At 39.3% G+C, this 59928-nt stretch overlaps 2 protein-coding genes across 6 annotated transcripts; both read left to right on the forward strand.

The window, feature by feature from the left end:
- The first annotated feature begins 4692 nt into the window (after positions 1-4692).
- Positions 4693-42274, forward strand: fbxo38 (F-box protein 38). 5 transcript variants are annotated; one of them, XM_058063497.2, is made up of 22 exons: positions 4703-4858; positions 5005-5114; positions 10672-10889; positions 11519-11652; positions 12373-12536; positions 14389-14554; positions 14936-15211; positions 17174-17267; positions 18604-18734; positions 18895-19065; positions 21347-21489; positions 21901-22075; positions 23255-23404; positions 25949-26104; positions 27373-28026; positions 30338-30438; positions 31382-31484; positions 35379-35545; positions 36421-36566; positions 38314-38417; positions 41290-41403; positions 41483-42274. In XM_058063497.2, exons 3-22 carry the CDS (start codon positions 10756-10758, stop codon positions 41659-41661), a joined length of 3462 nt encoding a protein of 1153 aa, XP_057919480.2. In that variant the 5' UTR covers positions 4703-4858; positions 5005-5114; positions 10672-10755; the 3' UTR covers positions 41662-42274. The 5 variants fall into 5 exon arrangements, with proteins under 5 accessions (XP_057919479.2, XP_057919483.2, XP_057919481.2 ...); XM_058063496.2 differs by lacking the exon at positions 5005-5114 and having other exon boundaries at positions 4693-4858; positions 41483-42273; XM_058063500.2 differs by lacking the exon at positions 5005-5114 and having other exon boundaries at positions 4693-4858; positions 15119-15211; positions 41483-42273.
- Positions 42275-45092: 2818 nt separating this feature from the next.
- Positions 45093-58098, forward strand: LOC131110475 (dolichyl-diphosphooligosaccharide--protein glycosyltransferase subunit MAGT1-like). The gene is made up of 10 exons (XM_058063642.2): positions 45093-45242; positions 47154-47323; positions 47585-47702; positions 51134-51274; positions 51700-51840; positions 52621-52710; positions 52774-52837; positions 52944-53018; positions 55306-55396; positions 55476-58098. Exons 1-10 carry the CDS (start codon positions 45162-45164, stop codon positions 55489-55491), a joined length of 987 nt encoding a protein of 328 aa, XP_057919625.1. The 5' UTR covers positions 45093-45161; the 3' UTR covers positions 55492-58098.
- Positions 58099-59928: the final 1830 nt, after the last annotated feature.

Raw genomic sequence — 59928 nt, forward strand, 5'->3', positions numbered from 1 at the left:
TAAAAAAAACACAACGCAGAGCTACGGAGGTGCAGCAGCCACGCCACCGAGCGGAAAGGGTTACACAACTATTTTCTTATTGGAATGATATTTTGATATATCTTGATATTTTGACTTCATTATCATCAGGATTTATAGCTTTTATGACAACCTTTCATTCATTCATTCATTTTCTACTGATTATCCTCACAAGTTTCACAGGCGTGCTGGAATGAGAGAAAGAACATGCTTCACAAAAAAATTACATTGTTTTTCTTCATAGTAAACCATCACAGAAATGACTGTTAAAAATAATATTCAAAATAAACAACTTTCTTATGCATTTTAATTCGTCCATCTATATTCTGCTGCAATACGGCCAACCATATCTATCTTTCCTGATGATATTTTCCAGGTCAAACACCAAAACTTGATTATTACTGGGTAATGCTGTAGTTTACCTCGGCCATTGAGATGTCAAAAAAACATGTAAATGTAAACTTTCCTCCTTTAGTCAAATAGCTAAAGCTGCAGAACCAAGCCTTCTGACGAAGATGGCCAAAAGAATGAAATACGTCTACGGAGTACTGTGCAAAACTATGCAGCAGCAGAAGTTGTATTAATGGCAACAAGTATTTGATTTCTTATTAGACACTGTGCTGCTCATGAAAGTGTGCTGGCCACACCCCATTGGCGTGGGGTAGTGTGCCTGGTCTACCTAATTAGAGCCCATCTAAAACTGTTGGTCTTACATAAAAATGCAAACATTTTATTGCATTCAATGTTTAAAAAAATGTATATGGCTCTCACAGATACACATTTTAAAATATCTGGCCTTCATGGCTCTCTTCGCCAAAAAGGTTCCCGACCCCTGGCCTAGGTGGTATAGTGGTCGTCTCCCAACCTAAAATTTGCGGGTTTGAGCCTCTTCCTTCCTGTGGTCATGTCGAAGTGTCCTTGGCCAAGATTGGCCCAGTTGCTTCTGATATTGTGTCATCAGTCGGTAAATGTGCAAACAGCGTGAAAATAGTGCTTGGAGGTGGAAAAGCGCTATACATGAGAAAGACCATTGACAACATTATTCTTGTAAAATGATGACTTTTTCTCTTAATAATGTAACTTCATTCTTGTAGAATTACTGCAAAAAATCTTGGTAATTTCTTTTAGACTGTGCCTTAGGCCACTAAAAACCTTCTTGGCTTTGTAGTTTTTATCCGTTGTTGTTTTTTACGTGATTATTTTTAGGGCTTTTGCCCTTTCTGTCCTCCTCACCTTTTGTTGTCTTGTTCTAGTTTTGTTTCATGTGCTTGTCAAAATCTGCTGCTGGCTTATATACAAGAGACGAGACAAGTTCTTTGAGAGTAATGAGCAGTCAAAATTCATAACAGTCAGCTGTAAGGAGACACATCAGTACAACCTGAAGAGACGGCTTCTAGAGAAAATGGCAGATTATTCATGTACATGTTCATATAGTTCATATAGGAAACCACATATGCGAGGAGAGGAGACGATGAAGGGCAGACTCACATGCCTTGTCATCCACGGTTATTTGACCCAGGTGATAAGGACATAGAGGACTACTTTTAGAGACAAGAGGCCCCTAGCCTCCAGCAGATAGTCATAGCAAGTGTGACATTAATGGGTATCATATGTTTGTTAGTGTATAATTAACTAATAACTAATGTTAGTCAACTCATCACTGTCATTAAAAAATATTTTTGTTATGAACTGAGGTTGCATCGCTGATAGCTATTTGACTGCATGTATCTGGTTGTTTAGTATCAATTATAGCAGTTCATTATATTTTAATTCTTAGTTATAAGAAGGGTTAATTACATTTGGTTAATTACATACACAAATAAAAAATGACATTTTCCTGACTTAGATTTCAGGTTTTTGGCTGATTTTAGGCACCATGTGTTCAGAGGCCAATGTTAATAGACTATGTCAAAATGAAACACAATTGTACAGTGACACATGAGGCAAATAGAGACAAAGACTTTTTGCTATAGAGGTAAACACGTCCGTAACAAGTACGTAAAAATGCTCCAATGAAGTGTTGATGTATAAAATGTATCAAAGTAGCCATCTTCAGTTTTTCGCTATCCAGCCCTCTGTGGACCCTCTTGTGTTGAGACTGAGAGGACCCAAAGCTTCCTCTTCTGCCTTCTTGGTTTACATCACATCATTTATCAAGAAGCTACATGAATGCTTACACTTCCTGAGGGTGCACATGAGAAAGAACATGCTTCAAAAGCTGCCGATGGCCTTGAGAGTGATGGCCTGCTGAGAGTGTCTGTTGGGACTCCATTTCCCATCATCCTCACCTGCAGTATTTACCTCCAAAGGAAAAGAAGAGATTGAAGAGTTTCCAAGCATGTATAAAATGAGTTTGTCTACTAAGAAGGCCTCTGCAGGTGTCTGACACGTTTCTATTGCAGGAAAATAACAGGTGTTGATATAGTGTGAACAAGTAGTCTGTGACTTGAGGAGGCAGGTTGTTTAGTCAGTGGCACATCACCTGTCAATCATATGCACTCGTGCACCAAGGACCCCTTGTTCGCCAGGAAGTGGACCAGATGCGAGGTGAAGTTGGAGCTGTCAATCCTCAGGAACTCTGTGTTATCCTCCTGTGTGCAGCAAAAGATGATGTATCGCACAGTATTGGGTAATGCTACACATACACACTGATACCACATATTTCACATGGACGTTTTGCAATCATTGCATGGTTTTGCCATTTTTGCATTTCATATGTTGTTTGTGATTCTAATCAGAATAAAAGACAATCACAATAGCCAAACAAAAACATGAATATTCAATACACCAAGATTGAGGGGAACTGTACAAGACAACTTTATATCGAGCTTGGATCATCATATTGCAGAATTGTTACAGACAATGAATGATAAAGATTCTGACTTGCTAGCAGTAATCTACCAGTATACTTTACTGCAACAGATGTACATCAACTTGACTAACAACCCACTACCCTGCTGTAAAAAACAGCATAGAAAACCAACTTGTGTATACTGGTCTTGCCGGTATGCATACCAGCACAAAAACATAACATATGCACAAAACGTATGCTGGTCTATGCTGTTTTTTTCCAGCAGGGTGCTCCCTCTACCTTTTGGTCTCTGCTGGTGTGGTGAAGCAGCCTACCAGCATGGGATGCCTGTAAGCAAGACCAACATACTGTATACCGTTTGTATGCTGGCATGCTGGTGATTGGATGCTGGTGACTAACCTGTGAAACTGCAATAGTTGCCTGATCACCAGGGAGGGATGATGGTCTGATGATAAAAGCACATGAAAATATTCCAATGTTTTCTGTCAGGTCTATGCACCATAACAATGAAACGGAAGAAAGAAGGCAACAGTTATCAATTTTACTCGCAAGGAAAACGGAAGAGATGTACTCGGACTCGCGAGGAGAACGGAAGAGATGTACTCAGCATACAATCCTCAACCGCTCTGAGTACACTCTTCTTTGCCTCCCTTTTTATTTTCTTGGGGTGTTCCCTAAGTTACAAAGTTCATAATGCAGCCCTAAAGGACAGGGAAGTGGCAGTTGCAACGTGATGTGCTTCACAAGCAAAACAGTTGATTGCATTTAGATGTATGATAAGAAAACAATTGGTGGACTTGCCTCTGTGTGCCACTGTGGTCAGATGTTTTCTGTTTCCTCTTCACAATCTTGTGTGTCTTGTTCCATTCACACTCAGCAGAAGGCCAGCAGGATACAGGGCACATACATATGTACAAAGATAATACTAAAATGTGTTTTCATTTTCCTTGTGTCATGATGCCAACTACTAGAATGAAGAAAACAGTGTGAATAACAGTGTGTTAGCCAACATTTAGTAAATACACATAACAAATACATACATTAAGAATGTGATAATTCAACAAAGAGCAACAAGATGCAATTCAAGTAAAATCAATAATTTACTTGCACGACTTTTAAGATGTTTAAGAGAGGTTTATTGATAACATGGGACTTTCTGCTGTTAGCTGCTGGGGGATAACTCGTTGTTACAAGCAGAAGTGATGAAAACATACTTTGCTTGAAAACTTTCTACTATCTTCTCCAGCTTTCTGATGTGGTTCTAGAAGCTTTTTCTGTACTAAATGTAATAACCTCACCAAACATAAACCTCACTGCATGTCACTGTTTCACAGGCATCAATAAACAACATTTTTACATCAGTAGTGATGGGAGCATTTGGGCTGAATATAGCATATAGTCATTAATGTGGAATTAATGTGGAATTAACGCCAGTATTTATTTTCACTTATAACATTGTGGTATCACGTGGTGTGATTTATTTGAAATATAAAAGAATATAAATATAAACAGAGATAAGGGGTTAAAATATTTTAATAAACCTTTTAATAAACCTTCCTCCTGTTTTTTTTTGTCTTTATCACATGGACGTGGTTTGATAGAAATGCAAGAAAAATAGCCTGCATTCCGGCGTCATCTTGCGACTTCTAAGGCAGCCAATAGCTACTTTCCTTACTGAGGCGTTGGAACAGTGACTACATCCCTTTGTCGCTTTAATTATTTATAATATAAAGATTATTTTTCTAAAATTGTCAAAATAATACTAAAAAACATTTGCACGTTGACAGGATAAGCGAAGCAGTACATGTCCTGTAGAATTGACTGATGAGGGGCGGGGCGTGATGGTGCCACGTGACACTCATACAGGAAATGACACCCGCGGTCCGCCCTGTCCGAAGTAGCATTGCAAGTTAAGTTGAGCATGAATTCGCCAGCGGTAACAGTGTATATCATGTGTTAATTGGATTTGATATGCTGACGTGATGTCTGAAGAGCAATACAGCCGCAGGAAGGATCCAAACAAAACAGGTATTGGCATCAAAAAATGTAAACGTGGTACAGGTGAACATTGTTTTGTCTGTGTGCATGTTTAGCTGCGGATATGCTAACTAGTAAGCTAGCTTTGACAAAGACCAAGGCTGATTTTGGATAAATAACAATAATTACATTGACAGTTATTGGGATTCGAGACATCCTCTGTGCAGTTTTATTCCCCACACTGTCTCAGCGGTGACCACGGCGTGTATGTCGTACGAGAAGTTGTGGCTTTGGCTAACGTTGACAGGTAAGATGTTTGATGTTTGGAAGGCACAGCTTTGCTATGCATGAATGTGTGTTAACGTTTGATATCTCATCATTGGCCTTTTCTTCCTCATAGTTAGCTTCTCAACCAAACATTGGTAAAAAGTGACACAAATGGTATTTTGTGAGGACTCCAAACCGCCAAACACATATTGAGTAATCATTACAAATATGAGCAGCTACTATGTAGTCCATGTTGATTTGAGAGAGAACACACCACATTTCGCTGAATGTCACATTGGTGTCTTTTAAGGATGGACCTTGAAATTCCAAATCGGTATTTTTTCTTGAATTAAATCCTAGCCATATCTTTGTGTCAGTTGGTCGAAGCAAATGGCAGCCCAATGCAGAGTTTTCGCACACCGTGGTTTACACTTAACGTTCCAAACCGCTGGGACCAGGCCGGGTACAGGTTTATGGGCGGGGCCGAACCGGCAGTGGAAATGTTAGGCAGCGGTGTTTCCGTTGCGTGTTGGAGTCACACAAGTGATGAGCGTAAAACCTCCAGAAGATATTTATTGTTCATTCCAGACAGACTGTAACTGTGGACATAACGTGGAAGCTCGGCTTCCTAATAACAGCTTTCTGGTGCCACTCCGCCACGTCACTTCCTGGTGCAGCACCTTACAAAATAAGAGTCTATATAAAATAAGTAAAGGCGTTCACTTACAATGTTTAACACCCCCACCGACTTTAACTTGTTGCAGGAAAACACAAACATTGTCCTGTATGCCCTAACAAAATATTTACATTCCCAAATGCCAAACATTCATTCATTCATTCATTCATTCATTGAGCAAACATTCTCAGTTTCATTTGTTGGTGGCCTTGTCAGTACATCAGCAACCATTTGTTCAGTTGGATAATATTCGAGAATCAATTTACCACAGTTCACGACCTCTCTTATGAAGTGGTATTTGATGTTGATGCCTGTTTACAGGATTTTTGGCAAGCGCTATCGTGCCTTGATTGTCTAGCTAGCAGTTGCTAAGGCAATGTATTCAGCTTCACAGGTAGGGAGTGCAACTGTTGGTTGTTTTCTTGTTTTCCATGAAATCAGAGTGCTTCCTTCACTTAGGCTGACACAATAACCTGATGTGCTGTGTCTGTCTGTTTTGTCTGATGCCCAATCCACATCACTGTACACTCTCAATCCCAGTCTACTTTGGTTGTTTCTTTTAAAGTATAAGCCTTGTTCTGTTGTACGTCTTAGATATCTTAACACGTTTTACAGTGTTCCAGTGTTCTTCGGTTGGTTCATCAAAATGTTGAGAAAGTTTACTGATCACGAAACTTAAGTCATGTCTAGTGCATGTGGACAGATATATTCCCACAGGCTCTCTCTACTTTCTTGAGTTTGCCATTTTGTCAGCGTTTTCTGTATATTCCAGTTTTAGTTCACAAGGAGTCTCCATTGGCGTACAACTTTCCATTTCAAATCTTTCAAGTTGACCTTCTGTTTGTTCAAAGTCTATTCCCAGAAAATGTTTGAGTTGTCCCAAATCCTCCATTTTGAACTTTTCAGCTGACATTGCTTTCACATTTGTGAGTACATTGTCACTGTTAGCAGCTATGATCAGATCATCAACCCATATGATAAGGATGACCTTTTCCTCATGTTTCTCTTTTGTGTACACGCAGTGATCAGCAGGGTTCTGTATGTAACCATTTTCTGTCAAATATTCATGTAACAAAGCATTCCAATTTCTACCGGATTGCTTGAGACCATATAGAGATTTGTGCGGCTTGTACACAAGATCTTCACATTTTTCATAACCTTCTGGTTGTGCAACATATGGTTCACAGTCGATCGGAGCATGTAAATATGCCGTTTTTACGTCCATCCGATGTAAGATTAGATTGTCCTGTGCTGCCTTTTGCATCATAATCCTCACGCTGGTCATATCAGCAGTTGGTGAGAATGTCTCTTCATAGTCAGTGGCTTTTGGCTGCATAATGACTGCATCTCCTCATCCACTGCCTGGAGCTGGATGAAGCCATGGCGTCTTTGTAGGTCTGAGTGCCACACAGAGCTCTGTAACAAGAATCTATACATGTGTGAAGTTTGTCCATCTTTTCTTCTGTTTCAAAGTCCTGTAGATAAGTTGGTTTCTTTATAGACCTTTGGATTCCTCCTCATGCTTTCACGGCTGTCTCCTAACTGAGCTGGTTGAGTTTGTTTTGGGGTAATGGCAGGATCCTCACTTTTTTTCTCTTGATCTGATGCTCTTTCTATGTTTCCATCTGCTTTTTCTTTAGTTACTGGCAAGATCTCATAGCCTGAAAACTCAATGTATGGTTCGGATGTTTGAGTCTCTTTTTCATTTAATGTATTGGTTGTGAATTTCACCAACCTGTTCTTTTGGACTCTCTCTTCATCTGGATAATAAACAAGGAAAGCTGGGCTGTTTTTGTCTTAGCCGATGAAAATTCCTTCCTCAAATCTGGCGTCTAACTTCCCTTTTTCATGTTTATAGGCAAAGCACATAGATCTAAATTTCTCAAGCTTGGAAACATCTGGTCTCACACCTGTATCTCATACGGTGTTTTTCTTGTATGTCTACTGTAGCATCTGTTCCTGTCTGTACAGCATAGTTGCACAGCTTAGCTAGAAGTTTACTCTTTAACAGTAAGCGTCTCGCCATATCATGCAGAGTTCGCCAACCTCTCTCTGCTGTGCCGTTTTGGTGAGGTGAATAAGGTGCACACTTTTCACGCCTTATTCTATATTTTGTCAACAATTCTTGAAACTCGCTGTTCGTAAACTCAGTGCCGTTCTCTGAACGGACGCACTTAACTTCTCCATAAGGAGCTTCTCTGTAAGGAACCTTTTTGTGGCATGTACTGTCACTTTTGGATTTAAGGAAGTACACATACATGGTACCCGAGTAGTCATTCGTAAAGGACTGACCATATTTGTGACCTTCTATGCTCTGAGTTTGCATGGGACCCGCTAGATCTGTATGTACTAACTGTAAGGGCTTTGAAGCTTTTCTGTCTGGCTCCCTGTTTCTACTTTGTGTGAACTTTCCTGTGTGCACACGTCACATATCTGATCTGGTCTGACCACACTCCCCTTTATCTTCATACATTTCACAACACCTTGCAATTTCTGTATGTCCTCATAATTGCAATGTCCCATAATTTCATGCCAGGTTTGTATGTCATGGCACGCTTTAACCTTGTCTATATCTTGCTCAACTGTTGTTAAACGTCGTCCGCCGTTGTCCAAGAGATGAATCACTGCTGTTCCTCTGCGTTGAGCTATTCCGCTGCGCTGTGTTCCATCTGCCAACTCCACTGAATGGGTCTCCGGCTGAAACGTGTCATCAAAACTCTTGAACTTGTTGATGTTGCTCCACCATCCACCATGATGCCTTTCATTTTTACATTGTTTTTTGGTCTTTCACTTTTTGTGTGTTTCACTTTGAAGAGATGGTCTTCACTACCTTCTTGCTCTCCTTCAGCAACCTTTCTGACATTGTCTCGTTCCCCCCTTTTCTTGCACAGGGATTCTTTGTGTGTCCGGCTTTGGCAGTAGCTGCACCACGCTTTTCGAGTAAATTGTCTCGCTTTGTGGCCTTTTAGTCCACACTTGAAGCATGTCACGTCGTATTTGGTTTGCGGTGCACATTTGTTTTCATTATGTTGTCTGAAATTTCTGTGCTTTTTATCTGCTCCGATTAGTCTTCTCTCTCAGGAAATGTAACATCGTTCTCATTTTGTGTTACATGGACTGCGAGTGGCTTGAAGGAGTTTGGTAGCCCACCAAGTATCATGGCTATCAGTAGTCTGTCACTCATGGTTTCTCTGGATTTTCCGCTCTTATTATATAGTCTGTGACACTTTCATTGTCCATCTTTATCTTGGTCAATGACGTGTATAGGGTTAATATTCTTGGCTTGCTTCTCCCAGAATAATGTTCTTTCAATATTTTGAGGGCTTTTCTTCAATCATCTGCAGCTTCATGTCGAATCAGTGACAAGCTTTTATCATCAATCAGTCTGATTAGCTTGGCATAGCAGTCAGCATTCTTCCTTCTGTCTTCTGCTAATAGCTCTTCATTAGCTCCACTGGGTGCATGCAAGATAGTTTCCTTCAAATTTAGGATGTGCAAGTGACCAAGCAATTTTGTTTCCCAAAAATCATACTTCTCTTCTTTTTTGTTGAAAATGAGCTGCGGCGCCGGTACTGCCAACGCTCCTCTGGTCTCCATTTTGGACACTTCAAACTTTCATGTAGTCTTTTGTTCAGTTTAATTCTTAGCTCTTTCCTTCGTGTAATACTTCATGATATTCCTCTTGATATTTTCGTCGTTGACTTATCTCTGGGTTGACTGACTTCACGTGTCGAAGCTCCGTGTAATACTTTGCGGTAAAACTTTGGCCGTCGTCACGGCTAACTCCACCCGGGCCCATAACGAGCGGTGTTTCCATTGCGTGTTGGAGTCACACAAGTGATGAGCGTCAAACCTCCAGAAGATATTTATTGTTCATTCCAGACAGACTGTAACTGTGGACATAACGTGGAAGCTCGGCTTCCGAATAAAAGCTTTCTGGTGCCACTCCGCCACTTCACAAAAAACACAGCACATTACAAAATAAGAGTCTATATAAAATAAGTAAAGGCGTCCACTTACAATGTTTAACAGGAAAACGTAAGAAATAAGAAAATAACTACATCAAATTTTATGTAAATGCATATACAGTTTGGAACTAGGGGCTATGACTATTATTTTGCCCATCATTTGTTTTAGGGCAGCTATTGAATAGCTAATAAGTAATCTACTTACATTTTGTTTTTACTTAACTAACAGAACATGAACTGAGAACTTTGCAAAACACTTAAAGTGAAAGTCTAAAATGTCGAGCCTCCTTTTGTCACCCGACCTACCTGACCTACTAATTTGCGCCAAAGTGAAAGTCATGCATGAAATGTATCTTTTCACAAAAAGCCCTTTTTCTTCTTTTTGGTTGAGAACTGAACTATGTTCTACTGTTGATTACGAAATAATGGAAAAAGGTAGCACAACCAAAATAATGTCTATATAGTCCAAGTACACAACATGCTGTGTGTTCTGACGGGCTCAGACATTACAGATTTGGAAGATGTAGCAATGTGTGCTGAGGTTGACATTCCATTACAAAACTTTTCCAGGCTACATCTACTTTTTCAATTACTGCACAAAATTTTCCAATGAGGTGAGGCATAAAAAATGTAAGGAATTTTGAATTTACTAAATGGACATTTAATTCACTATCACATGAAGCACACACACCGCTGGTAAAGTTAGTGTAAAAGGTTCTAATTAATGTCAAATAAAAACTATTTGTCTTTGACTTTCTTGATTCAACTGTGTCAATATTTTGCAATGTTTAAATCCAATAATTGTAATAATGGGTGGCACCTCCAATCCAATGATATGTTTTTAAAACCTTGAATGTGCTGTTGAATGTTGCTTTTTCAAAATGTTATTTCATAGGGTGTTCAGTGTGCTTTACCTTCACTTTTTTACTTTTTGTCCGTGATTTGGATTGTAGAACTTGAAGTCATGCCTGAGAAATGATCACGATGTGGAAGGAATTAAATTAAATGCTTTGAGACTTAAAAGTAAAGTGGAAGAAATGGGCCCGAGGAGGAAGACCTCTAAACTCCAATCTTCAGGGGTTACTGGTAGAGGAGAAGTTGGACAGAGGCCAAATGAGCCAAAAGACTGCATCAACGAACTGTCCCATGAAGTTCTCTGTCATATATTCAGGTAGGAGTCCGATATCAGTTCTATGATTCCATGAATATGATGATTCTATTTGCACTTTTGCTACTAACAGATGCTACTGTTTTTGTCACATCTATTCCTTTCTTCTTGTGAGTGCTCCATTGTATACACTTCACATTTGGAACTGATAGATTGAATGGATTGAAGTCAACATTTGTTAGAAGCAAATCAAGCAATCAAAATACACTTTCATCGAATTTGTTCAAATACACTTTCGTCAACTAGTCAGTGCAGGATGGTAAAAGAAATAAGTGATTCCCTATGTTTATTTCAAGCTTTTATGATGCCTTCACAGCGCTGTAAGAGGTATCACTGCAAGTTATTGCATATTAAATTTAATGAAATCAATGAAAAAAAATGTAAATCTAGTCAAAATAACTAGGGCTGTCAAATTAGTTTTAACACATGCACATCATGTAAAGCCACATCCCTCTGTTAATGACAGAGCCACAATAGCGCCCCCAAAGAGTCACACAGTCTGCCGCTCTTTATTCTTTATTCTGACCTGAACACATCAACCACATTACAATTCCAACATCATCTACAGAGAGCTGCACTCCATGATTGTTTTTGTTCTTCATCCTTGTTTATTGACATGATTTATTTTGTAGGTACCTTCCCATGAAGGACATCATCTGTATGGAGTGTCTCTCTAGGAAGTTGAGGGAAGCTGTAACCCTCTACTTGCGAGTGATCAAAGTGGTGGATCTTTGTGCTGGTCGCTGGTGGGAATATATGCCCTCGGGTAAATGAATAACAATTATCACAATTAGCCTGTAACGATAATGGATATATTGATTTATGGAATGATTTAAAAAAAAAAAAAACAGGTCGGTAATTATGAGCCCTCAATAACTTGACAGAAGTGTATGCGCGTCCGCTCCATCTTTCTGTGGTAAACAGAAAGAGGGTTCACTCTGCATGTGTCTGTGCGCATTGGCTCACACAAAGGAGCCTCTTATTTAGCCTTTGTGGAGTTATCAAGTGCTAGCAGTTGTCAAGCAGACATGAATATGAATGAAGGCACATTAAGCGAATTGATGGCTAATATAGTATGCCTCAAACAGGTATACTACACTTGAGTACCATTAGTAGCTCAAATTTGACATGACACAATGATCTTTGAATGATAACAATACAACACAATTTCTCAGCCAATGTAGGTAGGTCATAGTGGATTATACTGTATATCTCGATTCTGATTCTTTTCACAGGTTAGGTCATAAAAAGGTTGCATGGTTGAAATGAGGTTGCTAACCAAAGTTCTTGGATGAAATATTTATGTTTTTTTTTTGTTATGATAGGACCTTTTTATGAATGACTCATTAATTGCCATGAGTTTCTCACAATAACCAGATGCCCAACCGTAATTGTATACAGTACATACAGTGTATATATAAAAGTCATTAGTAAAACTAATAAAATAATAGCATCATGAGAAAAGACTGACTTTTTTCTGCTTCAGGCTTTACAGATAGCAGCTTTTTGCTGCTTCTGAAAAAGATGCCCGACCTCGAGCAGCTGTATGGCCTCCACCCCCGACACCTTGAAAGGAGACGAATCCGAGGCTATGAGGCTTTCAGTATACCTGGTGTCCTGGAGGCATTGCAAGCCTGTCCTAGTCTTCTGGTGAGTAGCAGTATAACTGATGCCAGTCAAAGCTTGTCTATCTAGTCTTATAGAGAATAACTTAGAGATGATTGAGCCATGTATCAGTTACAACTAGACAGGATTTTAAGCATAGGTCTGTATGAGATTCTGTATCATAACCTTAGTCAAATATTTTATTTCCAAAATCACAAATACTTAAACTTGCTGATTCAAACAGCTAAAAATAATGCACAAGGCTAAAAATAACCAAATACCTAAAAATGTCATCCCATACTTCTCTACAAGAGAGGAGAAATATGTTCTCAGGGAAGACACTTTATATGCTAGGACTATGTTAAAAAGCCATAGCATTTCAGTATGTGGAATCAAACTGAGTAAGAGATTGAGTAAGGAAGTCAAACAATGCACAACGATGAGCCAAGAAACTCTACCTGTATGGTAGAGTGGCCAGACGAAAGCCACTCCTTAGTAAAAGGAACATGGCAGCCCGTCTGGAATTTGCCGAAAAGCACCTGAATGACTCTCAGACCATGAGAAACAAAATTCTCTGGTCTGATGGCTTTCGTCTGGCCACTCTACCATACAGGCCTGATTGGTGGATTGCTGCAGAGATGGTTGTCCTTCTGGAAGGCTCTCCTCTCTCCACAGAGGAACGCTGGAGCTCTGACAGAGTGACCATCGGGGCCTTGGTCACCTCCCTGACTAAGGCCCTTCTTCCCCGATCGCTCAGTTTAGAAGGCCGGCCAGCTCTAGGAAGAGTCCTGGTGGTTCCAAACGTCTTCCATTTACGAATAATGGAGGCCACTGTGCTCATTGGGACCTTCAAAGCAGCAGAAATTTTTCTGTATCCTTCCCCAGATTTGTGCCTCAAGACAATCCTGTCTCGCAGGTCTACAGACAGTTCTTTTGACTTCATGCTTGGTGTTTGTGCTCTGACATGCACAGTCAACTGTGGGACCTTATATAGACAGTTATTATATTTCCAAATCATGTCCAATCAACTGAATTTACTGCAGGTGGACTCCAATTAAGCTGTAGAAAGATCTCAAGGATGATCAGTGGAAAAAAGATGCACCTGAGCTCAATTTTGAGCTTCATGGCAAAGGCTGTGAATACTTATGTAAATGTGATTTCTTAGTTTTCTATTTTTAATAAATTCAAAAAAAGTTAAAAAAAAAACTTTTCCACATTGTCATAATGGAGTATTTTGTGTAGAATTTTGAGGTAAGAGATTAAATTAATACAATTTGGAATGAGGCTGTAACATGACAAAATGTGGAAAAAGTGAAGCGCTGTGAATACTTTCCGGATGCACTGTACATTTACACAACAATTTTTCTATTGACTGTCAGAAAATTGCCACGTGGTGGTCACGCTGCACTTCCCCTTGTGATGTAGCAGAAACAGTATGAGGCAAAATTTTTGTGGTTTTGAAAGTGTGGCATTTTCATGTATAGCATTTCATGCATGTAGGTATATCATGCCTACACAGGATAATACCTGCTTTTTTTAATGAGGGGGCCTATTATGCATTTTCCATTTTTCTGACCTATAAATGTAGTTTAGAATTGTTTATTTTCGTGTTAAACCATGCTAAATTTTCAGATAACAAGGTTTGCACATTTGGAAGTGAGCCCTGAAAGACGGTTGGATGGCTCAAAACGCTCTGTTTCAGATGTTTCACAACTGTTCCTTTGTGACGTCACAGAGTGGGCCTCCTCTTGACCTTAGCATATATCACAATATTTTTCGGCTGTATTACAATATGACAATGGCGCAAGAGAGAGTGAGATTAAAAAAAAAAGGTTTCAACAGCATGAACAAAGCTAAAGTAGTACAATGAAATCATGACAATGAATTTGTCTTTCAGGGTGTTGAGACATCCCACCTGGAGCTGGTGGAAGCAGTTTGGAACTATATGCCCCAGGTTCATATCCTCGGAAAATTCCGCAACCGTAATGGGGCGTTTCCAATTCCTCCTGAGAACAAACTAAGCATTCCCATCACTGCAAAAATCCAGACCCTGCACCTTGTGGGTGAGTCAGCCTTTTTGTACTGTAGCTCAACACAATACAATGCTATAATAGGACAACGGTGTTCTAGATATGTTTTTGTATGTATATATGGCTTCAAAATTTGGCCTATGCAGTCATGTGGAAAAAATGACTTACCAAAAAAATGGGCTTACCACATATACACACTCCTTATGCTCCACCATTGTTGTTTTAATGTTATTTACTGTATACATTACAATGATGGTTTTGACTGATCCATTTTGAGTACAAAAAGTCTCGGTGAGTGCACACATTTGTGAAGAAACCAGCATCATAAGGAATGCCACACTGTTTCACCTGTCATCTGACAAATCTCATAGTTGCATTAGTGTGTTGGTTTCATATTTGCTTTGCCGGTTGCAGGTGTAAATGTCCCAGAGATACCTTGTGTGTCCATGCTGCGCCACCTTTACTTGAAGTGGGTCCGTCTCACCAAACCTCAGCCATTTAAAGATTTCCTCTGTGTGAGCTTGAGATCCTTTGTCATGCGGAACTGTGCAGGTCCAACCAACTCCCTCAAATATGTTCCCTTGGTTACTGGTTTAGCTTCAGCCCGAAATCTCGAGCAGCTTGAGCTGGTGAGAGTTCCCTTCCTTGGAGGTCTCATCCAACATGTGGTGGAGGACAGCTGGAGATCAGGTGAGAGATAGATGTTGGTTGGCCATAATTCAGTCTTTCATTTCAGCTTGTTGAACAACTTTTATTCCCTTCCAGTCAGAAGTTTACACATATTAGGGCAAATAATTATTTTATCTTTTGTAATGTGTTGCCCTTGAATTGTTCCCTCTGCAACCTGTTAAAGGTTCCTACGTTACAATCCTATTGTAACAGACGCTATGTTCATACTTGCTATGAATTATTTCTTTCTACAACAAAATGCTTCTTCCTACTGCCTGAACTGTTCAGACAGCAACACCCTCAACTTGAATAGTTGAGGGGTGAATTACTGTATGTACCAACCTCCTAGGAGTAAGCCGTCTACAATAAAAGATGACAGAAGCAAAACAGTGAGTTTAGTTGAACTTTATTCTACTATTTAACAACAATAACACTCAGACGATACAATTAAAGCACGCACCTGAGCCCAAGCTCCACTTGCACTTGCTTCCTCCATGTTCATGTCAATTTCGCCATCAAACATGCCGGTTCGCTCTCATCCTATGCCACCGACAAAGATCACTATTAAAAACCTCCAACATGATCTTATGGTTTTAGATACATGCTTAAATTATGTAGTAACAGGTACATTCATGATAACATGTAATGCCTACACTATTTTACCATATTTTGGTCAAAACAAAACATATATTTTTAGTAATTACTGCAGATAAAATACTTTCAATTGTCAAATGCACAGTTGAAGTGTTTTCAGCTTTGATTTGAACTACATTTTTTTCCCATTAAGTCATATTGCTGTTGGCTGCGTCTTTTGCCATTTAGATGTCTCAAAAAGGTCTAAAAAGTCTTAAAATGTGTACATACTCTAGATCAGGGGTCAAATGGTGCACCCAATTCATGTTTTTAAAATTGAAGCCAGAATGAAGTCATTGGCCAGAATTATTAAGCATTTCAATCCCATGATGAGTGTATGTACAGTCAACACATTGCACCCCTGGGCATACCTAATGTGTTCTTTTTTTTTTTAACATGATACAATGTGGGCAAACAAAACATGTTTTTGCTTCAACAAGGTTTCAACAAAAGCGTCATATACTGGGTGCTCATTTGTCCTCTGTTTTTGTGTTATTAGTGCTGCAACTAATGATTATTTTAATAATTCATTAATTAGTCAGTTATTTTTTTTTAATCTATGAATAGGAATTTAAAAAAAACACACACTTTTAATTTGATGTCTAGCTCTAGTGGTTTTCAAAGTAAACCAGTTCTAATGTCCATGAGGGCTGGAAAAATCTGAGAAATATGCCATCATTAGATTTTCACAAATAGAATAAAGGTTTCACAAAGCACAGACTGTTCTTATCAACTCCCAAGGTTATTCCAGTCCAGATTTGAGAAGTCCTATCTTAGTTTTCCTAGTGGACCAAGTCAAATATGAAGTGTGTGCTGAAGAAGCATCTAAATATGTGGCTGTATTTCATTTTCACAAATTATATGAAAGTTCCACAAATATAATAGTGAGCGTCAGATAAAGGCTTTTATTTTTTTGCTTGACTGTACCGAATCGAACCATGTTCTTAAAACCGAGGTACAGTACATACAGAATGATCTTGGAATGATGGTGTACTACACCCCACATATTAAATGTTTGCAAAGAACATTGTACGTTTGCCAACTAGGGCTGAGTAAATGTAAGGATTGTCATTATTTTCATACAACAAATAGTAAACTTGGTCAAGATGAATAAATGAATGAGATGCACAAGAAAGACAGTCTTCACAAAAAAACTAGCTGATAAGTCATTGTTCCCCCGCACATCTGTCAAAAAAGCCCTGAATAAGATATCATTGATGTGTTTATTGTTGCTCATGCCGCTGTACAGTATATCATGTACACACTGTGCACTAGAGTGACACCACCAACAGGAAAAGAGCTCTGGGTCTCTTCTGAGATGGATTAAAGCGTATTGCTTTGTCATTGCAGGAGGATTTCGGAACCTCCATACCATTGTGTTTGGAGCCTGTAAAAATGCCTTGGAAGTGGACTTGGGTTACCTTGTCATCACTGCTGCTCGCAGGTGCTTTTCATGCCTTTACAGTCCAGCTAAAAGAGGAGACAGAAATACAGGGAGAGTAAAAAGTATTTGATCCCTAGCTGATTATCCCTAGCTGATTTTGTTTGCCTACTAATAAAGACATGATCATTCTATACTTTTAATGGTAGATGTATTCTAACATGGAGAGACAAAATATACAAAAGAATATCCAGAAATATTTTAATTCATTAGTATTTCATTGAGATTAGTATTTGATCATCCTCAAGTATGCATTATAAATTCTGGCTTTTACAGACCAGGTAGACACTGCCAATCAATTTGTTAACTGAATTGGGAGTGACCAATCAGTCATAACCCTTACGAATCACCAAAAAGTCTTACTAATCATATGTATGAAATACACCTGTTCACAGAATCAGACAGATTCCAAACTCTCCAACATGCGTAAGACCAAAGAGCTCTCTCAGGACCTCAGAGACAGGATTGTTGACCTGCATAAATCTGGAATGGGCTACAAAAACATTAGCAAGATGCTGGGTATTAATGTAACAACCATTGTTGCAATTATGAGAAAACTATGGATAAGCGGAAGTGAATGAATGAATAACATGACCATCAATAGACCTCGGTCTGGTGCTCCACAGAAGATTTCACCTTGTGGGGTGGCAATGAGCATAAGAACTGTGGGAAATAGTCCTGCAACCACTCAGCAGGAATTAGTGAATGGCCTCAAGGCAGCTGGGACCGCAGTCACCAGGAAAACAATTGGCAACACTTGGTGCAATGGAGTAAAATCGCGCAGTCTCTGAAAGGTACCCCCGCTTAACAAGGCACGTGTGGAGCCCCGCCTTAAGTATGCCAATGGTCAACTCAAAGGTGCACAAAGTGATTGGGAGAAGGTGCTGTGGTCAGACGAGACCAAAATTGAACTATTTGGCTTAAACTCAACCCGTCATGTGTGGAGGAAAAAAATGCTGCATATGACCCCAAGAATACTGTGCCCACTGTCAAGCATGGAGGTGGAAACATGTAATTTAGAGAGCATCTGCAAAGAAGAGTGAGCCAAGATTCCCCCTGGTGTGTGAGCTAACCTTGTGGTTAACTACAACAAACGACCGCTGTTCTTGCAAACAAAGGCTATGCCACCAAAGTTGCACCAAGTGCTTTTTGCTAGTGGGTCCCATACTTATTTCCCTCAGTGAAATACAAATAAGTTAAAATATATTCTTTAAACAAAATCAGCAAAGGATCAAATACTTTTTATTCTCACTGTATATTTTAGACACAGTATTAAGTCCCTTAACTGTAAATATGGGTGTAAGGGAATTGTGATGAAATATTGACTGTGTTCCAACAGGCTTCATGAGCTCCGTATCCAGCCATCACTTACTAAAGATGGAGTATTCTCAGCTCTCAAAATGGCTGAACTAGAGTTTCCTCAGTTTGATACACTTCATCTTGGATATGTGGACGAGTTTCTGTTACAATGTGAGTTCACACTCTGGTCCCGTCATATCCATGCAGACATCTTAGATTATTTCTATAAGCTTGACCTGAAATTAAAAACACTTTTTATCATAACAACATGAGAGAAGTCGCATCCAGTGGGTGAACATAGTGTCATGTTTTTGCATCTGTTGGAATGTAGGCAAGATGAGTCATTCGGAGCTGGTGAAGAATGGTCTTGCTGATGTGGTAGAGAACCCAGGAATCATCACAGATATTGGAATCAAAGTGGTGAATGAGGTTTTCTCTAATATAAAATACCTCCTCATCTACAACTGTCCTCACCTTCATAACCCCCACCACTGGATTACAGGTGATCACTGTTACTTTACACACTTCACTTATACACAGTACACTGTGTATGTATGTTATTGTCATATTTGGGGGAGTAACGGTACAGTAACGGTACACCTTGGTATATGGGCTACGGGATTTGCCCAGTTTTCATTAAAAAAAAATAAAGCATGGAGATGTAATTTGTAAAATACTTGCAGGTAATTATCCAATAAACACAATTCTTTAAAAAAAAATAGAAAAAAAATGATATGGCATAGAGAAGAATGGAAGGATGTGGGGGCCACATTTTTGTTTACAGATGCTAAAAGCAATCCAATGTAGGTCAGTATATTGTGCTATAAGGTACATAAGCTTTGTGTTTTATAGGTAACAAACCAATTGAGTAATATTGAATGGCATTTCTTTGGGGTGTAACGATATTTGTATGATCAAACTACATCCATCTGTATTTGCCGTTCCGGACGACTTACACACGTGGACAAAATTGTTGGTACCCCTCAGTTAAAGAAAGAAAATCCCACAGTTCTCACTGAAATCACTTGAAATTTACAAAAGTAACAATAAATAAAAATGTATTGAAAATTAAACAATCAAAATCAGCCATCACTTTTGAATGTTTGATTAACGTAATTATTTATAACATGCCTGGACAAAAATGATGGCACCTCTTCAAAAGATTGAAAACAATTTGAGCAGAGTCACATGATTATCTCTAGTGTGTCCTTTAATTGACATCATAGGTGTCTTCAAACTCATCAGTCAGTCTGCCTATTTAAACTGTGACAAATAGTCACTGTGCTATTTGGTGACAAGGTGTGTTACCACACTGGACATGGACAACAGAAAGCGGAGACAAGAATTGTCCCAAACATCTGAAAGGTAAAGGCTATAAGACCATTTGTAAGCAGCTTGGAAGTTCCTGTGACAAGAATGGGACATATTACTCAGAAGTCTAAGGCCCAGGGGACAGTAGCCAACCTCCCTGGACGTGGACGCAAGAGGAAAATTGATGACAAATTGAAGAGACGGATAGTTGGAATTGTACCCAAAAAGCCCAGAACCTCCAAAGAAATTAAAGAGGAACTCCAAGGCCAAGGTACATCAGTGTCAGATCGCACCATTGGTCGTTGTTTGAGTCAAAGGGAGACTTCATGGGAGACGACTGAGGAGGACACCACTGTTGAAAGCTAGACTGGAATTTGCGAAAATGCATGTTGACAAGCCACAGAGCTTCTGGGAGAATGTTCTATGGACAGATGAGTCAAAATTGGAGCTTTTTTGGTCAGGCACATCAACTGTATCTTCATAGACTGAAAAATCAAGCCTTCTAAGAAAAGAACACTGTCCCTACGGTGAAACATGGAAGCGGCTCAGTTATGTTTTGGGGCTGCTTTGCTGTATCTGGCACAGGGTGTCTTGAAGTTGTGCAAGGTACAATAAAATCTCAAGACTATCAAGGCATTCTGGAGAGAAATGTGCTGCCTAGTGTCAGAAAGCTTGGTCGCAGGCCATGGATCTTTCAACAGCACAACGATCCAAAGCACAGCCAAAAGCACCCAAGAATGGTTAAGAGAAACGCGTTGGGCTATTCTGAAGTGGTCCTCTATGAGCCCAGATCTGAATCCCATTGAACATCTGTGGAAGTAGCTGAAACATGCCATAAGGAGAAGCCTAACCTGAGACAACTGGAGCAGTTTGCTCCCGAGTAGTTGACAGGTGCAGAAGGCTCATTGGCACTTACAGAAATCGTTTAATTGCAAGTGATTTCTCAAAAGGTTGTGCAACAAAATATTAAGTTATGGGTAACATAATTTTTGTCCAGGCCTGTTTCATTAACTTGTTTTTTAAATAATTATGTTAATCAACAATTCAAAAGTGATGGCTGATTTTGATTGTTTAATTCTCAATACATTTTTATTTGTTGTTACTTTTGTAAGTTTCAAGTGATTTCAGTGAGAATTGTGGGATTTTCTTTCTTTAGCCAAGGGTTACCAACAATTTTGTCCACGTGTGTATATCTAATATTGTTTAAAAGGTCATCAATCGATACTAGGAAATAATGCATTCGATTTAGGCACGGCAGGCTTTTTAATGTACTTTTAATGATTAAGACGTTAAACGTTACAGGATTTAGTCTACCTGTCTGTGATGTCATCGCCAGACGCCAGCACGATAAAAGGCACCATAGAATTTCACATGACTTGTCATGTTCAGGGTGGACTGAAGATGTACTTTATCATCGGTAATTCATATCAATTAGTTGGTAAGTCAATTTATGCTGCATTTTGTGTTCTCAGATCAATCCAGATGGAACCGACTGGTTGATCTGACACTGGTTCGCTGTCACGCTATCAAACTGGAGTCCTTCTCCCAGTTCATAGAAGCATTACCCAGTTTAGAGTTTATATGCCTGGACCAGATGTTTCGAGAACCACCCAAGGTAACCAGTTTGCTTCATTGAAATTAGTGTGACTCACAGTGGTTCAACATTAGCTTAGCAATAGTGCATAGTATAGTATGTAGCATAACATACAGCAGAGTATAATTTCTTTGACTTTTTTTACTGTTATTTTTAAAGGAAAAGTTATTGCTCTACATTGGTCAAATGTAGAGCAATTTATCAGATCAGGTATCAGAAACAAGTTTTTGCCAAGTCGAAAATTGTTTGTCAAGCACAAATGAACCAGTTATGTACTGTAGGTAATCTGTCATTCAGAAAACGTGCAGGTAAATACATTTAAGCATTGGCTTTGTTTTAAAATGTCCCTTTATGTTGAATGGAATGAGTAAAGACATTGGAGGAATAACATAATAGGGGTTATAATGTCTTCTTGATTTGTTGTTGTGCCAGGGCTGTGCCAGAGTGGGCCTAAGTGCAGGAACTGGTATTGGTGTCTCTTCTGCACTTGTCAGCAACCAGAACGCCAACAACGACAACAACAACAACAACCACCACCACAATGAAGCGAACCTACCTCCTTCTCCCCCTCCACCTGTTAACAACAACCAAAGGCAGCAGCACAATGGTAGTTTTACATGCTTATTTATTGTACTGTACAGGGGCCCCTTGTTATTTATCATTCAAAATAATTCGGCATAAAAAATACTTTGACTACCATAAAACATCTGGAAACTTATATACAAGTTACATTTCAGTATAGTTGGTTGTCGTATAAGTGCAAAAATTAGTTAAAGTTTGTGTCCGAGGTTCCAATGAAAGTTAGCATTGACAACACAGGGCTTAAAGTATTCCGGCACTGCACTGTGTTTCAATATGACCAACGAAAAAAAAAATAAGAATCTGCTGGACCCAGACAAACACAGACATTGTAGCCATGCGGTAGGGCTCTGAATGCAGCTATTGCTGCCCCCCCAAACCGCTACTGTCCAATCCTCCGATTATGCTGCGTTCAAAACAACTTGGAGAAAGGTGTATGTTTTTGTGTGCTCTGCTCCAAGAAGCTAGTGTATGCTATAAAGGTGGAGCCGAATACAGTATTCGGAATGGCACGAATAATGACTTTAACGAATATTAATTCACACAAATACTTTTAAAACTTTTGTATTCGGGAACAATTCAAACATGTGAGAGGGCTGTGTTTCTTGTGAGACCGCAGTGCATGCCCGGATCAGCCAATAAGTGACTGGTGTTCAGCAGTCGGGGGTGGAGACAGAGCAGTCTGTCTGCCACTCACAAGTCGCTGCGACGGAGGAGGCTGAACTTGGTTGTATCCGTATTTCGCTTTGTAAACGTACTACCTTTCACCTCAACTGGATTTCATATGCTGTTTTCTACTATCAGTAATAGCGGAGTTTGACCGAGAGATTATTCCGTTGGGCTGCATTTAGTTGCTATTTATTCTGCGGTTGGGTGTTCCCCCGTTGCCTCTGTTAGCATTAGCTTGCTAACGTTAAGGCTGTTGACAGTGTAACATTCACATTGGATTTAAACGCTTAAGTAAGTCAGGCTTGGGAACTTGTGTAGACTTGTATGCACTTCTGGGTGGTATTTGGTACATTTAAGTTAGTGGGGGGTTAAGTGTGTGTGTGGGGGGGGGGTCATGTTCACAATGATATTTTAGTTATTATATGTAGTATTTTTATTTATTTATTTACTTTAAAAAAAATTGTGGGGGGGGTGTCAGGCTCAGGATTTTTTTTTACTTTAAGCCCTAAAAACATGATTCAGTGTTTTCTCCTCACAGCACCAGCAGATGTCAATGGTGTAGAGGATGAGGAGGAGAACGTTGGGATGGAAGTGAAAGGAGCAGAACGGGTGGTAGCTGATGATGTCACTGGGCCCAGCCGTCCTAATGCTTCACCACAACCTCCTGAGGATGACGAAGAGCAAGCAGGTATGACATTTTTCCGGCATAAATGGAAATCTGCAGTTTGTATAATATAAAAAGTCAAGTTATATGCATTTTTTTGTATTTAATGTAAGTTACTATGGATTGATGTTTACTTATTGATGTTATTACTTATTTTCTTTGCTATTTAACCAATTGACTGACAGCATTATTCAGAGAAAAGTGCTCCATACTGCCAGAGTTTCTGGGCATTTTTGCCGATCTTTAAAGACCCACAGAATATTGAGTTTTACTACTACATAAACATTGACACTATGTAAAGAAACTTGAGACTCTCCTCTATCACCAGAAAGACTTTGTTTTTAGGCTTTTTGATTTTCGTTTTGGAAAAAAAGTGTCTTGGGCAAGACCGGGATCAACAATAAATGAAAATGAACTTGATCATTTTTATCCTTGTCTCCCACCTCCAAACTAGCAGGAGGTGTGTCTATTCTGTGCTCTGTTTCAGCACCTTCAGCACTATACAGTGCATCCGGAAAGTATTCACAGCGCTTCACTTTTTCTACATTTTGTCATGTTACAGCCTCATTCCAAACTGTATTAAATTAATCTCTTACCTCAAAATTCTACACAAAATTAGTATTCACAGCCTTTGCTTAATACTTTGTTGATCCACCTTTGGCAGCAATTACAGCCTCAAGTCTTTTTGAATATGATCCCACAAGTTTAGCACACCTATCTTTAGGCAGTTTTGCCCATTCTTCTTTGCAATAAGTCTCAAGCTCCATCAGGTTGGATGGGAGACGTCTGTGCACAGCCATTTTCAGATCTCTCCAGAGATGTTCGATCGGATTCAAGTCTGGACTCTGGCTGGGCCACTCCAGGACATTCACGGAGTGGTTCTGAAGCCAATCTTTTGAGATCTTGGCTGTGTGCTTCGGGTCGTTGACCTCAGGCTGGGGCGAAGGTTCATTTTTCAGCAGGACAAGAGCGCTCTGGAGCAGGTTTTCATCCAGGATATCTCTATATATTGCTGCATTCATTTTTCCTTCTATCGTGACTAGTCTGCCAGTTCCTGCTGCTGAAAAACATCCCCACAGCATGATGCTGCCACCACCATGCTTCACTGTAGGGATGGTATTGGCCTGGTGATGAGCAGGGCCTGGTTTCCTCCAAACATGGCGCCTGGCATTCACACCAAAGAGTTCAATCTTTGTCTCATCAGACCAGAGAATTTTGTTTCTCATGGTCTGAGAGTCATTCAGGTGCTTTTTGGCAAATTCCAGACGGGCTGCCATGTTCCTTTTACTAAGGAGTGGCTTTCGTCTGGCCACTCTACCATACAGGCCTGATTGGTGGATTGCTGCAGAGATGGTTGTCCTTCTGGAAGGCTCTCCTCTCTTCACAGAGGAACGCTGGAGCTCTGACAGAGTGACCATCGGGGCCTTGGTCACCTCCCTGACTAAGGCCCTTCTTCCCCGATCGCTCAGTTTAGAAAGCAGCAGAAATTTTTCTGTATCCTTCCCCAGATTTGTGCCTCAAGACAATCCTGTCTCGCAGGTCTACAGACAGTTCTTTTGACTTCATGCTTGGTGTTTGTGCTCTGACATGCACAGTCAACTGTGGGACCTTATATAGACAGTTATTATATTTCCAAATCATGTCCAATCAACTGAATTTACTGCAGGTGGACTCCAATTGAGCTGTAGAAAGATCTCAAGGATGATCAGTGGAAAAAAGATGCACCTGAGCTCAATTTTGAGCTTCATGGCAAAGGCTGTGAATACTTATGTAAATGTGATTTTTTTGTTTTCTATTTTTAATAAATTCAAAACATGTAAAAAAAAAAAACTTTCACATTGTCATAATGGAGTATTTTGTGTAGAATTTTGAGGTAAAAGATTAAATTAATACAATTTGGAATGAGGCTGTAACATGACAAAATGTGGAAAAAGTGAAGCGCTGTGAATACTTTCCGGATGCACTGTATATACAATATATACAATTTCACTGCACGCAAAACAAATAGTTATTGAGGCAGTCTAACCAGTGTGAATTAAGCAGACAAACAAAGATTACATTTAAATGGTATATTATGAATGTTTTGGAAAAGCGGTATGGAACAAAATAGAATAGAACAATTAAACAGCAAGTCAAAAAGCAATGAATTAATAAACCTAAACCACAGCTTTTACTTAAGTTGCAAAACCACGCTGTGCAAAAAACCCCAAAAGAAAACATGCATCAATATTTAAGTTAAAAGGTTTACAGGGTGCACAAGTTTTGACTAATTCACACTTGTGAATTAGTCAAACAGAAACGCAATATAATAACGATCATTATACGATTCATTCATATTTCTGTTCATAGATTCAATAGCATTTCAACTAGATTACGTAGAATCCATTATACACAGTGCATGTTCTACTACTAGTTAGCATTGAGTTTAACAACCATCAAAGATATAATAAAGAGACATTAAAAAAAACAGCTGAAATCGAGGTAACACAATAAAAACCTAAGCCAATGACATCACTAGTCATTTGGTCATGCAATAATAAATAAACAAGTCATTGTGTATTTCCCCAGGGCCCAGTGGCTTGGTCCAGCAGTGTAGACCACCTGGTGTTGCCATTCCAAAGCCCCCACTGGTCCCCTCTGATTCGGACAGTGAGGAGGAGGAAGGCCTTACTGCAAGATTAACTCCAGCTTCCTGTTCACAGCAAGCTATTTCTTCTACAGAAGGTGTGTATATGACTTCAGGTAATTTGTTGTTGTAACGGATTTCTGGGAAACAAAATATTCTAACAATATATTATTTAGAATGCACCCTTCCTTGTCCGTATGCTCTCCATGTGTTCTCTTACTAAAAACAGAAACTGCATGTTAGTCTAATACATTTAGGCCTGTCACAATATCACAAAATTTTGCTGGTCATTCATTCATTTTCTACCTGAGGGTCACGGGGGGTGCTGGAGCCTATCTCAGCTGTCTTTGGGCGAGAGGCGGGGTACACTCTGGACTGGTCTCCAGCCAATCACAGGGCACATATAGACAAACAACCATTCACACTCACATTCATACCTATGGACAACTTGGAGACGCCAATTAACCTAGCATGTTTTTGGAATGTTGGAGGAAGCCGGAGTCCCCGGAGAAAAGTGGAGCGGGCGTTTGGAAGAAAGGGTAGTAGAATAAATACACAATAGTAGAAAAAAAATACACTGAATGTAACAAAAGCCACCACGAAAGGGATGCCTGTATTGTCATTTGTGTGCTGGCATAAATAACCCAAAGAATCCATGGTTATAATAAGTACTACTGAATGACTCACACAAAGCTTGGGAGATTGTGATGAGTTCGGATGACACCAAAATTGAGCTCTTTAAATGTATCAAGTAGACTCGGCAAGGAAATGGTTGAACACCAATCCAAGAAAATCATCTCTACTGTCAAACATACGGTGGAAACATTCTGCTTTCAGGATGTTTCTCTGAGGTCTGCGATGTTGTGCAACCTTGGTCAGCATGTGTCACCCACATGGTAAACGTCATTTTGTCGATGTCATATGACATCAGTCAGTTGACATGAATCTCCCCTCTTAATTTTCTGTTACACCTCTGTGGCAAAGAAAACATATATCTCCAGCGACACATGGTTATTTTTCTGATTATGTATACACTAACTCAGCGATAAAATGGACTACAATGCCAATAGTAATTACGTGCCATGGCAGGGTTTTGTATCATGTCACCCGTGTGAACCAATAAACATGGTAATGATGTACCATACAGCCGTTTAGAGAGAGGGGAACTCACACACAGTAAATAGGATAACAGCACCCTGTTTAAATAAACCATACCATAATACCATCAAATTCTGGATTCTTCTTTTGTTTTGTAAGGGAGTAAAGGCGATGTAATGTAATTATTTCCTGTGTGTATGTGACATTATTTGTGTATGTTAATGCTGTATATTGTAGAAAATCATGTATGACTTGAATACATCTGTAGATGTGTTTCTAGGTAAAGGGAAGACTCCTCTGCGGAGGAGCGCCAACGTGCCTGCAACACAGACAGTGAATGGTGATGGGAAGCCTTCCGCGTCACAGGGCAGCTGTGAAAAGAGCTGTCAGGTGACCAGTGAACAGATCAAAGCGGACATGAAGGCGGCTTCTGATAACAGCTGTAAAACTAGCAGCAAAGGAGTCAACACTGAAGGAGGGGAGAGCTCTGCAAGAGCAGACACTGGCACACTGAGGGGTCCTGGTGTCTGTGGGGCGGCAGAGACACCGGCGACTGAATGTGTGGGCGGGGTTGGACCCAGACATGAGGGGGTGGGTAGTAGGACTACGCACAGAGAAACCACATCCGTGGATACAGCTGGGCAAAGTTGTAGAACTACTGAGAGTTGCAACGGTGGCATAAGGGAAGCTGGATTAAGGCACACCTCTGGTACTGCTAATGCAGAACATCTGGAACCCGTTTGTTCTTCTTCAAATCAGACTTCACGGCAACTGGTGTGTCGGGGGAACAGACGACCACTCCCTGTTGCTCATCGGTCAAGTTCTAAGCGAGGTCTGGACAGAAATGAGGACGCCATACCCAGACGACCTTTGACCCGGTCTTGCACTCGCACATCTGCTGTCTGTCTGGTACCTGAGACAGGTAATGTTCATTGATATGAATGATAGTGAAAAAGCATCTATTCTAGAAACAGAAGTCTTAACAACTGCTCAAACTCTTCATGTAGTATTACTCACTGCAATCACAAGGTGGCAGTAAACGTCCACCACATAATTATCTTGCTGGATGCTCGGGGTGCAACGGTACAGGTAGCCCATAGTATGGTCCTTAGCTCTGTATTTGGGCTACGGTTTGGCCTCTGTGTCTGTATATTTTTGGTGCATAAAGAGAACAACTTTTTTCTCCCACAATTTTTATTATTTAATATTACAATATGATTTTAAAAAAATGAAATTGCAATCTACTGGCAAATAATTACAGAAAATTTTAAGAATGGGGTTGCTCCTTTGACGTGTACATGCTAAAAGCAATCCACTGTAGTTCAGTATATTGTATAAGCTATGTATTATAGGTGACAAAGCAAGTTAAGATAAATATCTAGTAATATATTTCATTAGAAAGAACCCAGGACAAGCTGCGGGCCAAAAATTGCCCTTGGGCTGCAGTTTTGACACCTGGTTTATCGTGTTTCTTTTTATGTGGGTGATGGAAGGTAATGATTATTTTTGATTATTATTATTTTTGTTTTGAGTACAAATAGCTGCAGCATGCAAAACCATTCTCATCTCATTTTAGGCACACTGTCCCTAACTTGAAATATGTACAGTATGAGAAATGGGATACAGACCTAATCGAAATCTTAAGACCAGTTGAAAAATAGCTAGAATTTAGCTTTTGCACATTTTGAATCAACAGTCTGGATTCTTCTACTTTCTCTTTCAGCTTTTTCCTTCAGGGGTCGCCACAGCAAACCAACCGCCTCCATCCAACCCTGTATTCCACATCTGTCTGTCACACCAACTACTGTCATGTCCTCCTTCACTACATCCGTAAACCTCCTCTTTGGTCTTCCTCTACTCCTCCTACCTGGCAGCATCCTTCTACCAATATATTCACTATTTCTCCTCTGGACATGTCCAAACCATCTCAGTCTGGTCTCTCTCTCTTTATCTCCAAGGCCTCTAACATGTAATGTCCCTCTAATAGATTCGTTCCTGATCTTGTCTTTTCTTCAGTGGCACTGTCTCTCGACCAAACATGGCTGGTCTCAGCGCTGTTTTGTATACCTTTCCTTTCATTTTAGCTGAAACTCTTCTATCACACATCACGCCTGACACTTTTCTCCACCCGTTCCATCCTGCCTGCCTACGTCATACATAATATTATTATATATATGTTATTATTATAGTCTAATTGAAATTATTAGACTATGAAACCATACTGCTGCTCACAAATGCTGACATCTGCCCTTAGTTTAGCTTAACTACTTTTTCCCATAACTTAATTGTATGGCTCATTAGCTTTATACCTCTGTAGTTGCCACAGCTCTGCACATCACCCTTGTTCTTAAAAATGGGCACCAACACATTCTCCATTCCTGAGGCATCTTCTCACCACCTAATATCCTATTGAACAACCCAGCAGATTACTGCTACCTCTCCCAGACACTTCCATACCTCCACAGGTATACCATCAGGACCAAGTGCCTTGCCCACTCTTCATTCTTTTCAATGCTCTTCTCACTTCCCCCTTACCAATCTTTGCTACTTCCTTGTCCACAGCAGACACCTCTGCTACGTTTCCTTCTCTCTTGTTTTCCTCATTCATCAACTCTTCAAAATGCTCTTTCCATCTTCCCATCACACGACTGGCATCTGTCAGTACACTTCCATTCCTACCTTTGACCACCCTAACCTGCTGCACGTTATTCCTGTCTCTGTCTCTCTGTCTTGCCAACCTGTAAAGATCCATCTTTCCCTCCTTACTGTTCAACTTAGAGTACAAGTCATCATAGACCTCTTGTTTGGCCTTTACCACATCTACTTTCACCTAACGATTCATCTCTCTGTATTCCTGTCTACTGTCTTCAGTCCTCTCCTCACCACTTCTTCTGAGCTAGCCTTTTTCGCTGTATACACTCCTGCACCTGCACAAGAGGCCTTGTTTATGCAGCTTGACAATCCAACCATGTTCAAGAAGAGAAAGCTTCTTAGCGTGAGCCATCAGGAGGGCAGGACCATGTGAATCCCTGACAGAAAATTTGAATTTTGAAAGTTGGTGTCCTTTCTTGTCGACATTCTAGTACATCATCATTACTGGACAAATGAAGATAGAAATGTGCTTTTGTGCAGGTGTTTTCAAGAACGCAATGAAGGAAATGATTTCCATGAATAAAAACCACAAAAAGATGTTTCTTGCAATGAATTTTAACACACAGTATCTCTATGGCTAGATCTTTCAAGAGCCAGGCCTCGTGTAACGTCAAGGAGGAAAAGAATGGCTGACAAATCAACCAGTACTTCAGACCCGGTTACAGAAGATGACCATGAACAGGTACCATCCAACACTTTGACACGTTCTTTTGGTCATAATTTGATCAATGTAGTTATTTAAGCCTAGGTCACAACTGGATGAACGATTTTTTAGCATTCCCCAAATTGATGCATTTTTTTGTTTGTGGATAACATTGCTGTGGTGACCACGAAGGAGTAAGATTTGATGGAGGATGGATGAAATGTATGAACGTGCGGTGGCCGTACTGATCACATACTGTATGTGGGGTGCAGATGTGGTGCACAACACACATACAAGTCTGCAAGGTATGAAGAAATGTACATTTTATAAGAGAGACACATGTTGGTCATAGGACGACACGCGATGATGTACAGTACAAAGTTTGTCTTGAAACCTGAAAAAAAAACACAAGCACCCGTAGAGTTTGACATGACAAAGAACCTCTGCAGGCGGTCTGTGGCTCGAAAACATGTCACACATGCGCCCTCTATGGGCCTCTTGCCTTTTAGCACGTAGACTGCCCGAAGGAGCTAGTATGATCGTTTTTGACGTCAGATTGATTCAACAGTTGCATTGCAAATTACGGTAAATACAGAGGCTAGGATTAAATAAGCTTTGCCTCTTCATACACCTTTTGGACATGTGGAAGTGTGATTTAAATTATATGATGTATTACATTGAGTATAAATAAAATCAAACAATTACCAAACCATTGTCATTAAAAATATAGCTATATCGCCCACCAATAGAGACACTTGTGGCTGTGGCCCCACCCTTCTCTTCATCTTCCACCAATGTGGTGACTGACATATCAGGTCTTGTGTGACAGAGTGTATACAAGCATATTAAATGATTTGACATAATAGATTTTATTGCTTCTGCGAGAGGACAGTAAGAATCACAAGTATAAGAACATCCAACATACATAATGTAACCAAACATCTTCCTCGTTATTACACATACCATTCCACACCTTTTTCAGGTTTTGTCCCTGAAGAGCAAGAACTTGGTGGGAATCACTCTGACCAATTGTGGAATCACCGACCTGATCCTTAAAGACTGCCCGAAGATGATGTTCATTCATGGTAATGTACTGACCTTTAATTTTGTGCTTTTGCAAAACTTTGATTCAATCTGAAACTCGAGGCACTCACCTTTGCAAACGTCCTTGCTTGAGCGACAGATTCAATTAGCTTGCACCTGTTTGATATTTAAAAAAAAAAACAATTGTGTGGGGAGGTGTTGTGGTGTGAACTGCACTGACTACATGCTGTTTCTACTAGGGATTCGCCAATCTGTATTCAGAATTCTGAATACCATTTAAAAATTAAAATTAATACATAAATAAGTACTAATGATCGCGCCCACTTCTTATTAACTCATTCAATCCCAGCCATTTTCCAAAAGACATCCGCTCCAGTGCTGGAAAACGTAGATAAGAAGTTTGAGCAAAATACCGTCTTGCACCAAAAAGGTAGAAAGCCATACACATTTAGCCAAAATATCTACACTATGCCACAGCATGAACACAAAAAGGGTTTTACATGAAAATAATTTATTTACAAATTTAACACTACGAGCTATTTACAATTTTCATATATGGAAATGAACTGGGTGTGCACGCATGTGCATGCATGTGTATGCATTAAAATGTCCCCTCAATGAATAACCACCTGCACACTACACTCCCCCATGCTTTTCCACTTGCTTGCTGTGGCTAGTGTTACATTGTAATGGTGCATGCTGAGCCTTATAAAATGCACTTCTGCCACCTTGTGGCTGTTTTCGCTGCTTAAAGCTGCACTAAACATGATCTCTTTTATTGTGCACTTGTGTCATCACCCCTTTTTGCCTTTCGTACAAAATAACATAAAATTACATCTTTGGGATCGGGTGTTCATGTTGACAAAATTTGTATCAAATGAGTTAATGACAAATTTTATTATTAACTAGAAAATTCCTTCATTGTAATCGCACATTATTGCACACAGTCGTTTTAAAAGGTAGGGGCTGTGAGGAGGAGGAGGAGAAAAAGTGTACACCATTCTACTGCAGCAGCTGGCAGCCATATTGACAATGAATGAGCACAAATCACTGAAAAGCCTGAATCCCTCATGTCGAACAGAGGCTTCTTACAGACAAAGGATTTGAGATATTGACACCACAAGACAATCGTGAGTGGCCCAAGAGTTGGGACTTCGCAAAGATCTGCTCGTTTTGCAAATTGGTAGAGAAGTGACTGCAAGAGAGTGAGGCGAAAACAGACAATTGAAGAGCTGAGGGGAAAAGGACAGTGTCTTTAATATGGCAGTCAATGGGAGAATTTTTAGGTCTTTGTTGCTTCTTGGGGCCACAGAAAGCAATTCGTACATCTCTCAGACATAAGAGTGACATTTTTGGAAAGGGGGCGAAGATTCCTACATTTTCACCAAAATAAATCAAGATATGAAGCTTTCAAAACCAATATTGTCTCTGTGATTTGTCTGCTCATTTATGTTGGTGGGAGGCCCGGCACTGTATTCGGCTCACCAGTGTGTAGTTTGACACGGCAACTCTGAGTGAGTCTTGCAAATGTACATCAGTCAGGCATGTTCTGTGTTTGTTCTTGATAAAGTTCATGTTGGAAAAGGCAGATTTACGTAGATAGGTTGAACCAAAAAAACAGGCAATTTTCATAGCTGCTGTGCACACACAACTGTACTTTTCTTTGTCCACAAGGCACCAAAAGTTTGGTGCAGACTGATACCTGTCTCTACCTGTCCAACGTCAAAGTTGAACAAAGCACCTAGCTGCTCAGCAGTGGATGTCATGTCCACTTGCATGAAGGGATTTCTAATGAATGACACACATGGTTCATCAAAGTCACAAAACCTGTCTTCAAACTCAAACTTCAAAGGCACATTTTTCTCCACGAAAAAGCTTTTCACCTCGTTGTAGATGTCAATCCCCCTTGTTGTTGTCTTGAGTGGCAGAAGTGTCAGGAGTTCTTCTTTTGTAGAATAATCATCAAACACCATTCGGATAAATATAATTAGCTGAGCTGTGCTGGCGCTGTCCACCGACTCGTCAAACTGAATGCTAAACCACCTGCATGTAGCGATATCCTGATCCAGTTGTTCCGTCAAGTTCTCCGATAGAGATGACATTCGTCTCGCCGTCGTACTTGCTCCAAGTTGGACATCTGTGAGGGCAGAGATGACATCGGGACCAAACTTCTCATCTTTGAACATTGTGTTAGCAACAATCCTCATCGCGTTCTTGAAAACGTCCCCATCCAAAAGTTCTTGTTTTTTAATGCATAAGTTTAGACACATGTAATCCAGAAAATAAGTAAAAGTCACAAAAAAGTGGGCTAATAAATTGACACACAAAGACTGCGGATTTCAGAAAATAACAGATGAAATGATACAGCACTCTACAAGAAGCAATGAAGTCTGGAAAATTAAATAATTAAAAAATAAAAAATGAAAAAATCACAATTTTTAACTATAATGATGAAAATGGTAATATTAATGATGATTATAATGATGGTAATAATGATAAAGATTATAACAATAATGATAATGATAATAATAATAATATTACAATGATAATAATAACAGGGGAAACAAGACTGTGGCATGAACATGATTATATATGAACATTTTTATATTTTAAAAGGGGTAGGCATTTATAAGCTTTTGCTTCAGCCTACTCCTTTCGGGCTTGGAATCAGATAGTTGAATACAAATGTAAATAATGGAAAGTTATATTTTGATTGATGTAAGAAATGCACCGTAATGATTCATATATTTGCCCAAATAAAGGGGGAAAAAAAATGCGCTGCCAGGTGGGTAGCTGGCATGAAGCTTTCGTGACAAGTGTCTCTCCACCTTCTGCCGCTTTGGTTTTGCAACAGTTGTCCCGCAAATAAGGCACATATATTTTTCTTTAAAAGACATAAAGAAAAACTCTTCCTCCCAATCACTGTGAAAAATGTTAGTCTTTTTTCACTTTTCTGCCATGTTTTTGGGGGCTAAACTGCACGAGTAAGCTAACTCCTCATCACCGCTGCACTATATCAGAAAAGCGGTGAGCGGATGCGTGCGCACACATGAACTTTGACTTCTAGAAATTGAGCAATTAATCACGTTTCTACGTGACCGTATGGCTGAGTTACAAGGCTGTGAAAAGTCTGTACATTCTTGTTTTTCTCTTGCATGTGGTGTCAAACGTGGCTTTGTGCAACACTTGAGTCTTCATTATATTGCACTTTGTTTTTACTTTGTGTCAGCGACAATTTGCACTGTTTCAATAAATGTAGCGAATCATCTCATCAGATCTTTGCTCCATTTTGACCCACATCACGCTGTTGACTCCCTGGCCAGTCAGAGCCATATATTGTATAACTAATGCTTTCACTTTTTAATTAATTTCATTTAATCCAAATCAATGGAAGATGCGACCCAAATCGTATTGTATTGAATCTTTTCTTTGGCCAAATATTGCCATACATATAATTATGTGTATTCACTGTGTATCGCATTGCATTGTGAGATTAGTGTATCGCTACAGCTTTAAGGTTTAAGAACAAACAGTTCGGAACAGTTCTTCTTTGTCATAAAGTTCTTATTTTATTTGCATTGATTGTATTTGTCAAATTGAATAGATTGTTGCATTGTAAAATACCATTTTCATTTGGTAAACACAAAACAGTGTATGTAAGGACTCAAAAATGTCAAGCCTATGACCTGAGACTTGTCTTGAGTTTAAAGACTTCAGACTTACTTGAGACTTGCAAAACAGTGACTCACACCTCTGTGTACACTGAAATCATACACAAACGAAGCCCACTCACCATTTATTGCTGTCATTTGTGTAAGATGAACAATGTTCTTATTGGGAATGTCTGTAATTTCACGAGCCTGATTCATCATTTGATCATTTTGTTCATGTTTAATCCCAAATTGAGTGAATGTACTTTCCCTCCCAACCTTAAGCTACGAGATGCCGGGTGTTGAAGCAACTGCGAGTGGAAAGTGCACCAATTGTGAACAGATTCGACTATGCACAATGTAAGAAGCTGAACATGGAACAGGTCCTGGATCAGATACTGAGAATCCCTCCAGAGCGCAACCGCATCATCTACATGCGTCCTATGCACCAGGTTGGTACTGTGTCTCTGTAGATATCTAAAGCTCTTCGCCCTGATGTGACCATTACTATGAGCTGCTGTACACAGTAAAAAAAAAAAATCAGGTGTTCCACAGGAACAGGATTATCCTGTTTGCACTTGTTGTGCAACTGTTGTGCTCAAAAGTTTACATACATTTGTAAAATAACATAATGTCATGGCTCTCTTGAGTTTCCAGTTATTTCTACAACTCTCATTTTTCTCTGATAGTGATTGGAACGGATACTTGTTTGTCACAAAAAAAAATTGGTTCTTTTATGACTTTATTATATATAGATTAACAGAAAAAGTGACCAAATCTGCTGGGTCAAAAATATACATATGACAATGCTAATATTACTAATATATTAACATTGGTTACATGTCCCCTGGCCATATTTCACTTCAATTAGGTGCTTTTGGTAGCCTTCCACAAGCTTCTGGTTGAATAAATATATCAAAATAAAGTACATCAATCAGTAATAAATAAATAAAATAACAATAAAACACCAAATAAGAAAAACCACATATAGTTGGTGGGTAGAGAATTTTTTTTCTCAGATTCGTATTAACAGTTATTTAACCTTTAATGTGAACATTAATTAAACGTAACCATTTTAGCTAATTAGCAAGTTAGCATCGTTACATCTGGGAGCAGCGTCGTAACTTGCAAAATCGCGTCAATTGTGTCCGGTGTGCACACAGCTTTAAGCTGTCATTTCTGGGTACAAGATACAGCATCCATATCAAACTGAACATATGAAACATTAAACTTTCATATCAAGGTGGGGGCCTCAAGCCCGCAATGTCTGTATTATTCAATTTTTTTATATTGCTAATGTTATTCAACCTTTACTCTTGGCTGTTAGATCGACTCTGTAGCATTGGAACGTCAGCTCTTCCAGGGTCCCTATCCTTACCACATCGCTATTGTGCACGAATTCAGCAACCCTCCCAATGTACGCAACAAGGTGCGCATTCGCAGCTGGATGGACACCATTGCCAACATCAGCCAGTGAGTATTGTGTGCGATACTGTTTCAGCATGACCATGATTTCATCTTTCATCTTTGTCTGTGTTTCCTGGGGCCGCTTTTGCAATTTGGTACCTACCTCAAGGTGCCTCGACATTAATCCACAAGCAGAGTAGCATCATGCATATGCAGATTGAAGAGGCTACAAAAAGCAGGCAACAAAAGAAAAGGAAAACCAAATGTCAGGTTCAAACTCCTGTGACACTTGTAAAAACACTTAATTACAGAAGAGACAGACAACAAAATTCTAAATTTTTCGCAGTGAGGAGAATGAAACCACATACCCAGTGACATGCCACTCCACTCTTTATTTTCTTTAGGAGGTCCTCATACATTGTTGTGCAAGGGGAGGGGGGAGCAAGCAGTCGCACAAGCTGTACTTGTTGTGTGTGTGTGTGTGTGTGTGTGTGTGTGTGTGTGGATGTGAGAGTAATTGCTTTTTCTGCATGTGTTCTTATCGTGGCACATTTTTGCATGTTGAACAAGAACATCTTCAAGGTGGCGCTCCCAGGCACCTCCAAGACTTGTGGCGCTGGGAGTAGCTGGTCAGGGTCACAGAATGTTCCTGCTTCAAAACACTCAAAACTCTCTCTATTGTCTGAGCAATCGGATATAAGGGTGATAACTAACACTATAATAATTGTATTTACATTTTATTCTACCACCAAATTAAAAAAAACGGACAGAAAAAAAGGCTAAGCAGCTAGTCGAACATTGTGGCATGTGCAGCAGTTTTGCCGCACTCAGCAACTTAAGTAAAAGCTGTGATTCTCTGATTATTAAATTGTTTTTGGCTGTTGTTATATTTTGTTCTACTTCTTTTCCAAAACATTCATAATATACCATTTTATTTCAACTTAATCTTTGTTTGCCTGCTTCATTCACACCAGTTGGACTCAAGAACTCTTTCTTCTGCGTGCAGTCAAAATGCATATATTGTATACATAGCCCGAAAAATATTATGCCACGTCAATTTAAGAAATGAAATATCTAAATAATTAAACCAATTGGTTTTTCATTATTTTGTCATATGTTGTATTTTTTTGTGAATTTATTAGTGCTCTGCTAGGACCTGCTCAAATCAGTGCGATGTATTTAAATGTATTTGATAGGTATATGTAGTTAAATATATTTAAGTCAGCTTTGTGTTATGATGTATGAGATTCTGATGGTATGATAACCTTAGAATATCATGGTTTTACGTTATACCTCTAAAATTTGTTAATTTGAAATATCTTTGTTAAAAAGAAGAGGACAAAGAACTATACTATATAATAAATATAGTATTTAAAGTGAATTAATTGTTTATTGGTACATCAATAATAAAATGGTGTTTTCTTAAGTGAGTCTAGTGTGGCTAATTCTGCAACTAAAGTCACACCACCATAAATACTGTATCTTAATTAGTAAAAAAATAATAGTTTATAGCACTTATCATCCACTCCTGTCTCGTTCTGAAATCACAGCTTCACATTTGGTGACCCTCCTCATCCAGTAGTATATGTTGACCAAGACTTGGACACACCCGCTGTACCGTAAATGTGACATACAAGCTCTGACCACATTTGTTCAATAATGAATATGTTGATGGCACAGGAGCTGAGAACTGTGAAGGAAATGTTTGTGTCATGTGTTGTAACCTTCACTCTGGTTAGAATTAAGTATAGAGTTACAACATCATCCAGTTTGAAGTATGCATTATTCCAGTGTTTGTGCGTCTGTCTTGCAGGGAATTGATCAAGTATGAGTTCTTCCCAGAGTCCAGCAGGACTGAAGAAGATGTGAAGATGTATCCTAAATACCCCTGGGGCCGAGACATTTACACGCTAGAAGGTAAAACACACTCAAACTTCTTCCATGTTGTCATTTTATATTTTATAAAACTAGTGGAATGTATACACACAAGAATCCTTCTTTATAAATTGTATACAACCTTCTACTGTATGCACGCTTCAACAGCATAGAGCCCTCTAGACATGAAATAGCACCTTTATTCATGTTTATTTTAGGCCCAAAACACAGTCTGTTTGCCTTAAATGCATCAACTGCATCAACACTCGGTCATTGAAGGTATTTTCTTTGTTAGCCATTGCTCCACTACAGCAGCAACTCTTAACATCTTTGATGGTTTGTGCTCTCTGTTTTGTTACTTTTGCAACATTAATGTAGCAGAATCAAAGCTTCTCAATGTTGAAAGGAACAGATGTCCTTTCTGAAAGGAAATGTTCACCCTGTTTATTGAAAGCCACTGTAACACACAATGGGGTAAAAAGGATTTAGTCTGCCACCTATTGTGCACGTTCTCCCACTTAAAAGGTGAGAGGTCTCCCATTTTTATCGTAGGTACACCTCAACTACGAGACAAAATGAGAAAAAAACAAATCCAGAAAGTTACCGTCAGATTTTATTTGCATATTATGGTGGTTTTGGGTAAGTCTTCACAAGGTTTTCACACACTTTTTGTACACATATTTTGGCCCATTCCTCCATGCAGACCTCCTTGAGACACGTGATATTTTGGGGCTGTCACTAGGCAACATAGGCTTTCAACTCCCGCCAATGATTTTCAATGGGATTGGGATCTGGAGACTGTCTAGGCCACTCTAGGATATTGAAATTCTTCTTAAGAAGCCACAAATGTTGATTACTGTAAGTGACCGTATCCTTCATTCTGCCTTTTCAAATTGAAAGTGTGTTTTATCTTTTTAATGGATTTCCATAGCACGCACAATTGCAATTTTTACACAGCCCCTAAAAATTACCTCCAAGCATAGACCACCTCTTATGTCAATGATTAACATAAGCCCACCTTCATTCACAACTTGCATGCAGTGGCCCTGTGTGAAAAAGTGATTGGCCCTTAAAGCAAATAACTGGTTGGGCCACCCATTGCAGCAACAACTGTAATGAACTGAACTTGCAATTAGTTTCTTACAGCGCTTTAGAGGGATTTTTGGCCCACTCATCTTTGCAGAATCGTTGTCATTCAGCCCTCATTGGAGGCTTTTCCAGCATGAACCACCTTTTTAAGGTCATGCCACAGCATCTCAATAGGATTCAGGTCAGGACTTTGACTTGGCCACTCCAAAGTCTTCATTTTTTTCCCAACTTTTCAAAGTTCAATGTTTGTTTTGTCAGACCACAGAGTATTTTCCTAAAGGTCTTTGGGAGAAGATGTTTTTTTTCTGGCAAAATTGAGAAAAGCCTTCATTTTTTTCAGCAGGGGTTTTTGCCTTGGAACTCTCCCGTGCAGACCATTTTTGCCTAATGTCTTTTTTATGGTGAGGTCATGAATACTGGCCTTAACTGAGGCAGGCGCCTGCAGTTCTTTGATGTTGTGTTGGGGTCTTTTGTGACCTCTTGAATGAGTCGTTGCTGCACTCTTGGGGTAGTTTTGGTTGGTCAGCCACTCCTGGGAAAGTTCACCACTGTTCCATAATCCATACTGTATCCACTATTCCTATATTTGTGGGTAATGGTTTGCTGGAGGAGATGGGGGGAAATCACTTTTTCCCACACAGGGCAAACATTTTCCACACCACTGTATTTTTGTCCTTTGGATACTGCTTTATCATATTTGTTAAACTGTTCCTTTTTCAATTTGTTATCAAATATATATGCAGACTTAAAATTAGAGCGTTTGCAAGTGGACAAAAGTGACGCTCAAGTTCAACTCATACTCATATTCATACAACTCATAAAAGATATTGTCAGGTTCAAACTCCAGTGGCACTTGTAAAAACACTTAAATACAGAAGGGACAGACAACAACACTCAAAGTTACTCGCAGAGAGGAGAGTGAAACCACATACCCAGTGACATGCCGCTCCACTCTGAGTATGCAGTTCACACTCCTCTCTTTTTATTCTCTTTCGGGGGTCCCTACTACATGGTCGTGCAACTCTAAGTGGGGGGGGGCCGTTGCACGGGCTGTATTTGTTTCTCTATGTGTGTGTGTGTGTGTGTGTGTGTGTGTATGTGAGAGCAATTACTTTTTATTGTTTTATGAGTTCTTATCTTGACACATTCTTGCAGGATTGACATGAGCATCTGCAGGGTCGCTGTTGGTGCATCCAGGCACCTCCAGGACCTGGGGGTCGCTGGGGGTCTCTGATCAGGGTCACGGGAACATTCCTTCTTCAGCACATTCAAACACTTTCTATTGTCTAAGCAAATGGATATAAGGGTGATAACTAACAAAATAATAATTGTATTTACATTTTATTCTAACAGATATGTAGCACGAACACTTACTATTTATCAGGGCTCATGTTAAACTTCAGAATCAGAATTTTACCTTGCAAAATACAAATGTTTGGACCAGAAATACTTACTCACTATAAAACTAATTAAGCAATTAATCTTGTTCAATATTTCTAGTTAATGCAGATTTTAAATGGTTTAGTTTTTAAGTGTGCGGGTGGAGGGGGGTACATGGCTTCAATTCAAATGCCTGAAGGGGTACGCCACTGTAAAATTTGGTAACTACTGTATGTAAAAACGGCATACTGGACGTACTATGTAAAAGTGACACTATGCATTATGTAAAGTGCATACTAGAGAGTAAATTGTGTACTAGAGGGATGAATGCACTATGCAAACTATATACTATGTATATACTATGTGTGTATATGTGTGTGTACTTAGATCATGAGGCAGGGCCCATTTTTTTAATGTTGGACTTCTGATATGTGGCCATTCTCAGGATTGTTGGATGGCGCCCCCTACAGCATGATAACTGACTTCCCCTGGCTCAGGACCTTGAGAGCAGCTAACCCCAACAGCTACGCCCGCTATGACTTTGAGGACGACGAGAGCAGTGAGTGTCATGTTGTACATTTGGTTGACTGACCAGGATTTGCTCATCGCAGTGCTTGTTTCCTGCTCACTCTCGCTAGCCACCATTTATGCCCCACGGCGGAAAGGACAGCTGTCAGCCGACATCTGCATGGAGACCATCGGGGAGGAGATTTCCGAGCGGCGACAGAGCAAAAGAGGGGTGTTTCAGAGAGTTGTGGTCCTATTCCTCCATCACTGTGACACACCAGGCGAACCTGTTGACGATGACTACATTTAAAATCTTCCGTAAGAGTCTCTTCCGTGTAAAATCTTACTTGGTCGGATTTAATTAGAGCTGCAGGGTACAGTGGGGCAGAAGAAAAGACTAAAGTTGACCCTCCAAAATCCTGTTTTCTTTTATCTTATTACCTTCCCTTTGAAAAGAAAGAACAGTTTTTCACATCTTGAGAATTTTTTTTGAAGATTCATTAGGGGTTCGGTCTTATGCAATACTTCCAATGAATATAGAAATACATGGAGGTATTATAATGCTAGCCTCCGTGTGTTTTGAGTATAGAAGATGTATTTTATATTTTGAATTTAGGCATTAAACAGACTGCAAATATAAACACATAACAATACAAGCAACTGTAGTCCCATCATGGTCCATAGTGCCTGCAAGACTTCGCCTGTGCAAGATGTTTTTGTGCAGGGAGGAACATGAACAACTGAAATGTTTGAAAGTATTTCTCTTTGTTGATTGTACAAATGTTGTGGATAGTCACGTGCTTCCATGTTGTTTATATGTTTATAAGAAGACTATTTGACATGATGAAAAATAAAACTCAGCAGGAAATTAGCTGTCACATGACTTCATTGTGATCCCCACTGATAGGTCATTCATGCACTTTGATGGGTCATTCATGAACGTTAGTGTTTTGTTGGCATCGTATATTAATATTTAACTTAAATATAGCATATATTTATTTCAGCCATGCTTAAGGAAGTTCAAGCACCCCTAAAGTTTTTAAGTCCACATTAATAATTAGGTGTTTTTTTTTCCAAAATATATGCTGGGTACCGATGGAAGTATGGTGTTAATATATTTCCAGGTCTGGAAAATGATGGAAAACAGAATAGTGGTAACAGTCTTAGAAACAAGAATATTTTCCATACTTGAGTTTCTATTTGTTGTTTTCAAAAAGATGGTTCTAAATAACTTTTAAAAGTTCTAAATAACTTTCTAAGGCACTTGTTAGGGCAGCTAAAATGTTTGTGTGAACGCACCCAAACATTTTTGGAAGATTGACAGGTTGAATGGCCAGCCATTCATCTTGTGCCGTTTATCCGAGGTTTGGTCATGGGGGCAGCAGTCTAAGTAGGGAAGCCCAGACTTCCCTCTCCGCGACCACTTCATCCAGTTCGTCCTGGCGGATCCAGAGGCATTCCGAGGTCAGTTGTGAGACAAGCTCTTCATGAGTCCTGGGTCTTCCCCGAGGCGTCCTACTGGTCAGATGTGTCCTGAACACCTCCCCAGCGAGGCATCCTGACCAGAGGCCCAAGCCACCTTATCTGGTTCTTCTCAATGTGGAGGAGCAGCGGTTTCTCCCGGATGACAGTGCTTCTCATTTTCCCACTAAAGTAAAGAGCACAAATAAAGACCCGAATGCTTTGCTTGCGAGTGGCAGCTCCATAATAAAGAAGTTGACAAACACAATTTAGTTGGATGCCACCAGCATGTACAGGACCTCTGCATCAACAGTACGTTCCATCTATTCATCATTTCGTATTTTACATTTGTTTTCTGTATGCAAAACTATATTTTCGATAAAATGCATTTTATGTTTGTACTTCATGGTGTCTGGAACGTCTGACCTTTTAAAGCTACAAATAATATTTACATCTGTATATGTACATTGTGTGTTTATAAATTGTGTGTATGTATCAGCATGTGTATATACAGCATGTGTATATACATGTGTGTATTATGTTTGTACTGTATGTCTTTTATTTCACTGTTTATGTGTCATAGGGTTCTGATGGGGCTTGGGACCCTACCTTGATGTTTGGGGGTAATGCTAATTGTCATAGCATCTTTGTACTGTACAACTACTGTAATGTCCAACTATGATAGCAACTACTAATTACGGATATTTCAACACTCAGTAATTCATGTGACTACATGAACCACGTCATGTCGAAATGTAACTTGTTAAACTAAACTAATAAACTATACTATACCATACCAAGCAGGGATCGCCAACCAGGGGCTTTGGAACAAACAGTAGCGGCTGATGTAGAGAAGCTCAATCTTCTTTCTCTTTCGGCTTTTCCCTTATGGAGGACCAAAACTGCCAAAATAATAAATAAATAAATAAAAGTGGAAATAAAAACAAAAATGAAAAAAAAATTAAATACAAAAAAATTAATATAAATGGAAATAAAAACAAAAATAAAAAAATATATACATAAATAAAAGCAAAAATAAAAAACAAGATTCAAAAATTAAACATAAATACAAAAATAAATGTAGAAATAAATACAAAAATAAATATATAAATAGAATTACATATCAATAAATAAATAAAAGCACTCTGCTCTCATATGTATTTATTTCATGCAGCAGACAATGCTTGAAATGCAGAAGGAAAAACTATTCAAATGAGGGGGCGGTCCCAAGTGTGTCTTGGGTTGAACTGTTCACCTATTGGTTACAAGTAAGTCTCCACGGCTTGCATGGACAGCTCCAGCGATGGACGACCAACTTGTCCACTGTCACCAGAACTTGCGATTTGAATGTTTAGGTACTCCACAACTTCACACAAGGTCCTGTAAACTACAGGGTCGACCTCTGAGTCTGTTGTTTCATTTGTGTGAATTAACTGCTCCAATAAGGCTTCCACCCGGAAAAGCAGGTTATCCGGGGAAGCATTATCCGAAATATCTGCTAGCAAACGGAGATCCCTGGAGATTGCAGCCATATTTACCGCCATTGAGAGTGGTGTGGTGACTTCCTCTTGCTGTGGCTGTTTGCAGGCATACCTAGTCGATTTTCGCACTCACATGTCGATCAACCAATAGGCGAACAGTTCAACCCAAGACACACTTAGGACCGCCCCCTCATTTGAATAGTTTTTCCTTCTGCATTTCAAGCTGACATTGTCTGCAGCATGAAATAAATACATATGAGAGCAGAGTGCTTTTATTTATCTATTGATATGTAATTCTATTTATACATTTATTTTTGTATTTATTTTTAATTTTTGAATCTTGTTTTTTATTTTTGTATTTATTTTTGCTTTTATTTATTTATGTAAATATTTTTTATTTTTGTTTTTATTTCCATTTATATTTATTTTTTGTATTTAATTTTTTGATTTTTTTTCATTTTTGTTTTTATTTTCACTTTTATTTATTTATTTATTTATTATTTTGGCAGTTTTGGTCCTCCATATTCCCTTCAGGGGTCGCCACACCAAATAAATCGCTTAGTGTAGCTAAGCATGCTGAAATAATAATACAATATATAGAATAACTAAATTGTTTTGTCAATGTTTTCATGCAAAACGTTGTAAACTGTGGGTGTCCACACTTTGGTAATGTTCTTGCAAAACAAGTTTATTTAGTTAGCATGGTTCCCTTCACAACAAATACAAAATAAATGTCATTCTAACTCCATCCAAAAGGTGGCGGTAATGTGCCCAACAACAAACATTAAGTTTGTGTTTTTTGGTTGGACGAGTGAGAGAGTACACCAATAGGAAATTGACAAGAGGCTCCCCACCGAAGTGTTGCAGAATGTTTGGAAAACTTTTATTGCCGTTCATTCTCCTCTTTATATTTCAGCAGGACCCTGTTGACGCACAAAAGAAAAAAGAGGTATTTTTATTTTGTAGACAGCTGACTGGGACTGTTATGTTTTAATATCTATTACAATTTCTTGTCGTTTTAAACTTTTCTGGTGGGCTTCCTGTATTCAGCAGCTAAGCTAACTAGATCAGAGCCGACTTGTGGACTATTCTGAAAGGCGATGATTGTTTCTCACAGTACGTTAGTTTTGTTATGGTGACAGAAGCCAGCTTGTGTTGTCAGTTTTCAATTAGGAGTCATTTACCGTCCCTTGACAGCAAAAGGTGCATATTGAAACACACTTCCGGTTAGATATTTACTTGCACTTGAATGGCGTATTCTTTTCTTTTTTTTTTACCTGTCTTTTAGCCAACGGTAATACAGCGTTCATAGTCAGGTATTTTAAAAACAAGAGCCGACTGCACAATTAATAAAATAGATTTAGCATTTTCTCTCATTTACAAAGCGTATTAAAATACAGGTTGAAATATGTACATTGTTTTAAGAAGTGATTCCGAACGTTGCAGAATGTCTTTAACAAACAAGTTGACTTTTGATAGACATGTATTTGTTCAACAACCATTGGTAACATGCTAGCCTCTTATATTTTTTGGTTGAAAAAAATTTAGTTTGGGGATGAAGAGGAACAGAATTTATGTAATAAACATATAGCTCAGCTTTTGGTTATGTTTACAATATTGAAGAATGGTAATGGTTTCATTTTTATTTTTTTTTAACATGCATCAGGTTACAATAGAATACATTGGACAGTTCCACATCTCCAAACTTATTAGGAAAAAAAAAGCTTTATCAAATAATTTAAACAATATTTTCAATAGAAAATATATTATTCTAAAAGTGGGAATATTTACAAAAGTCAGTATCATGGTTGCAATCACAAAAGCATGTTATCACAAAATGATAATTAGTGTCTCATTTAGCCAGTGCCCCAATTAGTTGATAGGTGGCGGTGATAAGAGGACAGTGACTTCTGTCTGATGTAACCTAACGTATACAACATGATGAATGCAGAAATTGAATGGGAATTGAACCAGATACCTTTGGGTGGGTTGGGAAAAAATACTTTATCAACCAAGTCATGCCATCACTATCGAATCCACAAAGTGATTCACTAATGGAAAATGTTAAGTGACTATTCACCAACAGAGGTCGCAATTTGAATTCATTCATTCATTTTCTACTGCTTATCTTCACTGCTTATATTCACACACACATTCATACCTATGGACAATTTGGAGTCGCCAATGAACCTAACATGTTTTTGGAATGAGGGAGGAAGCTGGAGTACCAGGAGAAAACCCACGCATGCACGGGGAGAACATGCATACTCCACACAGAGATGGCCGAGGGTGGAATCGAACTCAGGTCTCTTAGCTGTGTGGTCTGCATGCATAACCGCTCACACGCCGTGCAGCCTGCAAGTTAAATTGCCCTTTCATTTTCAATTGCCCCATCATTTTCACAAAAAATATGAAATTGCACTAAATGTGGTCTGAATAGGTAGCAAACGTGTCCTAAGAGAGCTGAACATTTTGATGTTGGATTTGTTTGAATTGGTTAAGAAATGGATGAGTACTTAGCGGAATAAGAAGGAGTAGAAAGAAGAAGAAGAGGAGCAATAAATAGATGAAAATGGCCAACAAGCAGTGAACATTTACACAGGACCTGCTGTATTCAACCACGAAACAGCTATCATTTACGGAAAACTGTAATAACACTGAGCCTGTGAACCGCGAGGAATGACTAAAACAAGACTCGAAATCCAGTTCACCATGGTAACCTCTATGTCTCAAATGGAAAACCCAGGGTTTACATACTCAAGAGTTTTCCCTCTAACCGGCTTTCTGGAATACCCCACCGGAGATGGTTCCCAGTCATTGCGTTGAATTTCTACTCCTGTCTGTCTTTGGTCCTGTGTAGACTCTCCTGTCAGAGAAGGTAACCCAGATGATGGAGTGGACCGCCAAGCGTTCTGTCATTAGAATGAATGGGGATAAATTCCGCCGCTTTGTGAAGGCTCCCCCCAGAAATTACTCGGTGATCATCATGTTTACAGCGCTTCAGCCTCAGAGGCAGTGTGGGATCTGCAGGTGAGAATTAGATGATTTAACATCTTTGTGTACACATTATTCTTGTTTCAAAGTTCTGTATATGTCCACGTGAAGCTATGACTTGCTCCAAAAAAAGCACGTGTATTACTCAGGTTAAAGGAGCTCAAAGTAAATCCATGATGATGTTAGCATAGTCCATGAAGCCATGACATGCAACATTTCGCTTAAGAATCGCAAACCACACAATAAAATGGGTGTTAAATTCTTATCTTTGTATTCACATGCATGTTTTCCTTTCAGACAAGCCGATGAAGAGTTCCAGGTGCTGGCGAACTCCTGGCGTTATTCCTCTGCTTTTACAAACAAGGTCTTCTTTGCGTCTGTGGATTTTGATGAGGGATCGGATGTCTTTCAGATGGTGAGTGGTGCTGGGTTAAACAATTATTTTTGTAATCGATTAATCTAAAAAATAGTTTTTCGATGCATAGATTCATCTAACAATTCATTTTTAAATTCGGTTTGATTTGATTTGATTTTGATTTGATTTTGATCTCCCCATAATTTGACCTACAGTGAAGAAAATAAGTATTTGAACACCCTGCTATTTTGCTATTTCTCCCACTTAGAAATCATGGAGGGGTCTGAAATTTTCATCGTAGGTGCATGTCCACTGTGAGAGAGATAAACTAAAAAGAAAAATCCAGAAATCACAATGCATGATTTTTTAACAATTTATTTGTGTGATACAGCTGCAAATAAGTATTTGAACACCTGAGAAAATGAATGTTAATATTTGGTACAGTAGCCTATGTTTGCTATTACAGAGGTCAAACGTTTCCTGTAGTTTTTCACCAGGTTTGCACACACTGCAGGAGGGATCTTGGCCCACTCCTCCACACAGATCTTCTCTAGATCAGTCAGGTTTCTGGGCTGTCGCTGAGAAACACGGAGTTTGAGCTCCCTCCAAAGATTTTCGATTGGGTTCAGGTCTGGAGACTGGCTGGGCCATGCTAGAACCTTGATATGCTTCTTACGGAGCCACTCCTTGGTTTTCCTGGCTGTGTGCTTCGGGTCGTTGTCGTGTTGGAAGACCCAGCCACGACCCATCTTCAATGCTCTGACAGAGGGAAGGAGGTTGTTCCCCAAAATCTCACAATACACGGCCCCAGTCATCCTCTCTTTAATGCAGTGCACTCGTCCTGTCCCATGTGCAGAAAAACACCCCCAAAGCATGATGCTACCACCCCCATGCTTCACAGTAGGGATGGTGTTCTTCGGATTGTACTCTTCATTCTTCTTCCTCCAAACACGCTTATTGGAATTATGACCAAAAAGTTCTATTTTGGTCTCATCTGACCATAAAACTTTCTCCCATGACTCCTCTGTATCATCCAAATGGTCATATGCAAACTTAAGACGGGCCTTGACATGTGCTGGTTTAAGCAGGGGAACCTTTCGTGCCATGCATGATTTCACATCATGACGTCTTAGTGTATTACCTACAGTAACCTTGGAAACGGTGGTCCCAGCTCTTTTCAGGTCATTGACCAAGTCCTGTCGTGTAGTTCTGGGCTGATTCCTCACCTTTCTTAGAATCATTGAGACCCCACGAGGTGATATCTTGCATGGGGCTCCACTCCGATTGAGATTGACCGTCATGTTTAGCTTCTTCCATTTTCTAATGATAGCTCCAACAGTGGACCTTTTTTCACCAAGCTGCTTGGTAATTGCTCCGTAGCCCTTTCCAGCCTTGTGGAGGTGTACAATTTTGTCTCTGGTGTCTTTGGACAGCTCTTTGGTCTTCGCCATGTTACAAGTTAAAGTCTTACTGATTGTATGGGGTGGACAGGTGTCTTTATGCAGCTAACGACCTCAAACAGGTGCATCTGATTCAGGATGATACATGGAGTGCAGGTGGACTTCTAATGGGCAGACTAACAGGTCTTTCAGGGTCAGAATTCTAGATGATACACAGGTGTTCAAATACTTATTTGCAGCTGTATCACACAAATAAATTGTTAAAAAATCATGCATTGTGATTTCTGGATTTTTCTTTTTAGTTTATCTCTCTCACAGTGGACATGCACCTACGATGAAAATTTCAGACCCCTCCATGATTTCTAAGTGGGAGAAATAGCAAAATAGCAGGGTGTTCAAATACTTATTTTCTTCACTGTATATAGCAATTAATGCTAATTTGTCACCATGAATAAAAGCACAAATTTCTTCTTTCCAAAATGTTTTATTAAGTTATATGGGAATGGTAATGGTAATGATGAGCTCCTTCCTTCAAATTGAAGGTGGAGTTGATCATTAAAGTCACCTGCAATGGTGACCAGCTAGACAGAAAACCTGCAGTGTCTCGGCCCTCCATGGCATGAGTTTGACACTCCTGTCTAGAGCATTCATTGTCAAGTAGGGTCTCGGGTGTGAGTGATTCAGAAGACTCTTATGAAGAAAGACAAGTGGCAATATTTTACCAGAAGCAAATTTACGAAGATTATTAAGAACAAAGTTGAAATATGATCAAATAAAATAAAAACGGGAAAAGTGGTTTTAAAAAATGGTGTGAAATTTACAAGTTCATTCTGCAGCTCCTCCACCTTGAAATGTCCTTCAGATAATGTAGCAATGACCAAGGGTCGATTGGAGGTGCGACAGGCAGAAATGCCAAGCAGCCAGAACCACCACCTGTGCATGTACCGAACATGTTCTGGTATAAGCCGCTTTTTTTTCTGAAAGGGATAGTTGGGATTTTTGACAAGTTGTGTGACCTCCCCATCAGTGGTGTAGTACATCAACAGGACTGACCCCACAGTTGGTCCTGTGAACCTCGGTCTGGTCAGATTTCCGTGATGAGAAACGTAGCCTTGGTTAATTATTGGGGTTACATAAATAAAATGTTGGCTTCGCAAAACAATATGCATTCTTAAGCATAATACATTTGCATGTACTGCAAAATGCCTCCATAAAAAATCTGACCTCACAAATTGCTTTGCTTAACTCTCTCTGACGTCTTATTAATGCGTACTATCGCATGTGCAAAGATGGCTGCAACCCCTGCATCTTCATCCGCTGTGGAACACGTATAAACGATAGATGCGGCGCTCACGGCGGGTGCATCTTCATCACATACACAACAATGCCTGTATGTACACCCACTTGTCTTAAATTGCAAAGCACATTTATTTATTGGTAACAAGTTGATGTGGTTGGTAATTCCAGTTATGTTTGGTTATGGTTAGCTGGCTAGTTAAAGCTTGCGCCAACCAACAATTCAAGACATGGCAAATATATACACTTAAATATTAATTCATATTCCTTGAATTGCTGATGTTTTTGCTAATTATTAGAATGTGTTGCGGTTTTCATTTCATATTTGTGAATTTACGGCTTATCATATTTATATTATTGAGGTGTTTAAATGACTCTTCTGTTTAAGTTGCATGTCACAAAATGCTGTAAACATAGGGTACTGTTTTTGGTATACCTCTATGATAATATGTAACCCAAGCCTAGCTTACTACAATATACAGTTGAAGTTCAATTTTTACATTAAAAATGAGTGAGGGTGCAAATCTCCAGTTGGTATGTGATGGATAAAAGGAAGATTGCAAGCACCTTATTGCAAATACCCTCATGTTTTGGGGTGTTGTTTTCAGCTTATATGCATAGAAACACTTTGCGTATGGATCCTACACCCACCTACTATGAATTGTTGAATGAGATGACAATAAAAAGGTACGTTGGGTACTTTTCATTTAACTTTGAGATTTTCAAAGATTTTTGGTTCGCTTAGCAGGATATGGCAATAGGTGTTAAAGCTGTATTTGTTTGTTTTTTTTGCAGCTCAGTATGAACTCTGCTCCGACATTCCTCCACTTCCCTGCCAAAGGAAAACCTCGCAAGTCCGATACCCATGAGCTCCAGCTCAAAGGCTTTGCAGCTGAGCAGCTGGCAAGATGGGTAGCAGACAGGACTGGTGTGCAGGTAGCTGTTGTACCTGAAATCATCCTCAAAGCCTGTATTTGGTTGCCTAAAATACACTTGACATTCCCGTACAAGTACAAATGGAAAACAATACAAAAGAGGTCATTTCTCACAGAGGGATGTGTACTATTTGGTGCCTTGCTCAAGTGCACCTGGACAGACTTGCATGTTACCAATTACTAGTTTAGTTTTTTCTTTTGCCTGCAGTGGACGCCAACCAGTTCAAAATAGCTGTTTAATTGTAGTTGATTGCGTCTACTAGCTTGCAGGCAGGGAATGTAGGTACTGTGAATTCACTACTTTGACTTCACAACTGTGATAGAAACCAAATTGTGATTTCTGGTGTTAATCATTCACTATGACCACATTGGTCTGCTTATTTTATTTGTGTTTTTATCTCAATGTTGACACTTGTGTTTTCACAGATACGAGTTATTCGTCCTCCCAACTATGCTGGGCCGCTCCTCCTTGGCTTCCTCCTGGCTGTTATTGGAGGGCTGGCATATCTACGGAGGAACAATTTGGAGTTTCTCTTTAACAGCAACGTCTGGGCCTTCGCTGCATTGGTAGCTACAAAACAACTTGTAAAATAAGACCTTTTCGGGACATTGTAGTTGGCAAAATGCTATTAACACACACATTCTTCTCAGAAAGTAGAGAAAAGAAGATAATTTCCATTTTAACTGTGTATTCCCAAGCTGCATAAAATATATAGTTCTACACTTGCAAGGTCTGTCATACACATTCTTTATATTACGTTTTAACACAATTCTTTGATCTATTGTGCAGTCCTACTGCATTCTTCTATAATTTAGCTGCATAACTCAACAACTACAATAAAGACTCTGTTATCATCGTGGCAGAAACACAATCGCATATTTATCTTTTACAACCATCTAAAAGACAACACAACTTGAAAGCATTCCCACCACCATACCTCCACCAGGACTATAGTTGCACTGATACAAAGTGCTGTATGTACATATGAGTACTTAGAATGCAAAACATCCCCTGCAGTTTATTGTCATTGAAAACAATCCTTTAGGAAGCATTATTTAGCATGTAATGTTCAAATGAAAAAACAAATCAATATGTTTGGATCTGTATAGATGCACCCAAAAATCAAAGTCTTCAAATGAAATATAAAGACGATTGCCCATCTTTACACTAAACACATCTAGTGCCACCTGAGGAAAAAAGAAAAAATGAATGACAAATCGAATCAGTAGTAAAACTGCAAGTATTAGGAATAATGACCAGATAATGTCAGCTTTGTTGAAATACACAATTGTTCCACCTCACACTGCATCACTTAGCTTGAGCAGTTTTTCCCCACTTTATTTCAGTGCTTTGTCCTGTTCATGACCTCTGGCCAGATGTGGAACCACATCAGAGGACCACCGTATGCTCACAAGAACCCTAATACTGGCCAAATTGTAAGACACGTCATTTAAAACATGATCAATTGTGCATCAAATAATTGAATTTTGTTATTTCAGAGTTATGTCCACGGCAGCAGTCAGGCCCAGTTTGTGGCGGAGACCCATATCATCTTACTTTTCAGTATCCTTTGCGTATAGTCGTTTGGGATGTTTGCTGTTTGATACAGTTATCTCGTAAAACCATAAGAGGATGGAGATGACTGATGAAACCTTGACTGCCTGATAAGATGCTGGTGTTACCATGGGAATGGTGCTGCTGTGTGAGGCCGCTGGCTCTGACATGGACATTGGAAAAAGAAAGCGTATGTACACACTCTTGTCTGTTAGCCTCAGCTTTTGTCTATTTAATACATCACCATCATGGTGATTGGGTGGGCCACGCTGGCACTATTCTAGCACAATATTTGACCTGGAATCGTTGACCTGCCAAGGCTTTGCAGGAGGTTTTCACCAAACACACAAATCAATATCCATAAGAGCATGCTTGGATGAGTTTGGTGTGGAAGATGGTAGGTGCCGCAGGTCCCAGATCAGCAGCTTCTGACCTCCCAAATGTTCTATAGGATTTAATGAAGAGTCCCCGCAGACACTCTCCAACACCTCATAGACGTGTGAAGCAGTTGTGGCTGCAAAGAGAAGCAAGCAGAACAATTAATGCTAGAAAAGATCAAATTAGCAGGTAGAACTACTCCGAGTTTGCTTCTGTAGTTAACTCGCCATGCTCCAACACTGTCCATGTGAAGTACTCAGGAAGGTAGTGATACAAACACACAATCAGGAAAAAGAAAATCATCAAATCACATGAGAGTAAGTAAGAGTGTGTGCACGTTTCCTTACCATGAATGTCAGAAGTTGTTTTGTGGTTTTGAAGTGCGAGGTTGTTGCACAATCTGACCGCGAGGTGTCAGTATTATACCATTGAATCATATCTCTGGCATGTCAATAACATCACTTTTCTGCAACAATTACACTGCTACCAAAATGACAATATTTACACACGTTTTACAAATTGCAATTGGCCACCAGTCTTTAATTCTAGTAGTTCTATACTACATTCCAACCTTTTAGACTTACTGTATGTATTCAGGATGTTGAAAGTGTTGCACTTCTGACCACATGAAGTGGAAGTGCCACACTCTGTGCTAACTTTGTTTTTTAACTTATACTTAACTTTAATGTTGGTCACTCTTGAAACTTGTTGGGTACAATAACATAAACTGGACCTACTATGCTATTTTTTGTGGACTTAATACAGAAAGCTCAGAAAGTAGGGATGTTTCGATCACCCCTAGGAACACCCCTAATTACCACACATATTGCCTTTAGCAACATCTCCACATAACCAGCTACCGTTTGCCCAGCACAACCTAAAGGGCCATTGTTCCACTGAAGGAAACAGCGCAGCAGATCATGATGCCACTCCCGCCACTGTGCTTTGTGGAAAGCATCTCAGGTCTGTTGGAAGCCATCAGGACCGTCAAGGTTAAAACATTTTCATCAGAGAGGGAAAAAAAAGTTTCTTCGACCTTTCATGTCCCGTGTTTGATACGCTCATTCAAATTCCAAATGGGCAATTTTGTGGCACTTAAAAAGATGAGGTCTATGAAGATGTTTTTTCTTCTTAAAATCCTTCTCTCGGAAATGCCATCTGATGGTTATTGAATTGCACTTGGCAGCAGTAACAACCTTAATTTGGACTGAGGATTGTCCCATGTCAAGATGGACAGCCAATCAGATCCTCCAGATCAGGGCTGGTGACATTTTTATGGTATATCAATAGACTTTTTTTTGTTCCATAACCCTCAGGATGTTTGAAGAAGTTTCAAATGACTACATCCTACCTCAGCAGCTGTGGCGTGTTGTGAGAGGCCTTGCTTATGAGGCTTTGCTCAGCAAAGTATGCAGTTTGCCTGACGCTCAAGAGCTCATGACGGCACATACAAGTACTAGTAAAACTGCATGGACGTTTGCACGCAAGCAGCGGCGAGGAAGTTTTTATATTTAACCCCACCAACCCCTCCACAACGTTTAACTGGTATGTTTGGAAACACCACGGATTCTCAAAGAACGCCAGAAGGCTTGACAAAACGTCCGTCATTTGAAAGAATGCTGCGTTATGAAGATGTACAACGGCAGCACGACAAACATGCAGACCCACACACGGACAAGTCTACCACCACCTCCTCGTCTAGTTCCTCGTCGGACACCGGGGAAAAACTAAGCCAATCAAGTCAGTGGATCTTCTGCTGCTTTCCAAATTGGCCAGGAGCTATTTGTCCGTCCCTGCAACAAGTGCCCCCCCCCGAACGAGTGTTCAGCACAGCAGGTGGATTGGAAGTGCTATGTAAGAGGAACATTTGTTGTGTGCGACTGTACAATAATCCCCACTTATTGTACAATATACCGTACTACAAAAATGTGTTTTGGCTTTCTAAAAGGGATTAATTCTATTCACATAATATTTATGGGAAAAATTGATTGGGTTGGAGTTGGACCTTCTAGAAGGGATTAATGACACTAACCAAGGTTTCTCTGTATTAAATCTTTTATTCTAACACCGTAAGTTATTGATTTGTATGTGTGTGTCAGTTATGTGTGTTGCAGGTGTTGTTCTGGTGATGCTGTTCTTCAGCTGGCTGTTGTCCATTTTTAGAGCAAAGTATCACGGATACCCGTATAGGTAGGCAACACTCGCCCCTGAAATCATTCGTGTTGTCCTTTTGTAGCATATACTAAAACTTCCTCTGCCTCCTTTCCAGCTTTCTGATGAGTTAGTGCTGATCAGCATACTCCTGTTCTCAGCCTGTATTGACCTGGAATACAAAAGTACCTCCATCATGCCATCATTATTGTCACATTTTTCTTACTGGAAGACAGTATTTGTCTTCTGATCCGTTGAGCCAAACATTCACGGATCATGCTTTGCAAAGACCTAAAAGACCTTATACTATAGCAGTACAACAAAGATGCAGGTATCACTTGATTGTGTACATTGTGTCAGGTTTTCTCCTGGGAAAGCGACACAAAAGCACAAACATTGGGTGTACGAAACTGAGGATATTTTAATGGACACAATCTATGTCAAAGTATAAAAAACAGACTGTAGAGGGTACAACAGAATGGATAAAGTGCAGTTTACTAAATCTAGTGATTCTATAAAAACTCGGTTTGCCAAATTACAGAAATCTACACATTCATTTACAATACACAATTTAATCTTAATTAGCAGGAACCTTTAAAGCAGGGGTGTCCAAAGTGCATTTGCACCCTGTGGCTTTTTTCTATTGGCATATTCTAAATATATCAATTAACAAAAAAATATCTAGAGAAAAAAGTTGTATACTATCAATAAAAATGTTATATTGGGAAAAATAACAATTTTCGTCACAAAGTTGACATTTTGTCTGATGTTATGAGAATAAAGTCAAAATATGTTTATAAAGTTGTACGTACGAGAAGAAAATTTACAAGAAGTTGAAATACGTCTGAAATAAAAAATAACAGAAATAGAAAAAAAACAACTCGAATTTTATGAGAGTACTGTCATCATTTTAAGAGAAAAATTCCAACAGAAAAATGTTGCGGTTTTATGAGAATAACCCCCGAATATTAGGATTTTAAATGTCATTTTAATAGCATGGTGTTGAAGAAACAATACGTTATTTTTAAAAACTCAAAATATTATGTTTGGAAAATTAAGGTGGGAATGTAGGAATATCAGAATGTTGGAATAAAGTCATATTACAAGAAGACATTTTACTAAGATTATTTAAGAAGAATGTTGAAAATGTGAAAAATTAAAGCAAAGAGTGAAATTGATGCCGTTTTCACCGATATGATAAGGCTGAGATATAGTTTTTTTCTCGAAATTTCCAAGCATATGATTCACTGGAAAACGGTTGGACAACCCTGCCAGAAAGAGCCGGCTGGCAAATGAAGCAGTTATATTTATGATCACACTTTAAAGGAAATGCTGTCTAATATAATGTTAAGGCTGGTTTCAGTTTGTGTGTGAATAGTTTTTGCGAGAAAACTTTACCTTAAGTGCCTCATACAGCATATGTAAAAATTATTGTACTGACGAGATGCCAAGTGCTCAAGGTTTTTATTTCTTTTTGTCTTATGTCTTTTTTTGTCTTCCACAAAATAGAAAACATGTATAGCCCACATCCCGCAACTATGTAGTTTATTGTGGCAGGGAAACGATGTACAACTGTAGGTATCAGAGCAATTGGCAACTTAAAACGCAAAAGTATGTCTAACAAAACGTACACGAGATAAACAAGAAATCCCTCGTTCATGGTGATTTATCAGTTCCAGACCTGACCATGATAAATTAAGTTTGGCAAAGTAGGATTCCCCATTCACAAATGGAATATTTTAGAGAATAGTTACAGCACAGAAAACTGATTCCAAGCTTCTCATGTTATTTGAACCCTCATTTTGCCAGCATAAGGTGTGTGTTTTTTACTGGCATATGGTGTGTGTTTTTGGGGTTAGTGAATAAAATGTCCGCTGATAATATGCAAAAGAAGATGTGGCGAACATTCTTTTTTGGCTGGAAGTGTATTGTGTGTGTTGAGAATATGGACTGTTAAGATGAGCTGGGTGCAATAATAAACGTTCCTCTTGTGTTTTTTCACTTGAGACCATGCACAACATGTCACAATGCTCGCTCACATTAAAGCAGTAAAACACACCTCAGCTTTCTGTGAGGGTGGTTTGTTGCCCAGGCTGAGCAATGTGTGAGCCAAACTGCCAACAGACTAGTCGGGGTGTATGCTTGCCGGATTTCAGTACTGAGGAAAGTATAGTTGGTGGGGGACAGTTAAGTCATGAGTTTGCCTTCTCAAAATAATATGCGTATATTTGCATGACAAAAATGCCTACTTGGAAAAAAAAAATCAGACCTCACTAATTGCTCAGCGTCAATTTCTCTGTCGTCGTATCACTTTGCGCTTTTGACCAATGTTGAATAGTATGTCTTTCAGTGTTTGATTCTTTATGTATGAAAATGCTTCATTAAGGTAAAAGAAATACACAGCGTTCATAAACATGCATATTTACCTCTAATAGGCTGTATAGGTCGACTACGAAACATTAATATATTTTTGAAAAAAATATTTTTTAAAAAGCTGAAAAGCTGTAAGGTTACTTATTTCTAGTGTTTGATTGTTCCAAGTTTATCCTTAAATATTTATGTATTTTCAGTGTGGGCGTAATCGTCAAAGTGATATACTGTGGTGTTTTTGTTTTGTATTTGTTTTTTAATTATGCCTGGCTAACAAAAACTGGGAATGAATAGTATGGATACATCACACATTGTTCTATGTTCACGTCATCTTTACATATATGAAAACAAATTAAACGTTTTGATGTGCACTGCTTCAGATTCCATCTTATGTACACAGAAATTAATTCATCAATTAAAATAATAACTCCATTTTCTTTAAATGAATTTTGTCCTACTGAGTGTTTAAGGATTAATTCTGAGACTTTGGCCTTCAAGATAAAGGTCTATATTTTGAAATATATATTAGTCATTGCATTGTTGAGGTGCTAGGAATAGCATTTCCCTCCTCCCTTTCAAACTGCCTCGATCAGGGGTGGGCAAACTACGGCCCGGGGGCCACATCCGGCCCGCCAAGTGTTTGAATACGGCCCGCCCAATCTTTCCAAAGTATTTCATTTAAACTCAACATACAACCTGGCGTCATGGCCTGAGCCAACCTTTTGATGGTTTTATCAATTTCGTTTTTTGACATGGTCTGTTGTTTACAAAGTGTTCCTGAAAAAAGGGACACAAGCACATAATAATAATAATTATTATTAGATTATTAGATTATTATAATTATTATTAGAACTACTATGATTATTATAATTATTATATTATGCTAATTATTATATTAATTATATATAATATTGTTATATTTGCATATTTTACATAATAATAATATAATAATTATTATTTTAATTTTATTGTAATTATTATATTTTATTATTTTTAAAATATTTAAATATAAATATAAAATAATAAATAATAATAGCAGATTGCATGACAATTTTACAGATACAATAATACCAGGTGGACTGTTACGTGTAAAATATATAGTCTGCCCCCCCCCCCCCCCCCCACCGTAAATTTTGTCATATCAATGCGGCCCGCGAGTCAAAAAGTTTGCCCACCCCTGGCCAAGATGTATGTATGTACTACAGTGAAGAAAATAAGTATTTGAACACCCTGCTATTTTGCTATTTCTCCCACTTAGAAATCATGGAGGGGTCTGAAATTTTCATCGTAGGTGCATGTCCACTGTGAGAGAGATAAACTAAAAAGAAAAATCCAGAAATCACAATGCATGATTTTTTAACAATTTATTTGTGTGATACAGCTGCTAATAAGTATTTGAACACCTGAGAAAATGAATGTTAATATTTGGTACAGTAGCCTTTGTTTGCTATTACAGAGGTCAAACGTTTCCTGTAGTTTTTCACCAGGTTTGCACACACTGCAGGAGGGATCTTGGCCCACTCCTCCACACAGATCTTCTCTAGATCAGTCAGGTTTCTGGGCTGTCGCTGAGAAACACGGAGTTTGAGCTCCCCCCAAAGATTTTCGATTGGGTTCAGGTCTGGAGACTGGCTGGGCCATGCTAGAACCTTGATATGCGGAGCCACTCCTTGGTTTTCCTGGCTGTGTGCTTCGGGTCGTTGTCGTGTTGGAAGACCCAGCCACGACCCATCTTCAATGCTCTGACAGAGGGAAGGAGGTTGTTCCCCAAAATCTCACAATACACGGCCCCAGTCATCCTCTCTTTAATGCAGTGCACTCGTCCTGTCCCATGTGCAGAAAAACACCCCCAAAGCATGATGCTACCACCCCCATGCTTCACAGTAGGGATGGTGTTCTTCGGATTGTACTCTTCATTCTTCTTCCTCCAAACACGCTTATTGGAATTATGACCAAAAAGTTCTATTTTGGTCTCATCTGACCATAAAACTTTCTCCCATGACTCCTCTGTATCATCCAAATGGTCATATGCAAACTTAAGACGGGCCTTGACATGTGCTGGTTTAAGCAGGGGAACCTTTCGTGGCATGCATGATTTCACATCATGACGTCTTAGTGTATTACCTACAGTAACCTTGGAAACGGTGGTCCCAGCTCTTTTCAGGTCATTGACCAAGTCCTGTCGTGTAGTTCTGGGCTGA

Source organism: Doryrhamphus excisus, linkage group LG22, assembly GCF_037039965.1.
Source record: "Doryrhamphus excisus strain RoL-2023G ecotype Guam linkage group LG22, RoL_Dexc_Guam_v1.1, whole genome shotgun sequence".
Classification (NCBI taxonomy): Eukaryota; Metazoa; Chordata; class Actinopteri; order Syngnathiformes; family Syngnathidae; genus Doryrhamphus; species Doryrhamphus excisus.

Bases quoted from the DNA above. Each gene is read 5' to 3' on its own strand.
- fbxo38 (XM_058063496.2), top strand. From the start codon at position 10,756: ATGGGCCCGAGGAGGAAGACCTCTAAACTCCAATCTTCAGGGGTTACT. The intron at 14,555-14,935 runs GTGAGTCAGCCT...TGCCGGTTGCAG, and splicing joins CCAGACCCTGCACCTTGTGG to GTGTAAATGTCCCAGAGATA. The intron at 15,212-17,173 runs GTGAGAGATAGA...TTGTCATTGCAG, and splicing joins GGAGGACAGCTGGAGATCAG to GAGGATTTCGGAACCTCCAT.
- LOC131110475 (XM_058063642.2), top strand. From the start codon at position 45,162: ATGTTTGGAAAACTTTTATTGCCGTTCATTCTCCTCTTTATATTTCAG. The intron at 45,243-47,153 runs GTATTTTTATTT...GGTCCTGTGTAG, and splicing joins ACGCACAAAAGAAAAAAGAG to ACTCTCCTGTCAGAGAAGGT. The intron at 51,275-51,699 runs GTAGCTGTTGTA...GTGTTTTCACAG, and splicing joins CAGACAGGACTGGTGTGCAG to ATACGAGTTATTCGTCCTCC.